A 70,861-nucleotide genomic window follows, 5' to 3' on the forward strand; every position below is an offset into this window, starting at 1 on the left:
TATAAACCTTATAAACACATGAGAATTAATGACCATAATAGATAAACATGAATAAATAAATATCAGGTCAGTCATCTTCGAGAGACTGATCTCCCTGAGTATAAATGTATTTCTCATATACATGTTTAACTTTATTAAAATATTTCCTAAATTCAACTAACTCAAATAGGACCAAATTATAAATAGGAATAACTTAAAATAACAAAAGTCCACTCCCTCAAAGAGACACTGTGCTGCTAATGTTGTTCTTATTTATATTGGTTAGAGGCAGAGCAGATGGCGGTCCTTTTTTCATCCCAGCTTGATGCCTGGCTTGGTGGTCAAAGTTGTCTTATGCCTAGGACACATAAATATCAAATCAAATCGTACCATATCCAGACATCTCAGCACTAGAGGAGAAAGAAAGACAGAGACCTGCAGACTACCATGCCTTTCATGGACCTACCCTTCAGTGCACCACACAGGTGGGCCATAGACACCTACTTGCTAATGAGCCATGCAGCACGGATGAAGGATGTCACACAGGGGCCTACCAGCCAAGTGACCAGCCTGCAGCTGGAACCACCACACTGTGCAAGTGTATGGTGGTCAGATGGATGAGAAAGAGAAGTGGAGCAGCTTGAGCATCATGAAGAAGATGGAAGTGGAAACTCAAGCGTGAAGAGGTGCAGTGAGGGGGGCAGGGCTAGCTCTGTGTGGGCAGAGCTGTGAGTGGGCAGCCCTGCCACCTAGGGCCATGCTGAGATCCCAGCTCGAGTTGTGGCTCAAGGCCACGTCTGAGTTCCTGGCTTTGTAGTAACAGGGGTCAGTGTTAATGTCCATGGTATATATTACCACTAAAGAATATGGGGATGTTGCTGGTCAGGGCAGTCCCTGGGGACCACCTGGATGTGTATAACTGGCCCTATTCCTCACTGAATACAGTGCTCCAGAGAGCTGGTCCCATCTCTCACCACTGCCAACATCCAGGAGAGAAGACCTTGTGCCTTACCCAGGCAGTACAGTGGAGCTAGCCTTGATGGCAGCAGAGTGGGTGAACCAGCCCTTGGGATGTGAGTATGGGAAAGCTGACCCCACCACTTCTGCCATTGGGGGGGGGGCATGGGCACAGAGGTGATGCCCTTCATCCTGTGGCAATAGGGAAAGCTGACCCTGGGGTTGTGAGAGCAGGTGAGCTGGCCCCGTCCCTTGCTGGCCACAGCATTCAGGAGAATAGACACTACACCTGTACTGGGCAACACAGTAAAGCTGGCCCTAGAGGAGGGGGTACAGGTAAGCAAGCCCCAAGAGCAAGAGCATGGGACAGCTAGCCCTACCATTTGTCTGCCATGAGGTGGTATGGGTGTGGGGGTGATGCACTCCCCTCCTCCCTGCTTGCCATCTGTGGTAGTCAGGAGAGCTGGTGCAGAGGGCATGAGAGCAGGAGAGCTATCCCTGCCCCCTCACTGCACCTTGCCTGGGCAATTCAGTGGAGCTGGTATTGATGGCAAAGTCAGAGGTGAGCCAGCTCTGGGGGATGTGAGAGTGGGAGAGCTGGCCCAGCCCCTCACAGGCTACAGCACTTGGAAGAGTGGGCCCCATGCCTTGCCTGGGCAACATATTGGAGCTGGCTCTGGAAGCATGGGTGCAGAGAGCTGTCTCCAGGGCAGAGAGCAGGCAAGCTGACCCTGCCTCCTGCAGATGGCAGTGTTGGGTGGCCTAGCCAGAGCAGTGCTGGAGAGCTCACCCTGGTGGTGCTGATAAGTGAGAGCCAGTGGACTGACCATCTCTGTTACCAGCCAGGCTCAAATTCAGGGCTCTGAGTTGGCTACCACAAAATCTATATCATCTATGATTAGTTTGGGATACTTAAAAGGCCCAGTCCTAAACTGCAAGGTCTCCATGACACAGAGCTACAAGATAATTGGAAGAAGTCCCAATAAGGATCAATATTGATGGTGTCACAGAAGCCAGAGACCTTGAACCAGATCAATGACGTATAGAGATGAACATCTGCAAGTGAAGATGTGTGGACAGAAGAATCTCCCGTGGGACACACTGATGTACTACAGCTTCCAGGATAAGATGTTGTCTGTGCTTTGTTCTGTTGCGTGTGTGTTTTTATGGGGGAGGGCATGTTGTAAGGGCTAAAGGTGGATATGAGGGGATGGGGAGATGAGTAGGACTGGGTTCCTGATGTGAAACTCACAGAAAAGGCTCTGGGGTTCCACACTGACAATCTCCCAGGCACAGTCGCTGTATTTCTTCTCCTTCAGGCAGAGATGGATTCCCCTGAAGCATCTCCTCAAGGGCATTTGTAGGGCAGACCACACACACCCCCATCACCTCCACCAAGCAGGCTGCAGGTCCCTCCAGTTGCTGAAAGAGTTCAGCATGGAGTTTGCCAAGAGGGCTGCATTCCAGACATCAGAGGAGCTGTGTGTGTGAGGAAGGGTTGGGAGGTGGGATCTGCTGGAGCCTCAGTTGGAGGAAAGACATGACCTGGGCCCTCTGGAACAGGATGCCGTCCACCATCTTCCTCAGGATTTGCAAGTCCCTCTGTCACTCCTGCCAGAGGAAGAGGAGACTCTTCTGATTTGGCCCAGGAGCACAAATAGCTCCCTGCTAAGTATGGGAGAGCTCTAAGTCAGCTGACACACAGCCCAGAGATCCAACAAGGCATCGCTGCACATCACCAGGGCAGCCAGTAGAGGGAGCAGGAGGGCCATGGGGAAATGAGGATGCTGCTGGCCTGGCTGAGCTGGTGCTGGGTGTCTTGGACTCTAGGTTCTGTGAAGTTGGCCTGTGCATGCCTGGCTCCTATGCAGCAAATACAATTGTCATTTCTGAAAACTTCCCTACACTTAATTCTGTGTTTTAATTTCCGTGTTCTTCATGAGATCTGAGAGCTCAAGCCTAAAATAATCATTTTGCCAAGAAGGTGATAATTCCCAGTAAACCAGATAGTCCACTCCAAATGGAAATTAAGATAATTTGGTATGGACTGAGAAGTGTGTATATGTATGTAATCACTGACTTTTACACACATCCACAACTATAGACGTTTTGCATGTGTAAACATTGGTCTGGTGTAGGCACATTGTTTAGCCACTGTGTGCACCTCCTCTTTCCATCCTCCCTTACATGCAGAGCAGTGCCCGGGCAGCTCTGTGGGTTTCTGCAGCTATCTAGTGACTTGCTGAACCACTATGGCAGAGAAGCTTTGAGCACCATTTTACTGTGAAAGTGGCTCATCACTTCTGAAAGAGCTACTCTGTAGTTTCTCTCCTCCAGCAAGACATTCTTGGAGGCCATTGTGTGTCACTGGTCTCTCAAGGTCACTGCTAATGCCCTCTCTGCCTGTGTTCTTCACACTGAGGTCTAATGTGTTCCCTGCTGTAACCACCCTGAGTGCAGGTTCTTTCCAGTGGTGTCTGAGTGTGACCATTCTAATCCTAAGGTAACGCTGCTCCCCTCGCCAGGTGACTCACACAGACTCTGTCATCTACTAACATCACTAAGAGGGACTGGACTTCTCAGCATCCTTCCTCCCGCCCCTCACCCAGAGAGCACAAACACTACCCCATGACTTAAAAACTCTAGTTCTAGACGTGCTGTTGCCTTGATTTTCTGGTATGTTAAATCCTCACATTTGTCTCCGTGTGAAAAGCCTGTCTTCAAAAATGACTCGTGTCCCTGGACACTGAAGTGTCAGAAATCCTCAGAAGCTAAAATCAAAAATGTTTTTGCCTTTGCTGTATTGGTGAATAAAATGTTAATTTGTCATAAATCTATTTTTATTAATTTTCTAAATGCTATATTTATCATCAATCTTCTTAACTACTGACTACTTACTGTATTTGACCATATGACAATGATAGATTGATCTGTTACCCTCACTGGAAGCTGATTATTTAGGAACTAGTGTTGTTTTAATTGTAAGTCACAGGTTGTTCTATTTTACCAATAAAGACTCAGGAACCAGATGCTATGGTGAAAAACAACAACAACAACAACAAAAACCTGCTATCTCAGAGAGGCAGAGAAAAAACCCAGCTGACCTTCCTACTCAGCTCATGTCTAGATGGAAAAGACCCACAGGCTCACTAGCTCAGGGAGAAAAGGGCAAAAAAACCAAGGCCAAGGGCTTGCTAGCTCAAAGCCCAAAAAGCCAAAGGCGAAGAAGTTGAGGAGCCCAAGAGCTAAAGAGGTAAAACCCAAAGAGCTAAAAGCTGAAGAGCTAAAGAGCCCGTCCACTTCTACAGGCTGTCTTAAATACCCCTCAACTCAAAGTCCCTCCTACTCTCTACTCCCTGTCAGCTGGTTTCTTCCTCCACCCCTTGGCCTAGGGTTAACTTTATTAAATCCTGTGTACAGATAGCTCTTGGATTAAAGATGTGTGTCAGAGTTCAACCATGCCAACAAACACAGGTTTTTACAGTTCACAATCTCAGGGATCACAATGGGATCAAATGCAGGTTTTTACGGTTCAGGATCACGGGGATAACACTGGGATAAAATATCCTGCAACAAACCAGTGTCATACATGTGTTTATGCAGATAGTCTGATATACTACCCACATCACACACACACACACACACACACACACACACACACACACACACACAACCCACCATTGCCATGACTGTCTCCTATTCTATTAGTGTGTGGCCCAAACATCCTAGCCAGTCTGTCAGGGAGACAACAGTTTCTGTACCTTAGCTGGGAAAGCTGTGCGCTCTTACTTTTTTAATGTTTTCAAATATGATGGTGGCTTAACGGCTGACATTTGCTTACTTATCCTTTCATCACATTCTATTTTGTGGTGAGGTAACGAAAATACAGAGAGCCAAAAGGAAAACTGAACAGTTGGCATCATTTTTCTCTATGGCGCTCCTTTGCTTTTTATTTATTATTTCCACTTTACCAAACAGTGAAACTCCGTAGTGGATTTGTAGCCTGAAGGAACACGTGGAAACTTCCGTTGTCATAAAGCTAAAGGAAGTGCCCTTCGCTTATGAAAAGGGGAAGTATAAATTGGGAAAGCTCGGTGGAGCAAAGCGGGGCAACTCAGGACAACAGCAGGGTGAGAGTCGGAAGCTCATGGTGAAGTCCACTGAGACATGTAAGGGGGTGATGCTTCTGGCAGAGATTAAAAGGAGAGCCATCCCCTTGGCAATCAGCTGACTTACCTCTACAGGACACACATACATGCGTTTTCTCTCACTTAGTGGAGATATGAGAGTTTTGAGGTGAGAAAGAAGGAATTGGACCAACTAACTCACAGAAGACTGGCAACCAGACACAACTCACCACAACACTAATCTGCCTGGCAGGATTGCATGCTAATAATCCTTTAGAGCAGTGAAAATGCTATGTCCAGAAATCTAGAAGATAAAAGAAAGGGAATTAGACGATGTTTCAATTTTTTGTCACTAATTTAGTTAACAATTACAATGGCACTGATATTTAAGTAATGCTAGTAACCGGGGTTTTATTGCTGTGAGGTCTTTGAGGATGTTCACTCATATACTTACCTAGCAGGGGGGAAATACCATGATATGAATATACACCAGTCCTCTCTGTAAACCTGTTTGAGTGATATTAATTTATGGAGGATTTTGAGGACAAATTTAATATTCAAAATTAGAAAAAAAAAAAGATCTAAGGTCACATTGAGATAGTTTGTCCGCAATGGTTCTTAAAAGAAATGAAGAACAGAGACACGCTTGAGAATTCAGAGCCCAGGAAAACCCACAGCAGGCAACCGGTAGAGCAGGGAAGGAGGTTGGGGAACAGCAGATTGAGAGGGTTCACTCTCTGTTTGCTAAGACATAAAACAAAACAAAATTTAGGCTTATTTTATTTGTATGAGTGTGTGTCCGTGTGTAGATGCCAAAGGTGGTTACGTTTATTTATCTTTGTTTACAACCGGTATCAAAATAGATGTTTCCCCACACACTTCAGTCTCTATCATGAGTTTCTCTAGCTTTATAAGCCATCCTCCTGGTTCTTTAACAAATCTGTCTGAAGTGCTGTTCTCTGTGACAAATACAGATGGCGCACATAGACTGCGTCACATGGAGCATCTTTTGTGTCCCCAGATGAACTGATCAAAGCTCACCTGTAGCAAGGGCCATCCTGCCTGGGCCACACAGTGCTGTCACTGGGACTTGATATATGCCTACAAGCTGGGATGATGCCCCGGCAGGAGATATCAGCGACGAGGCTGTTTGCTTCACAGGAAATCACAGTGAGTGGAGCCCATGATGGCTCTTCAGGCATTTCCTTCCTCTAAGAGAGAAGACAGGCTGGTGCTGCAGCCTGTGATCAGCAACCCACAAGGCGGGGCAGGAAGATTGCAAGATTGCCTGCTTGGGCAACTTTGCAAGACCCTGCCCTGACACATGAAAGAATGGCAAATGAGATGGGGATGTAGCTCCAAAGCAGAGCATCTGGCTGACAGTGTGAAGTCCTCCTCTGAGTCCCTAGTACTGGAAAGAAAGACTGAGAGAAAGAAGAGCAGTGGTTTGGACTGGGAGGTGTGGTTCAGTGGAAGAGCGATGCCCTACTCTGCGTGAGGTGTCCTGGGCTCCATCCTCAGCATTAGTGTGGGGGGGAGGGGGAATAAAGATGGCTAGTGTATGGCATACTTAGGAGTGGGTTCAGTCACCCACACCATGTCAACACCATCCCATGAGAGTTTTCCTGGGATTTTTGGGCCCCATGAATAAGTCTCTCTACACTGTGATGACATGTTTGCTGTGTTTGGGGGGAGATCCCACAAGTTTGTAAAGGGCACTGGAATAACCCATGTAACTCCTTTCAAATAGACCACAGACTCCTGTGGTCTGAGTCACCCCTGCAGGGGACACTGGCTGTTGGTGTCTTCTCCCTGGAACAGCACGGTGCCCTCAGAAGCCTCTTCAGTCCTCTCCCTTTTTAAAACTGAAGGTTTTAAGTAGTTGACTCCACATAGCCCAATGGCATTGCTCCATCCTTTAGAATGTTCCAGAAATGTTTTAAGCAGCTCTATTTTCCTTCCGTGTTCTCTAGTGGGACACATTAGTTTCAGCAAATGGGCTTCCTGTGCCCTCTCTGTCTTCTGAAGGAGTCAGGATGCAGAGGCACCAGAATAGGAAAAGGCAGGCTCTTCCATCCTTAACAGGTTTGATGAGAGTTGACCTGCATGGTTAAGGTTCCTTATTTAAATGTGCCCTGTATATTATTGGGCATTAGTGGGTCTTCACCACAGCAATCAGGAATCTGAAGGAATCAGGAAGCTGCAAAATTCAAGTCAGGGCCACAGTCATACTCCTGGTTCTGAGGCCCTAAACAGTGGCTAATTCTATCTGACCCTGCACATTGATCTTTCCCCCAAGGGCTCTGTGTTCCTTGAGTCATTGCACCCCACCATCCTGAGCCACTTGTTATGTAGACTAGAAACTCCATAGCAGAACTACAGGGAAAGGATTAAAGTCTGGCTCTCCTGAAGGATGTTGGTGACCTGAGAGGTCAATGCTCTTCCAACTCATCCCACCCAACTCCGTCTCACCTTCTCAGTCCTATAACTTTGGGAATACATAGCAAGGCAGTTATATAGCAATGTGGCGGTATGGAGAAAAAGATAAAACTTTGTGTCATTACTTATATTGAAACAAGTAAGTTGATACAAGCAACAACAAAAATAGAAGTGGTAAAAGCAGAAAGATGTTGTGCAATCACAAAGTCAGCCAAGCTCACACCACCACCAACTCCCCACTCCCACCCCCCTACACCCCAAAAATACATGGTTAGCAAAGTTTACGGGAGTTTAGAATTAGGAGACTAGTGGGGAGAGTTCTAGTTTCACAGGAAGGAGACGATCATGTGTGTTGCTGCATGTTGTTTATGAAGAGATAGCCATGATGCTATGGGCAATTTTAAAACTTCACATCATATGTACATGCATAAATCATCACACAGTACTACATGAAAATGGACAGTTTTCATAGTTTAATGTATCAACTAAAATGAAATTCAGTTAAAAACAGATCTATGTCACTCTGAGCCCTGATTAGTCCATTTACAAGTAATGGAAGAGAGAAGGCCAGAGACAAAAGTCCTTCCCTGTGTAAACCATAGCAGGGGTGGAGCAATGCACGAGTTGTTCCCTGACCACAGGCAGAGACCAGGCTGGTCCCAGAGGATGTGAAAGCCACCATCCTCCTCAGCAGTCACACTAACTCCTTAGTTACAACGTGCTGCAGATCCCCTTGGTGCCTGTGGGTTCCACACAATCCACAGATGTCAGGAGGCTTTCCCAATAGTCTCTGATGCTGCTTTAGCCGCATCTTCCTCTAAGGACCCAGTGAGATAGGTATTGGTGCAAGCTCAATCCTTCTTCAAAGTGGTGGGATGCTCCCTGGACTGTAAAGCCAAGAGAAGGGAACTTCTAGAAAGAAGGAACTTAGGAAACAAACAACCTCTACCTAGTGCCTTGTAAGGCGCATCAGACAGGAGGTGATGCCACATCCAGATGCCACATCCAGGCCTCCCCTCCTGAGACCTGCAGAGCCCAGAGGGATTAATATGTCAAGAGCTGTTGTCCTGTAAATGTACTGGTGGCAAAGGACACATTCTGAATGTTTTATTCCCACAATATTATCCATTGCCCAAAAAGAACATGCTTTCCTGAATCGGAGAGTGCTTCTACAAGATACAAAAGCCAAGCCAATTGGTTCATTTTGCTGTGGCAATAAACCAGTCACAGGAAAAGACTGTTCATTAGCTCTGAGACAAGTGGATTTCTGCTGAGAACAGAAAGCAAGCAGGTCTCCAGACTTGACTGGCTTCTTTCTCAGGTTCTGCTAGAGAGATGGTTCAGAAGTTACAAGCACTGACTGATCTTCCAGAGGACCAAGGCTTGATTCCCAACACCACTTAGAGGTGCACAGTCATCTGTAACCTCAGCCCCAGGGGATCGGATGCCATCTTTTGGAATCCTCAGGCAGGCAGGTGATGCACAGACATACATTCCTGCAAAACACCCACACACAGAAAATACAAACAGATCTTTTTAAAATTATTCACCCAAATAAAAAGGAAAAAAATTCCTCCTTTAGGAATTTCTACAAAATGAGAGCTTTCATCATTTGCTTTCAATTTGTGGTTTTGTCTCTTTTTCAGAAACTAAGGGCAGACACTCAAAGGTAAGAGAAAAAAATTATTGCACTAAGTTCGAGTAAGAGTGAACAGAGCAATCAGGCACTTCCAGGGGGTGAGAAATATGCTTAGTGTAACTTCTTAATGAAAGGTTTAAAAAAGTGGTATGTGCGCTGGGTGTCTGAATCAGCAAGTGAACACTGCACATTTCACTTTGGTACAGGACACCAACTGTCTCCCAGAGTTCCTACTGGCAGTCATGCCCTAGGTGAACATCATTAGACTATTCTCATGTGAAGAGTGATTGCTCTTCAGTCTTCTTCAGAACTCTTATTCGTGGATGGCTTTTTAAATTATTTTTATTACATTTCTTTTTAACATATACATTTATATTATTACACATCAGTAATTTAAAAAAAAAGACTGTTTTGAAGATGGCTGCTAAAATAGAAGATTTCCTTTTGGTATATGCATACATACGTACAGTCTTTTTAAGACAGAATATGTAACTGTTAGGATTACCAGAAAGTGGTCTCAGCAACATGAGAAAATCCCCGTTCAGTGGTGAGACTTCAGCATGCTCAGAATCTGTCCCCCAGCCTGGGTGACTGCCCTTGTTCACTTACTCTCCAGGCACAGCGCTTCCCTTAACCCGGAAGCACTACATCCCGCATGCTTCCTTTGGGCGTGGTCTGAATTATATGGAACAGCTGTTAGGAAGGCTCTCTAGCCGACTCGTCACAACACACAGACATTTTCATCAAGTTCTGCTTTCTCTTTGTGGCTTCTGCTCTTTAGGGAAACCATTGAGCTGAGCCCAGACGGAAGAGAAAGCAGCTCTGCGTGAACAAGCAGAAAGGTGAAGGGAGGGGTGGCAAAGGTCACTTGGCAAGGGTGACGGCTGTCCAATCACCAACTGAGCATCACAGGTCTTCTGCTCTTTCCTCTAGAGGCTTCCCCTAAGGAGCCTTCATCTCTTAATGAAACCTAAAAAAGGAGACTTCCTTAAAACGAAGAGCTCTCCTACGCTATGGGGCTCCTCTGCCTCTCCAGGCTTCATAACCCAATATTGTCTTTTTGAGCTGCCCCCTTTGCTGTCAGCTACTGGGTGATGAATGGACACAGAGCCTGTGGATTTTAGAGAAAGAAATAGTATTTTCACACACAGAAAAGATATACTGGAAGAACCCAGCAGGCAGTTCTTTCACTAAAGAATCACTAAAGAAGGGATAGGGTCTTGAGAGAGCACGGACAGATCCGAAGGTAAAGAAGATAGAAAACAGAGAAGACAAGAGGTTCGGGTTGGGAGGTCTTTCACTAGCTATATATTATGCCAAGCAAGCATATTAAAAAGGATAGCGCCTTATATTCTACCTCCAGGAGAGAAAAGATGCAGAGTCAGCAGAAACCACCACACAGTGGGACTAAGTCAGCAGGAGGCTAAGAAACCAACACGGCACAAGGAGAGCACAGGGTATCTCAAGAGTGTTATAGACCACGCACAGCAGCCTTGGGGCTGACAGTAGGAAGAATTGGGATCTCAGGATCCTAAACCACAGCTCTCCCAAGGCCCTGGTCCCAGTACATTACTGGCTCAGGCAAGTTATGGTCCTTCTCCGTAAGTCAGGGCCTCAGGGAAAGCCTCAGTTGACCAATCTGCCTCTTAACAGATACCTACCATATTTAAAATACTGTAGTGGAAGATAGTATCTAAGTCTTTTACAGTGTGTGTTTTTGCGTCTGTTCAGAACTATGTGAACAATTTTGACTTCGTTTTAATCCAGAGGAAACTGAGGCTTGGAGAGATTGAAATGGCTCAATATCTCACACCCATGTGAGCACATGCACACGCACACGCGCGCGCGCGCGCACACACACACACCACCCACCCACCCCCCCCCACACACACACAATTTCAGCACAGTTATTTTCTTCTCTGTACAGCTGTGTTGCCGGTTTTATATTCTCAGTTCCTTTTCTAATATCCAGGCCCTTTTGCTTTAGAGTGACATACATTTCTCTTCTTCTCTGGACCTCATGGTTCATTTTACACTTTCAGCTAGTTGAGAACTCTTTTCTATGTGTAAGAACTCCTTTTTCTATGCAGAAGAGTCACTGATTCTGTGAATTTGTTTAGGAACAACAGTCCCGAAATACTCTTAAAGGCGGTTAAAATAAAGAGGTGAGAAATAAAGAACTCCTTATCATGTGTGCCTATTCCTGGAAATGGACACCCTGAAGCCGAGGTAGGAAACACATGTGAATGGTGCCTGCTAGCCTATTGTGCAAACAGCAGACAAACACCTCACACCCTCACACAAGTCTGTTTCACACAGACTTGGGATCAAAGCAAAAACATGTTTACATCCATTACACATTAGAATTCACATTCCTCAAGAGTTTTCAGTAATCAATCACTAGTTAATTCTTTATAAATAATAGAAAAGTGATGTTAACGCTAAGTGCCAGCACTGGAATGCAGACATGAGATAAGTAGCTGCACAGTAGCTCTATGCAGCATGTAGGTGGCAGAATTTCTTCTTTCTCATTCCCCCTTTTATAGAAAGCTAAACACTTTTGCACCCCAAGGATTGAGGACAAAAAGAAAACAAAGGTCTGTCTAGCTATAATGAAAAAGGAGCCAAGAGAGGTGATATCCTACTGGTAAATAGTGAAAAGAAAATGTAGCTACTAGCTACCCAATCTCGAGCAAGATGGAGAGTATGGATAATAAGGTATAAAAGCAGAAACAAGATGGTTGAATCATAAAGCTCAAGGTAGCAAGCACAAAAGGCCTCAAAACAAACACTCCCTAGCTCCTTTCTTAACTAATTAGCTAGTTAATTCACTTTACACCCTGATCGTAGTCTCCTCCCTCCTCTCCTCTTGGTCCCACCCTCCTTCCCTCTTCCCCCCTCACCTATTTCTTAGAAAGGGGGAGCCCCTGCCCTGTGGCCTGGCAAGGCAGTCCCGCCACAGGGAAGTGATCAAAAGGCAGGCAGCACAATTCTCGTCAGAGACAGCTGCTACTCCCCATACTAAGGGACTCGTGTGAAATGCCTGAGCTGCCTGCCCATCAGCTGCATATGTGTAGGGGGCTTAAGTCCAGTCTATGCATGATCCTTGGTGCTTCTGTCTCCACAAACCCCTCTGGGCCCTAATTAGTTGGCTCTGTTGGTATTCTTGTGGAGTTCCTATTGCTTCCAGGTCCTTCTATCCTTCCTCCCACTTTTCCACAAGACTCCCTATGCTTTGCCAATGTTTGGCTATGAGTTTCAGCATCTGTTTTGATCTGCTGCTGGGTGGAGCCTCTCAGAGGACAGCTATGCTAGACTCCTGTCCATGAGCATAGCAGAAAATTGTTAATAATGTCAAGGGTTGGGTCTCAAGTTGTGCCAGGCATTGGCTGGACACTCCTTCAATCTCTGCTCTGTCTTTATCCCTGCACATCCAGGCTTCACGGAGATTCAAGGAAGTCATGCTGCCTAACACCAAAAGACTGTGTACAGAGGAAAACCAAATGCACTCACTGCTGACAAGTCTTAATTGCATCAAGTTCTCCCCTAATAAATTGATAAATTGGAAATTCATATTATTGTTGTCTTGTCTGACAGGAAACAAGTTCAAAGAATATCTCTCCAACAGAATAGTTTCAGATAATACTAGGAAATATAAATAGGAAAGCTAATACTAATAGAGAAATGGCACTGCTGTATTGTATAACATGTTAATAATCTAACGGACATAATTCTCAGCACTTAAAAAAAAACAATCCTTGAATCTAGAGAGATGGATAAGAGTATCACTGGCTATTCTTCCAGAGGACCTGTGTTCAATTCCCAGCACCCACATCAAGGCTCACCATCATCTGTAACTCCAATTCCATGGGATCTGATGTCCTCTGCTGGCGTCCATGGGCAGTGGGACACACATGCTGCACATACATACATACATACATACATACATACATACATACATACATACGCACACATGCATTCAGGCAAAATATCTGTACACATAAAATATAATTTTAAAATTTCTAATTAACCTTTATTTTACTTTTTAACAAATACCCCCATTTTCCCTTTCTTTCAGCCCTTACCATATCCCAGCCTAATGAAGTCACTGGAGATAGATAGGGGGGTGTAAAGCAGTGTGAGATTCTGCTTTAATACCATTTAGAAAAGAAACCATGAACAGTACTTTGGGCCCTCAGCCCTTCCCTCCTTTCTGGAGATGCTTCCTGCCATAAAAACTAAGCTGATTCTAAGCTGATTCACGGACTCCAGCAGTACCCTTCCTACATTTGGCAGAGACTCCCTTCAACTCCCTTTCCTCTTCCTTACAGGAAAGCCCCACTGCTTAGAGAATATATTGCTAAATTGTCTGCATGTTATACTCTCAGTTTTTGTTTTGTCTTCAATTTTCATAAGCTTGGATGTTTGTAAAATACTTGTGTATTCTGGGTGCATATTAGAAATAACTCTTTAGAGCCTGCATACTCCTGTTGATGTATTCCAAAGGTGTTCAATTCCCATTTACAAGGCAAAGACGTTGGGTCATGATCACACTAGAGACAAGCATTGGATCAGAACTAAATCAGTGAGCTAGGGCTGGGAGCTCACACCTGAAGGGGTGCCTGAAACGATGCCTGGTAAGAGAAGACAGAAGACAGGAGGAGAAATCCCAGCACAGCAGAGCAGGAGGAGGAAGATGACAAGAGACTGCATCATCCAACTTGCCAACTGCTGGATGCTTGATGTCTCTGCTCAGTAGCCTGGTCCAATTTGATACTTGCTAGTTCTACTAACCCACTTAGGTAAACTGGGCCCGACTAACGGCTGATGACAGGACATATTAAAGGAGAAAGCCTGGTGGCGGGGCAGAGGGAATGCATGTGCAGGGCTGGGGAGTAAGAAGCATGGAAATGGAGGAAGGTACTCCTTCACCTTTTCATTTTCCCAACAGATCATGACTCGTGTAAAAATTGTCTTGGTTTCACTCCAGAAATACACAGATGGTTCAGCATATGCCAACCAGTAAGTGTATCCTATAATAGGGTGGAAAATAAAAATCATGAGCACCACAAAAGAGTCAGAAAAAAATTGGTAAAATGCATGATAAAAGCTCTGACCAAGGGCTATAGATTTGGCTCAGTATGTCAAGTGCTTGCTGCACAGGCATAAGGAGCTGAGTCAGGGCCTCCAGCACCCATGTAAGGAGCAGGCACTGTGGGACATATTTGTTTGTCCTATAGACACAAGACAGCAACAGGAAGATCCTGGTGGCTTACTGGCCAGTCTGCTTGCTTAGCTGAGAGAGGTCAACATTCAGTGATCACTCTGTCTTTAAAAATTAAGTGTCAAGAATAGCAGAAGATAGATGATGGCAACCTTTAGTCCACTCAACAACACACAAACACACCTTCATACACACACACTTAAAATAAACTCATATATATGTGTGTATATGGCATGCCTTTAATCCCAACACTGGGGAGGCAGAGGCAAGTGAATCTCTGAATTTGAGGCTAGTCTGACCTAATAAATGTGTGCTGGGATGGTTAGGGCTACACAGAAAAACTCTGTCAACAAAGTATTCATATAACATGTACAAAGCCAACACCAGGCTCAAAAGGGAAAGAGAATCAGGCAGCTGACAATGGTGACAACGGCGAGGCTCACAGCTCTTACTCAATATAGTACATCAGCAATTTTAGTCAAAGCAATGTGCCAAAAGAAAGTAACAAAGGGCATTCCAAGAGGGATGAGGTGGTCAGATTAAGCCTGTGGGCAACAAAATAGTTTTATATATAGACAATCCACTTCTGCTCTTTATTAACAGTAAGCACCAAACTATACTGAGTAGCTAGTGTTTAATTAGCCATAGTCATGTCCTCCTTGCTCCCTGAGGGCAATCACCATCCAGGTGTCTCTCTTACTCATGAGTGCTCCTTGCCAAATATGCTGTCTGTCATTTAAATACAGTCAATGCCTTCTTAGATAGTGAAGGCAACTTTATGATTTATCATGTTTCGTGCTGATGGCACTATTTTCTGTAGATTACATCAGAAACCATGAACAATGTCTTTTGTTCAAAAGAGTAGTTAAGTCAAATCTAAAGTAGTAACTCTAAAGAAAAATGTAAAGTAAGGCACATGTACTTGTACACGATTTTAGAAGTATAAAAATGGTATCTAGGATAAAACATCTAAGTAGCTGTGCTGAGCACTCAGATGGGCTTTTATTTCAACAGTGAGCCTTAGATGAACACATCCTGTGGGAATTGGATATCTGCCATTTTCTGTGATAATTCTCATTTTTCACTCCAGTAAGAGAAATGCTGAGGTCATGATCCGAGTTCCATAAGTGACAAGTGGAACCAGAACTGGGTTCCATAAAAAACCTGAAAGACTTGGACATCTTGCATGAGAATCCCACAGACATCCCAGCTGCATCGTCCTGGCCAATGGAGCCACCCATGTCCTGAAGGTGAAGCTTCCAGTTCTTTCTAGGCTCTTAGTTGTGGCCTGGCTCCAAGTCACAGCTGACAAGGAGATGATCCGCATAACTGCATGCCAAATCAGGAGTCTGACCTTATTTTCTGTTTCAAAGACAAGATTATATTTGTAAGTTCCCTCAAGACAAGTAGACAGTGACAAATCCCCAAAGCCTTAGGCCACCTATGTTCTCCTGACACAATTGTTTTAAGACCAGATGAGTAGCTGGGATTTCTGGTTATCTGTTTAGTACAGGAAATGAAAGAGGCGTTAAGACCCAATTTTGATAAGTTGAGTCTCAACCCAAGGACATGTTTCTGCTTGTTATAAAGGAAACTTTAAAAAGTAGAAACTATACTTTTGTAGAGAAATTGAATTTTATATGTAATAATGCAAGCCTCTCTTTTCAGTCAACTTATGCTGTCAGTCGTTATTCTTTACAAATATGATCAGCTTTCAGTCTCTATTGCTTGGTAAAGATGGAGGAAGTTAAACATAATTAGAGAGACAAAGAACCCTTAAGCCTTTAATCTGTTCTCAAATCAAAAAGGAATGTTAATCCCATTTAGGCATAAAATATTTTAAGTATCTTTGCTACCAGCAACTTTCTTATCCTTGTGAGTGTGTAAATTAAATGAAGATTTTGCTTTCTCTGATTGAGTACTCTGTCAGGAGAAACAAATCTAGTGGAAAAGTAAATGGACAGAAAGCTCTCCAAGGCTCTGAAGGAGGCGAACGTAACATCAGTTGAAGAAGCCCATTTTACTACTCCCTTCTTAGAGAAACCATGTGTGACGGTTGCTGACTTGGTTTCAGCAATTGCATGAATTGGAAATTAACATATAAAATCATCAACCTTGAAACTTCAACAGGTTTTGAGTGTACACACCATCTATTTCCATTTCCTTATGGAGTGTCTACCAGCTTCTGAGCTGGCAGTCTTGTGGGGGTATGGGCGAGCAAGCATTCACTTACAAGCAGTAACAAGGGCTGTGACAGGAAAGTGCAGGATCATGGAGCACATGGGGATTTGTAAGGGTCAGAGGGAGCTTCACCAGGCAACAAGGATCAGGGATGTGATGGTGTGATGGCCAGTGAAACAGAGGAACAAAGTAAAAGTTAAGTTTACAGTACACAGACATGGAAGGACAGAGAGGAATAGAAGTTAGAGTGTGAAGTAGAAATTATATTATTGAAGGCTTTGTAAGAAATTAGGGTGCTGGGAGTCCACAAACATGTTATAGAAACTACAGAAATGTTTCAAACACCACACTGCTGTAACAAGTAAAATTAGATTTTTCTTGTTTATCATTAAAACATGCCTTCAAGTTAGGTTCTACATATTGTATAGAAAGAAGGGTGGAATCCATTAGAAAATGTAGTTACTGTATCATGGGAGATAACTGATCCATTTATAAATTATCTGTGGGGTTGGAAATTGCTAAGGGTACAATTAAATGTTAAGACTGAGAGCTAAACAGAGGTATTAAAAAGATAGTGCTTGTTAAATCGGGCATGATGGTACACACCTTTAATCCCAACTCTGGTGGTGGATAAATAAGAGTTCAAGGCCAGCCAAAGGTATATAGTAAGATGCTGTCTCAAAAAACAACAGATAATGTTTATTGAATTGTGAGATGCCTTAGAACCAAGCTCTAGACAAAATCTTCAGAAAAAAGGAGGAAGAGGAGGAAGACAAGGAGGAAAGAAAGAAAGAAAGAAAGAAAGAAAGAAAGAAAGAAAGAAAGCAGAGAACACTACTTCTGATGATCCTGCTCCAGTATGAACCATGAAATGCCATACTCTGATGCCCTGGAAACTTGAGCTTCTTCTGAGAATGTGCTCCTTTCCTAGACGTGTAATGGAAGGTATTAGCTATAGCCCAAGGGGAACAGAGTTCCCAATGAGTTTAACTTCTAGTCAAACCAAGTCAGATTTCACCATCATTCAGTCATTTAAATACAACAATGAGATAGTCAAGGACACAGATACTAAGTATCAAAATCAGTGTGAGAAGAACTCCACAACCTCCACTTAAAAAATATGGCAGGTTTTATGCGATGATACTAAAAAATAATGAACAGTGTTTATCTTAGTGAAGTGACCATTTAGGAGTTTAATCTCTCATTTGTTAAAGAAATTCATTTATTTATAAAGTATAAAACCTGGAAGGTCATTTTGCTATCCTATCAAACAGCTTTCTATTATGTTTATACCAATTATTAATATATTCAGCAAATCAGAGTGCTTATTGACCAACAGTTGAGATTTTAAAAATTCTTCAGTATCTGGCATCTGAAAAATCAGAAAGACATTTTAATATTTGAGAAGTATGTTAGTCGGATTTCCATCAGTGATAAAACAGGTACAGGGAACAACTTAAAGTGGGGGGGGGGGATTCTTTTCATTCCTGGTTTCTGTCCATCCAAAGTCACTTGGCTACACTGCACTACAGGAGGCCATCACATTTTGGCAGCCTGATCTACATAGTGATTTCCAGGCCTGCCAAGGGCTAGTGCGACTCTGCCGTGTGCAAAACAAACAAACAAAAGCACCCACCACCAACAAAGAAAACATACAGGAACTAATACATGAAATATGAAACGTTTCTCCAATAAATAGTAGTTAAGGTGTTACAGTTAATGTAGCCCCAGTGAGTCAACCACAACCGCAAAGATTTCCTTTGAACATTCACTGCGCTGACCTTTTTTCAACTTGACAGAAGCTGGAGTCATCTGGGAAGAGGGAATCTTATTGAGAAAACACTCTGACCAATTGGACTGTGGGACATTTTCTTGATTGATGACAGATGTGGGAAGGCCCAGTCCTCTGTGGGTTGTGCCACTCCCGGATTGGTCAAATCCAGGGTGTTGTATGAAGGCAAGGCTAAGCAAGCCTTCAAGAAGTTAGTAAACAGCACTCCTCCACTGCTTAAGCTTCTGTCTCCAGGCGCTTCCTTCAGTTGATGGACTGTGATGCCGAACTATGAGACCACTCTACCATGGCACATCCTCCATCAAGGCCACACCTCCTAATGCTACCATAACAGCTCTACCAACTGGGGACAAAGCATTCAAATATATGAGCCTGTATTGGCCATTCTCACTCATAACACTATGATTACTTTGGCTACTTAATCTCTCCATTGTTAATATGTGTACTGGCTGGGTTTATTTGTCAACTTGACAAGGCTTAGAATCATCTGACTGAGATTTAGCTGAGGAACTGTGTCAGACTGGCCTGTAGGCATATCTGCAAAGGACTGTTTTATTAGTTGATATAGAAGTTGCAACCCATTATTGGCAGTTTCAGCTGTAGGCTCGGTGGTCCTGGGTTGGAGAAGAAGCTAGCTAAGCATGAGGCATCAGAGGGGAAAGCAGAAAGTGGCATTCCCTTACAGTTCCTGCCTCCAGGTTTTTGCACTGAGTTCCTGCCCTGATTTCCTCAAGGATAGATTGTGATCTGCAAGTATAAGCCAAATAACCCCAAGTTGCTTTTTGCTAGTGTTTTAATCATAGTAATAGAGATGAAGCAAGTGGGTATATTATTGAAGTTTGTGTTGTGTACATGTGCTGGGGTGGTGGGCACAATAGTTTGAAAGAGACTAGTCCCCCCCCCCCCACCCCTGCCATAGCTCATAGAGTGGCACTATTAGGAGGTATGGCCTTGCTGAAGGAAGTGTGTCCCTGGAAGTGACACCTGCCTTACACACCAAGCTGCTTTTGGTCACTGTTTATCACAGAAACCCCAAGACACTCACTGAGCACTAGAAATGCAGTTGATACTCTTGCAAATACTTTTCAGGAACCTAGAAAAATTTACACTGTTCAGATTTACTTTGAAAGTGTCACCTGGTAATACTTGGGGTTTTATGTATAATAATTAAAACAAATTGAGTTTACTGACTGGTGAAACTTGGAGGGGGCTAAGTTGTGAAATATCAACACAGAGAAGTATAAAAAGTATGGCACTTGCATGAAGTTAAATATCATATGGATACATTTTCAAACCTGCTTGAATTATTGACTAAACAAAATTAAGAATCTAAATTGCTGGGGCTGGAGAGGTGGCTCAGGCAGTAAGCTGCTCTCCACACAAGCACAACAACTCGTTTGGGTTCCAGTACCTATGTAAAAATCAAGCGTTGTAATTCCAGTGCTGTAGAGACGGAGACAGGAGCATGCTCAGTGCTTCTGGCCAGTGTAGCTAAACTGATGAGCTGAAGATTCAGAGAGACCCTGTCTCAAAATAAAGGTGGACAAACAACTGTGGAAGACACCCTGCTTCAGCTTCTAGCCTCCACAATGTATACACACATATGAAACCACATCCACACATGCACAGACACATGAACTTGATCCATGTGTACACATATACATGAACCTGCATGCATTTACACACAAATGTCACTGTCATAACCACTGCCTACTTAATGAATACTTTCATGTAAACAATTTAAAAACATTTCATTACAACTCTAACACAATGTTTTTATGTTGGGGATGGGCTACATGGCCAATGTTCAGCCATCTTGTCAGAACCTAGGTTCCTATTTCTCCAGAAGCCTGCCATTCACCAGAAACTATCTGACCTTGTCATAGGTCAGCAGTTAGACACCTGTTGTGGTTTATTGTGGGGGCTGGTCATTCCAGACCCCTGAGCTACTCCTTTTCCCGTGGGACTACTGATAAGATCAGATTAAAGGCCAGCTGCCTGCGAGCAGCAGTTCCGGGAGCTTTTTCCTGACTAACCAGATCCTTCACGACTTTCCTGGAATTTCTCTCCTGAAATTAGCAGCTATAAAGGTAGATACCTACCTGCTGGAGCATTCCAGAGTTAGGTATCCATAGCAACTTTTGCTTACACAAATACCCATGCCTCTGTGCCTATATAAACTCTGTAAAAATTCTCAATAAACGGGGTTTGATCAGAATGCAGACTTGCCCCCTTCTTCCTGTCTAGTGTGCTGTCTCTACTCAGGAAAATTCTCCTCCCGAGCATCAGTCGAACCCCGGCAGGCCGGGGCATTTTTAGATGTATGAGTGTTTTGCCTGTATGTATGTGTGTGCAACATGTGTAGGCCTGGTGCCCACGGAAGTCAGAACACTTACTTATGAATGGTCAGAAACCACCATGTGGGTGCTGGGAATTGAACCCCATTCCTTTGTAAGAGTACTCAAGGATCTTAAGTACTGAGCTATATCTAAGGCCTTAAGGCGTAAACTTGACAAGGTCCACAGGTAAGAGCAAACAGGAAGCTTCTAGATGTAAACTTACCTCCAATGTCTGTCTGTGAACTTTAGTTGAGCTAAGGATACTTTGTGATATGTAGACATGTTCTTCATAAGAACAAATTATATTATAAGCCAGATTTCAATCATAAACCAGAAAACTTTTAATATGACCAATGTACAAACTACATTAGAAAGGAACAGTCAAGCCTGGTTTCTCTGCATGAAAATGCAATTTACCTTTTTGTTTGCTAACAGGGTCTGACTATACAGCCTGGCCTTAAATGCATAATCCCCCCCCCCACCCCCCTTCTTTGCCAAGTCTGGGATTACAAACATGTCTCACCACTTCCAACAGAATCTGCTTTTTATAATGAGATGCATTTGATAATTAAGAGATAAACTCCATGCACATTTTTCAAATTCTACACAGGAAAAACTAGGCAAGTTATACTAATAGCAGTTTGTCTTTGAAACTTGAATTGGCAGCTTTGAAAACTACTTGTCAATGTTTTTATGTATTTGTATGATGAACCCAATATTCACAGGGACTATGGCTGACACATAAAAGCAGGGATAATTTTTACTTTATGCTTTATTTTCCTGTTCATTTTGTAAGACAACCCTTATGTTGATACTAGAAGAGCTTGTAAATATTGCTGAAACCTTACTGGGAAGAACTGAATGTTAAAAATATTTTGTAATGATACATGCTTGCCATTTTGGTCACTTAAAACTGCTTTCTTAACAGGAGTTCTGGTTTTAATTAGTCATAGTAACATAGTATGAGGCAGCTACTTGTGTGATTACCAAGAAAGTCATCAACTAACACTGAGAAGTAAAAGGCAAGATGTATGTGTAAAGCTGTGGGGTGGGGCACATGGAGCAGCCTGCTTACCTGGATGAAGAATACTTGTTAATTACACAAGAATGATAAATGTAATGAGTAGATGGCAGAAATGCTTTTTTTAAGCAAAATAAGGAAAAACATGTATAGAAAAGAAGCTGTGCAATATCACCTCAGCATGTCAGAATCAGCAAGAAAAATCTATCAATTCTGTGTTAAAAATAAACCATAGGAAGGCTGTCCAAAGGTCAAAATATAAATGGGAGAAATTTCGTTTCAAGAATTAACTGATAAGTCTCCAATTTTAAAACTAAGAGTTTAAGGGGGTAAAGAACGGCAATACCAGAAAATATCAGTTAAACAATTTTATTATATAAAGAGATTGTGTATGTTAATATGAAAAACAAAGCAATTCCAAAAGGCATCACAAGGAAAAGAACAAACATTTGACCAAAGAGAAAATGTAGCTATTCAAAGTACACAAGTATTCAACCTTGCTATTAAAAAAAAAAAGAAAAGAAAAAGAAATAAAAAAAAATTGGGATGCCATTTCTTGTTTATTCAAGATACAAAGTTAGTAGCAATTTTTACCTTAACTTCTCAAAGTACTCAAATACGTTTGAAGTAATAAAAATGAAGTCATTTAAAAAAAACACAAAGTATGAAAGTTTCTGTCAATCATAAAGACCATTAAAACGAATCAACACTTGTATGGACAGTAAGTAAAGTTCAGATGCCAGAGCCCAATCCTTTCCCTTGGTCAACGGCATTGCTCCTGATTTACACACTCTGGCACTCTCCCAGGACTAGACATATACACATATATGTATGCACTTACTTTTCTCCCTTCAGTTGAACATCTTCCCCAGGAGAGTACATACTCACTTAACACTCATTACCAAGGAGACCACCATAATTCCATCTGTCTGAAGGTCCCTTTAAGATCTTCCCACTTAATTCTCAGCCAGAAAGTACTCCCATAGTATCCAAGACTGAAGGTCTACTTTAGCATTGCCACAAAGAAACCAGCTGGCAGCCGGGTGTGGTGGCGCACGCCTGTCATCTCAGCACTCCGGAGGCAGAGGCAGGCGGATTACTCTGAGTTAAGGCCAACCTGGTCTGCAAAGCAAGTCCAGGACAGCCAAAGCTACACAGAGAAACCTTGTCTTGAAACCCCCCCCCCAAAAAACAAACAAACAAAAAAACCAGTTGGCTTGTTAGGGGACCTGAAGTTGGTCCTGTCCTTGAGTCAAAGCTGAAAAGGCCTATTTCTGATTTGCTGCAGAGCAAGATCTATTTGCTCAGATCACACAGCCCTGAGGCAGCTCACACATCACAGGGTGCTTACCAGCTACCGCAGCACACCAGAAACCACTCAAAATCCACCAAAACATGTCAGAGTGACCAGGCAGGAGAATGAAGGTAAAATCCTAAAGCTTTGCTCAGAATGTTTCTTTGCCTTTACTGACTCCTCTGAATTTCACAAAAAAAGGTAGTTAATGAAAAAAAAAAAAATCTTTGAAACCCAACTTGCTAAATAATCTATAAGCATGTAACTACAGAATATACAGAAAAACTAATTAACTTTCACTTAAAGAAACAATTCCATAGCCGGGCGGCAGTGGTGCATGCCTTTAATCCCAGCACTCAGGAGGCAGAGTCAGGAGGATCACTGTGAGTTCAATCAAGGCCAGCCAGCCTGGTCTACAAAGTGAGTCCAGGACAGTCAAAGCTACACAGAGAAACCCTGTCTCAAAAAAAGAAAGAAAGAAAGAAAGAAACAATTCCATTAAATTAAATTACAAATTTGGCTGCCAATTTAATTTGTCGTAGCCCTTAGCTATCTAAATTCTGCTTAAGACTTTAGACACTAACTCTCTGGTATTGAATATTCATTGAAATACAATTAGCTGCTTTTTGGAAGATAAAAAATTAAGTCATTTCACTACCACTGAACTTTCTATCAATTCTAAAAGTTTATACGCATGTACACACAAATTTTTGTATGAACATGTCTAACTGACTAGTGTACATACCTTTTAAAGTTTTTTTCTCTCTAGTGAGATAACAAATTCTGACCTGTTTCTTTTAGTTAGTATTTTTACTATTTCTCTCTACCTAAGCAACTTCATATGTTCTAAGAGTAATCACACAGCCTAGTTACCAGATTGTCAAAAACTATTCGGAGGGAGGTAGCTGTACCTTGGCAATCTTTTATTATTTTAGGTTAGAACAGGGGCCTCCATTTGATGTTTCAGTCAAATCAAAACTTTTTAATTTCATAGTATAATAGACATAATTACACATCCACTATGATCTACAATTTAAAGTACGTAACACCACAAAAGACATCTAATTTTCTATGTTATGTTTTTCACTTGTTAAAACAGGTGCATATTTAATACATTTTTCTAAATGCGCTCATTAGTCACTTAAAAACTTATTAAGCCAAACCAAAAATTAAAAAATAAACAAAAAACAAAACAAAAACAAAAGCCTAAGTTACCTTTTCGTCTATTAACTGTAGTGGTAAGAGACAGCTGACGAAGTCTAAGACCACCCGACACACTCAAGAGGTGCCACACCTCAGACCTAAGAATGATCTGAAGGCGCGGACAGTGGAGATTCTCTAGACGGTGACCCAGGGTTTTCTTCAGGTGGAAAAACGGTGAGAGTACAAGCCCGAATGCCACCAAGTGACTCTGGAAGATCAAAAACTTTATGCCACTCATCTTTTTCTGGGTCGTATTTCTGGACAATTTCTACCATGCAACGGTTATTCCACGAATATCCACCAACAACATAGATTTTGTTTTCAAAGACAGCAACTCCAACATCACTCTGACCTCTTAGCATTGCAGCAATTGGTGTCCACTGGTCAAGGGTTGGTGAATAGTATTCACAGCTTAGAACATCATCATAGTCACTTGTTCCTCTGAAGTGGTTCCCACCAATGACATACAGCTTGTCTCCAACTGTACACATGCAGTGCAGGCCTCGGACTGTAGTCATAGGAGCCTTCTGCGTCCATTTGTCTGTATCTGGGTCAAAACACATGAGCTCATTTTGGAAGGTATCATGGGTAATTCCTCCTGAAATATACATTAAGCCCCCATATACTGTCCCAGCGTGGCCATAGTGGGGTTCGCTCATCTTTGCCACATAGCTCCATTCGTTCATTCTTGGGTTGTAGCATTCTACTGTGGCCAGCTCACCAGCCGCACTGCGCCCACCAACCGCATACAAATGTCCTTTGAGGGCACTGAGATGAAAGAATGTGCGCTTTTCATTTAATGATGCCACCTGCATCCATTTATTATACCGAGGGTCAAATCGGAAAACTGTATCAACAGCTGTTTTTCCTTTCGTGTCATAGTTGCTCTGACCACCAACCACGTAGAGGAAATTTCCAATAACAGCAATGCCATGCTGGTACCGAGGAGCGTCCATGGGGGCTAAGGATTTCCACTCCTGGGCCCTTTCGTCGTACATCCGTAATTCTTTACTGACAACAAGCTGTTGCCTCAAAACTCCTCCTAACGTAACCAAATGAGTAGAATCAGACCGGATGGCAGTTCTGTCCGACTGCATCACTGGCTGCATGTACGGCATCATTTGGTAATTGCTTGCTTCCAGAAGTAAATTCACGCAGGTGTTGTCTGTTCTCATGAAATCTACGGTCTGCACATAGTTGATGAGGTCCTGTGGCGTCATCAGTGGAAACCGAATGTTCTTCATTAGTTTTGCAGCATAGTCCATCCGAACGTCTTCGAGCCTCAACCAGCGGCAGGCTGCCCTGAAGAGTTCAAGCTCGGAACAGTGCTTGAGACTGTTGCTGGACAGTACAAAGGCGAGCCGTTCGAAGGGGAGTTTTAGAAACTCCCCAGTACTCAGCAAGGCAGGGAAGTTCTTCAGGATGAAATTATTCACGTATTTATCCACTTCTATAAGGTTGTAGGTGTTGGCAATCCGTCCAACCTCGACACAGTTATCTAAAGAAACGCCTGATATAAGAAATACTTTACAAAAATCCAAAACCGGCAGGATTTGTAGAAAGCTGGCAGCTTCCAGAGTGTCCTGAAGATTGTCCATATTGAGAGAGAGTTTTGCGGTATAAATAAAGTCAATGATTTTCTTCAGCCCAACCTTGTTCACCCCATGAAGCTTAATGCACATTAAATCTTGTTCTTTCATTCCGCCTGTGAACATGGCTTTGAAATAATCACTAGCAGACGCCATCATGGCTCTATGAACGGGGAAGATCTCATCTCCATCACCAGGTACCAGAGTCACGTCACAAAGCAGCCCCTCTATTCTGAGCTGATCGAAGCCTTGCAGCACAACAGAACTGTGCGTGTTGCTGGTAAAAAACCGAGTAGTTCCTGCCTTGCAAGGCTGCAGGTGGGCAGAGACGCCCATCTCGCCGTTACCGAGAGACACTTTCATGGGGAAGCCCGGCGCAGGCAGGCGAGCTGCAGGCCGCAGACGCTGCTACAAAGAGATCGCTCTGTGGAAACGCGGGGCCACCGAACGCAGGGCAGGCGGTGGCCACAGCACCCCTCCGGGCACCCCGACGCCGGCGCAGCAGCAGGACCGACGAGCTCGGCGGACCTCAAACCAGACTGCAGTGCTGGTGAGTCATCACCCGAGGCAGTTAGTTAGGCGACCGCTTCACCCCGTCCGGCCAGCGCCGTCGTCCTCCGCGGCTGCACACAGGGCGGGGCGGGGTGGGGGATGGGCGCCCAGGGCGGGGGATGGGCGGCCTACGCGGACTGCGCACCGCGGCTGCCGCCCGCCAGCTTCCTCACCACCTCAGCAGGCAGCTGCAGCGCTCTCTGCGGTCCCCGACGCGTCGCCGCGGCCACCGGGTTGGCTTGGAGCAGGGCCTGGAACTCCGGCTTGGGCCGAGAACGGAGGGCTTTGCCCCGACACCGAGCCCGTCCTTCCGGAAAGGCCGAATCCCAGGATCCCCCGGGCTAGGAGCGGCTGCACAGCTACTGCGCCTGCGCGGCTGGCCCGGCCAGGGGGCGGGCGGGCGGGCGGGCGGGTGGGGGAAGGGCAAGGGCGCGGGAGGGGCTGGGGGCGGGGAGGTGGGGTCCCGCGCAGCCCCGGGGGCCTGGAGGAGTCACACGTAAGCTTGCAGGAATTCACGTCCATGTGAGGTTTTCTTAGCTAGTTTTAAAGGGCGCGTTCCTTTTAAGATTTACGGTTAACGTCTTGTGCCCAGAACAGCAACGGAACGCCACCTTTGTTCAAACTAAGAAGGAACTTGGCAGAAGAAATCATTGTATCGTTTTAATATATTTTTTTCAAGAACAGTTTTACAGTTTGCGTCACACTGAGTAAGCACCTCAGTTAAAATGTTGGCTATAAAACTTTAAGCATTTAAAACACATGACATTAAACTTGTTACTAAATCTTGGTTCTAATGATACATTTTTAATATTTGGTGAGAGAGATAATGCCCTCATAAGTACTTTTTTCACGGTTTTTACAAGCACTATTTTTAAGTGGTTACACAATCTCCCCCACATTAAACATGTTATCGTTTATTTTACCCACTGTTCTCTCCTGAGTGTACAAACCCTGTCCTCCATTGTCCTATGGCCTCTGTCATAAGCTTGGAGGTTTTGGACACAAAACTTTATCCTGTTTTGGATAATGACAAAATTTGGTAGAATATTCAAGTCAGTCTTTCCAAAGTGGTGTTATGAGCAATGGTTGGGCTTGCCTTTCCTCTCTGAGGAATAGCCCTTTTATGGGCATTTTTATTAGCATGTAGTTTGACCTTGAGTTTAAGTATATAATTCGCCATAATTCTCTATTCTCTAAAGCTTGAACTTAATACTGTCTTTCAAAACCTTCTAGGATTTACTTGTATGCAAATTAAGAACTTACATTCTTCTCTTCCACTAACCTGGTTCTTTTCTAAATGGCACATATCCTGCTAGATCCTTTGGCAGTTTAAGATTTTCTAAAATTGGAATATAGAGAGCTTACTTACAACATGTGTTGACCACTGAATGTATGCACCAGAAATTACTTAACTATGAGTGAGTAATCTTCCTTCCTTCCTTCCTTCCTTCCTTCCTTTCTTCCTTCCTTCCTTCTTTTCCCAGATGTTTCCGGTGAATTGCAGGAATCCAGGGAGACTGGTAGAACAACATTGTTTTCTCGTGCGCTGTTCTAGCAGATCTCCATCCTGTTTGATAACAGGGCTTTGTTGAAATGAACGGGTCTTGAGAAATTCTTACCAGCAAAGGGACTTTCCTGGAGGCTACTTGGTACCGGAGTTGGAGTGAGCATTCCCTGGTGGGCTGTGAGGTGTGGGCTGTGTGTGAGGAGACGCTTCCAAGGGATTGCTTTCTACCTGGAAAAGAAAGAACAAGCTCACTGCCTGGGAAGATAGCAGGACAAAAATCATGACACCAGTCCTTTACTATTAAGCTCTCAAGGTTAATTGATGAAAGCCCAGACATGAGCATTAATAATTATTAGGGAAAGATGCTCCTCATATTCCAAGGTTTAATTATTTCTGTATATTCACTGGTGTTTTCTCTGCATGTGTATCTATGTGAAGATGTCAGAAACCCTGGAACTCGAGTTACAGGCAGGTGAGAGTTGGGAATTGAACCCTGGATCCTCTGTCAGAGCAGCCGGTGCTCTTAACCCCTGAGCCATCTCTCTAGCTGCCAGCATTTAATTATTTTTAAAGATCATTTTTCTGCTTTCTTCATGAAATAAATTCATTTCGTGTCAACATTTGGTGGTCATGTTAAACAGCTGTGTGTGAAAAGCACCTTCTTCAGGGCACCAGCATTTACTGGTGTGCCTTATTATATCAATTCCAATATATTTATTATAGTTTTCATTTATTATATCTTAGTATTTAGCACATGTGAGATCATGTTCATCTTCACATTTCACTAGCAATGAAAAATATTAACTTTTATATTTTAATTAAAAATTTTATTAATGTTTTTACTTTTAAACATTTCACATTTACTCTTAAGTCGATGTCAAGACTGGTTCTGTAATCTCAAATGAAGAATGAAGGTTCCGTTTAGTCAAGTTACAAGGAATACCTGAGGTGTGGCTCACACCTTTAACCATAGCCCTCAGGAGGCAGAGGTGTAGGATCTCTGTGAGTTGGGGGCCAGCCTCATCTCCGGAGTGAGTTCCAGGACAGCCAGAGTGACACAGTGAAAAACCCTGTCTTGAAAAAAAAAAAAAAAAAAACCAAAAAAAAAAAAAAAACCAAACAAACAAAAAAACAAAACAAAACAAAACAAAAACAAGTAACACCTGATCACAATAGCTTTCAGAATAAAATAGATCACAGTTTAAAAAGTTGGGACTTTGTTTTTCGCGTGGAAAGTTTCCTATCTTAGTAGGAAACATAAAATTATTAATAGTTTTGAAGCAGAGTCTCACTGTGTGGTGCAGGCTAGGCTCCTTAGTTCTGGTGGTTACAGATGATCATTTTAATTACATTATATGCTCACATTACTGGCAAAGGGAAAGTGTCTACGTTACTAGAAACTGGCAGGTTCAGAGGTTTGATCTTGGTACCTGCCCATATCGTTCTGGGATTTACAGAGAGCTGGGATTAGAGGTTTTTAATTGGGAACTAGACTCTAAGACTGGTCAGCAAAAAGCCAAAGGATGAATGAGGTCTCAGAGTAATTGAGTGGATATGAAAATGCCCAAAGTTAAATCATGGGAACTTCGCATTGCAGTGTGAGGAAGCACAGTGAGGGACGCGGAGGGCGCTGGGACAACATGGCGGCGCCATAGGAAGCACAGTGAGGGACGTGGAGGGCGCTGGGACAACATGGCGGCGCCATAGGAAGTACAGTGAGGGCTGGGACAACATGGCGGCGCCATAGGAAGCACAGTGAGGGACGTGGAGGGCGCTGGGACAACATGGCGGCGCCATAGGAAGCACAGTGAGGGACGCGGAGGGCGCTGGGACAACATGGCGGCGCCATAGGAAGCACAGTGAGGGACGCGGAGGGCGCTGGGACAACATGGCGGCGCCATAGGAAGCACAGTGAGGGGACGTGGAGGGCGCTGGGACAACATGGCGGCGCCATAGGAAGTACAGTGAGGGCTGGGACAACATGGCGGCGCCATAGGAAGCACAGTGAGGGGACGTGGAGGGCGCTGGGACAACATGGTGGCGCCATAGGAAGACATCCACAGAACGCAGTGGCTGGTGCATTAGAGAAGAAACACATTTAAATGACGTTGCTCAGGCCCAGTGAGATGGTCCAATGTAATGTAAATAGGGTGGAGGAGATGCCCGACTCCCACACGCTGTCCTGTGATCTCCATGTAATAAGTAATAAAGAGCTGAAATGCTTACACTTATTTTTAACTTTTTTTTTTTTTTTTAAGAGAGTGTCTTACATTCTGGGAAAGTAGAGACTGTTTTTTCAGAATTAATTCTACCAGATTCAGAATGGAAGATGTTCATTCATGGAGATGTGCATTCAGGGTAAAGGAAAGGAAAAAGTTATGGTCATTGAGGGTAGGTAAGAGGCAATACACTGAGGGCAAACAGACCAGAAAGCTCCTTGGGGGTTATTACAGCATATGTAACTTTTAGGATTTTTTGGTGGTTTTTGTTTTTGTTTTTGTGTTGTTTTGTTTTTTGAGTCAAGGTTTTACTATATAGCCCTGGAAAATTTTCTGCGGATTAGGCTGGCCTCAAGATTCCCTCACATCTGTTTCCTGAGTGATGGGTGACCACACGCAATAATTTCTAACCCTTTCATAACAGTATTTTAGAATTGATTGCAAGGAATGGCTCTAGGTATACAAACCATGGAAAATCAATATTTTATTTATTTTATATAATAGGCTAAAGCATCTAAATATTTTTAAATGTCAAACATTGTTTAATAATTCTTAAAATACTAGTGGATGAAATGTTTTATTGTTGCATTGTTCAGTACTTTTAATTTTGTTTATTTGGTTTTCATTCTACAACATTAACTAGAGTTTTTGTATGTTTGTTTACAAATTATGCTTTTTTAGCTCTTAGTTCTTTAAAGTGTATATAAGCCATTTATGCAGGTGGTAGCTATTCCTGTGAAGTCCTCTTTGCTAATTTTATACTTACAAATCTCTGTTCACTTTTCAAATGTTCCCCTAGTGCCAGAATATTGGGCAGGTAGAAACAGCCTCCCAGCTCATATCTGATGACTTTAAGAATTATCATGTCTTTCTCACTTAAAAAAAAAAAAATTCCCTTCCTTAGTTTCTATACATGTGTAGTGTAGTGGGTGAGTGTAGTGGTTTGAATGAAAATAGCCCTCCATGAGCTCATAGAGAGTGGTACTATTAAGAGGTGTGGCCTTGCAAAAGAGTCGGGGGGGGGGGGGCACACTTTGAGATTTCAAAGGCTCAAGCCAGGCCAGCTGTGACTCTCTCTTCATGCTGTCTGAGGACCTAGATGTAGAACCTTTGGCTACTGCTGCAGCACCATGTCTGCCTGTGGATCTCCATGCTTCCCACCATGTTGATAATGGACTGGACCTCTGAACCTATTAAATGCTGTGCTTTATAAGAGTTGCAAGGCCATGGTGTCTCTTCCCAGCAATAGGAGCCGTAACTAAGACAGCGAGTGCATGTGTCCTTGGAAGCCCAAAGTCAGTGTCAAATGTCTTTTTCAGTTGTTCTTGACGTATTTTGTGAGATGGTCTCTGGGTGAACACAGAGCTCACTGATTAAATGGAATGGCTGGCCAGTACACCCAGGGATCCTCCTGTCCCTGCCTCCCTTGTGCAAAGGCTACACCCATTTTTGTTTTGTTTTATATGCGTGTCAGGATCTGAACTCAGGTCCTCCTCCTTATAAGCTAAGCATTTTACTGAATGAGCCATCTCTTCAGCCCCCTAATGCTATTTTATATAGTACTATTCATTTTCTTATAGAGATATATAGTCCAAGAATATTTCTTCTTTTATTCCTGATATACTTTGACCATTCTTGATTTAGTTTGAATTGCTTTTACTTCGAACACTGGTCAGTGTTGTTTTTATAAAAGGTGTTAAAAGTTGTGGTTTCTACACGAACCATATTGCAGTGAAGATGATACTGAGCTACTTCCCTTATCTAGCAAGGAAATAGAGCTGAACCTCAACATCTGTCTTCCATAAAGTCAAGGTAAGAACACAAATTAGATTAAAGCCATCAGCTGGTACAGATGTGGCTGTGAAACACACACACACACACACACACACACACACACACACACACACACAGAGAGAGAGAGAGAGAGAGAGAGAGAGAGAGAGAGAGAGAGAGAGAGAGAGTTCTTCAAATAAGAAAACAGACGAGAAACAGTAACAGAAACCCAGCACGGTTTTTTAAAGACTCACCTGTAACTCAGCATATGTGAGTCAATCACAAGCTCCTGCTTCAAGGCAATTGAACTTCTTTTTTCGTCAGTTTTCTCACATGGAAACTGGGGAAAGTGTTGTAGAGCTGATAGCTACCCACTGGAAAGCCCTTGTGGGAGCTCCTCAGGTCAACATGTAACAAATGGCAGTTACCTTAGTTTTCTCAAGGTAGAGCTGTATGAACATGCTCTCTCTAGTTTTTCCCCTCTTCCTTCAGTGGCCTTAGCTGCTCACCACTGTCCACACAGTGGTGTCTTCTGTGGCTTCTGGTTTACAGGTGTCACAGAGAGACAAAGGCAGAAAGTAGAAATTGGGTGAGATATTTTGAGGTTTTTCAGAAGCATATATAAGCCTTCCCCTTTTATGGTGAATATTTTTGGCATATGAGGGCAACCCACATGGATCAAAGAAAACAGCAGAATCCAACTATGAGTTAATGAAGCCTGTTGTCTTTAAAAAACAAAACACCAAACATTTGCTTTTACCAATAAATACATAGCCATATGCTGGGGTGGATTCTCAGCATCCAAAATTCTTTTGTAATAGAGTCCATGTCAGAGACAGACACCCTCCTCCGTTGCTAGAGGACCTACATGAAGCCTGAGCTGCTCATTGGCTACATCTTTGTAGGGGGCCTAGGTCCAGCCCATGCACGGTCTTTGGTTGATGCTTCAGTCTCACCACGCCCCTCTGGGCCCAGGTTTGTTGGCTCTGTTTCACTTCTTGTGGAGCTCCTGTCATCTCCAGGTCGTTTTTTCCCCCTCACCCCATACTTTTTCACAAGGCTCGCTATGCATTACCCAATGTTTGGCTGCGAGTCTCAGCATCTGTTTCGGAGAACTGCTGGACATGGACTCTGTTGCCTGCTTTTTGATCACTTCCCCCCAGTGGGACTGCCGTGCCAGGCCTCAGGGGTAGAAGACGTGCTCACTCATGAGCTAAGGTAGATTGGAAATGGGGCTCCCCTTCTCTCAGGGATAGGGGAGATGGTTAGGGGAGACGAAGGGAGGGTGGGAGGTGAGGAGGCTATGATGAGGATGTAAAGAGAAGAAATAAATTAATTAATGAGAATAACAAAAGAATTCATTTGTATAAGCAATCTCTTGACATTATAACTAGAAAACTATTTCCATCATATCTTTGGGTTAGGAACCAGTAAAAGAGAAGTTTTACTCAATATATGTCTAGACTCTAGAAGTTTCCTAATCATTCTTTGTGGAAACCACGATAATTATTGCATTTTTCATGAGCACTAATTGCTTGGCAGAGTCCTTAGCTCACGGTGCCGAATACCTGAAGCCTTACAACACAGATTGCCCAGTGCTGGAATTAGTGGCATATGCTGTCCATCCTGTCCCTAGAAGATGGAGGTCCCTTGAAAGAGAGGCACTAGCGAATGGGATGAGCTGTTACCTGATTAAAACACACCACAGACCTTGTACCACATGGCTATTCTTACATCAGGCCACTCTTTTTATAAAGTTCCACAAAGGAAAAACGTTAGTTTGAACAAGTAAATTACTGAGTAAATTGCAGACTCTCCTAATTAGGAGATGAATGTCTGCAACCCCCGTGTATTCGTGGCTGAAGAATATGCTAAAGACAACAAGACCTGCTTTAGGCAGAGCATGCCAAAATGTACAGAAAGGGGGTCTCATTTTCTGCAGCTGGGAAGTTGAGTTGTCTTTGCTAATGTGGTCTTTAGTGCTGTTCATTTTGATCTCTGTGAGCTGCAGAAACCAGTTCCATAGGCTCCATTAAATCTCTGTCCATTTTCATGGGTGATACCCAAACTGAATAGTAATGCTGTGTGCTTGCTGCAAAAGCAACATACACAGAGTTGTGTTGGCCAAAGTGTACCCCAGGAAAATAGCCCATGATGTTTCCTGAAGTTTGAAAACCCAATATAATTCTCAGAAGAGGCTCACATTGGAATATCAGCTTTGCTTCGCATTTAACTCTAAGTCTAGAATTTCACGTATCTCAAATATTTACTTTTGTAGGGATGTAAAAGCCCCAAGTGGTCACCTGCAGAAATGGTTGTTTATTTGTTATCGAAAGCTAGCCTTGTGCTGAATGCTGTGCTGTGCTCCTGTAATGCTGCCGCACTTATAGACTTCCCAAAGGTGAGCACAGGAGACTCCAGGGACAGCTAAAACTCCAGGGAGAATGTGTTATATGGATTGTCAGTCTTAAGGCACCCAAATCTCCTTATTGTCCTTATTATCTTCCCCAAAAGATGCTTCTGGATCATCTCGTCATCATTTGGTTTGAAACCCAGTCTTGGTTTCCTGGTATTCATAGCATTGTTTTCTCATCAGCTGATGTTATGTTGGCAGCTTTGATTTTCACCATCCACATGACATGAGCATCATAAACATTTCAGGGAGAAGTTTGTTTGGGTCCTTAATTCAGAGCTGGTCCCATGGAGACAGAGGGCACTTGGGGTTTTATAAGCCTTTAAATAGTCTCTCTGTTTGTAGTATAATAATAAAGTGCTAAACTTTATTATTATTAAAGCTATTATTAAAGCTTCAAAGTGTACTCTTTATTTAACAGCACAGATTGAAAAAAGCAAACATCCTTTACACCATTATTAAATTCTACTCCTGTAGGTGTAATAAAATTCCCTGACATAAGAAACTTAAAGAAAGCTGGGCATGGTGGCACACGCCTTTGATGCCAGCACTCAGGGAGGCAGAAGCAGGTGGATCAATGTGAGTTTGAGGCCAGTCTGGTCTACAGAGTGAGTGAGTCCAGGACAGCCAAGGCTACACACAGAGAAACCCTGTCTTGAAAAACTAAAAAAAAAAAAAAAAAAAAAAAAAAAAAAAAAAAAAAAAAGAAAGAAAGAAAGAAAGAAACTTAAATAAGAAAGTACATAGTTTAAAGGTACAAGTCCATCAAGACAGAGAACTTAGAGTAGCCGGAGCTGGAAGTGTTCAGTCACATTGCATCCACACTCAAGAAGAAGAGAATATGCTCACTTAGGATGCAAGGCCAGGTCCTCCCGCAGTGAGCAGATAGCCCACTACAGGCATGCCCAGAGGGCTGTCTCATCAAATTGGAGTGATTAATATCACATCACCGATTAAGGGTGCTTACTGCATCTTTCAGAAATCAAAGGGACCTATGAGATTAGGAACCTCAGGAAGATTGTCACCTTCATTAAGCCCCACCAGTTCTGTGAGTTGTGTGCAAAGAACCGTTTCAGAATGTGTTAGTAATGCTGGGTGTACAGCCTTTTAATAAATGTATTGAATCAGAAAAAACAATGTGCATGAGAAATATAGTCCACGTCTAACTAGCTCAGTGGTTCTGGTACATTCTTGAGGTTAAGATACCCTGGGGGTAACTAGGGACTTCATTTATCATAGGCGATAAGCATTCCAGAACACAAATACTCCAGTGAACCATGAATTATTTTAAAATTTCAAAAAAAATTTCCCATGTACTAATGCTAGATTTACAAGAAAATACATTTTCCATCTATCTGTAATTTATACAAAGAATATTTAACCTAAAATTTGAATTAAAAAATACCTTGAAAGAAAATTGAAATACTTTCTCGTCATTACTCATTTCGAAACATTAATGCTGATATTTACTTTAATAACACTTAAGTGTGTGCTTTTCTATTTATTCATTTTTATATGTATGACTGTTTTGTCTCCATGCATGTCTGTGCACCCCATGGGTGCAGTGCCTACAGAGATCAGAAGAGGGTGGCAGGTCCCCTGGAGTTAACAGATAGTTTTGGTCAGCCATGTGGATTCTGCGAGTCAAACTCGGTCCTCTCAAAAAGCAGCCAGTGCTTTTAACTGCTGAGTTATCTCTCCAACCCAGCATCACTATATTTTTATTGACAAAATTATTACTATAATTACAATATGTTTTAGAACAGATTTACTTATTTATTTAGAAGGTTCTAATGCAGCTATTTCTAGCATCATATTTTAAGTGCTGTACATATCTGTGCTACAAATAAAAAGCAAGCAAAAGATTTATGCTGAACACTTTTTTTCCCCCTGGGAAAAGCCTAAGATGATGGTTGTGAAGCTGTTTGGTGGGTACCTGGATCTTCACAATCTAGAGTGTTCTGATTTCTAGGTATGGGGTTATTCTCTGGGACTTATATGTATGGTTGGGCCATTTTGTTTTGGCCAACAAGAATAGCATGGTATTTACATACAGACAAGCACTTTTTACATGTTAGGTAAACCCAGAATAGCCATGTGTCTGAATGTGTGATGACAGCACTGAGTGGCTGTCACAATTTCCTTCAAGGGTCATGCTTGATCTTCACTGTCAACTTGAATGGATTTAGAGTCACATGGAAATCGATGAGACACACCTCTGGGTGTGTCTGTAATGCTTTTCAAGGAAGAATAAACGGAAATGGCAAGACTCACCTAAATGTGGGTAGCCCCAGCCACGTAGGCTCGAAGCTGAGATAGGATTAAGGGTTAGAGAAAAGCCCTGAGTACCAGAATTCCCCTTTTATCTTCTTGTACACCATGAAGCAAAATAGTCCTGCACCACAGATTTTGGCCACATGTTCTGCCCAAGCTCATGGGGCCAAGCAACCAGAGACTGAGTCCTCTGAAGCCATGATCCTAAATCAATCTGGCTCTGTAAGTTGTTTGCATCAGGTATTTGGTCACAGTGATGCACACGGACCCAGTACATGAAGCATTCACAAGTTTCCATGCTAGAGTCTGGATTTACAGGAAACCTCTGTGCTAACTCCAAGCCTCACACCTCACCATCTCCTCTCATCTTCTCCCAGCTGCCTTGGTCATTACTAAATGGGTTACCACCACCACCACTGTGCAATCAGATCCTGTGACTCCTCAAGGAGTTGGAAGGTAGCATCTAAATATATTGTGCGGAGAGAGACAAGGCCCTAAGATACTGAAAGTTAGCATCTACCACTAGAATCAGCCTGTGGGTGGTGACTCCTTTGGGGGTTGCATATCGGCTATCCTGCACATCAGATAGTTACATTATGATTCTTTTTTTAAAAGATTTATTTATTTATTATTACATATACAGTGCTCTGCCTGCATGTATACCTGCAGGCATACGAGCAGGCTAGAAAAGGGCATCAGATCACATTATAGATGGTTGTGAGCTACCATGTGGTTGCTGGGAACTGAACTCAGGACCTCTGGATGAACAGTCAATGCTCTTAACCTCTGAGCCATCTCTCCAGCCCTACATCCTGATTTCTAACAGTAGCAAAATTGCAGTTATGAAGCAGCAACAAAATAGTTTTATGGAGCCAGGTGTGGTGGCACAGGCTTTTAATCCCAGCACCCAGAGGCGGAGGGATCTCTGTGAGTTCAAAGCCAGCCTTGTCTACAAAGTGAGTCTAAGACAGCCAAGGCTACACAGAGAAACCCTGTCTCAAAAAACCCAAAAGAAAAAAAAATTGTTTCATGGTCGGGGTCGCTACAACATGAGCAACTGTATTAAATGGTCACAGCATTAGGAAGGTTGAAAACTGCTGCTTGGGAGCGGAGGGTCCATGATCCAACAGACCCAACTGGACTCAGCATTTGATGTCAGTAATTGATCTCCTGAACTTATAAGATGGAAAAAATAAGGATCCTTAATCTGTTTTGTTCCTAAATCTCTTTCTAGTTCCCTACCCCCACTGTGGCCCTGGCAAGTCCCTTTACTTTTTTCAGACTTCTCCTTTCCTGCAGGTGACTATAAAGATGTGAAAATTTTTTTTACAAAATGCCGTATGGTTATCAGCCATTATTTTCATCACCTCTGATGTCACTGAGCTGCGTCTTACCGTTCCCCAAGGTGTCTATATCCCCTTCTAGTCCCCACCTGGTGGCCGTGGGTAGCAGGCCCATCAGGCTGAGTTGTTGGAGGTGATCATTTCATTGATCCGGGAGGTCCTCTTCAATAACTTCCTACTGAAAACAGTCACAGTCACGTTTTTACCACAGTTAGAAACAATGATTCATTCTCAATATTCCATCCTCGAGAATGAACTCTAATTGTCATAACAATGTCATTTGCTATCCCTTAATGTATATATTTATATTTTCTAAGGGAGTGTGGTACTTTGTCTGTCATCTGCAGGGAAAGATAAAGTGTCCTATGAGTTTTAATTATGGGACTGGTGTCACTTAGCTCCTTGAGAAGTGGATTTAGCTTACAGAGTGAGCTGCAGCTAGGAGAGCAGTAGGGAGGTGATGGTGACATTCCTGACACCCACCACCCTACTTTTCATGGCACATATTTGGGGAGATACCACACATCACATGCATTAATTTTCACAACGCTGTCTCCAGGGTACAGGTCAGTTTCTATTAGGCAAACATTTGGTGCCTTTAGAAAGAGAGCTCCTAGCCAGGACCTCAGTCTGGTCTCTGGGCCATTCCGTGTTTGCTTCTGCCCTTTAATCACTCTGAGCATTATTTAGCCCTGGCATGGGATAGGCAAGGTTATATGGGAGCCACAGAGCCAAAGCTTCCTCACTGACAAGCTGGGAGAGTGAAAGAAAGTAAACCACACATCCCTAAAATGGACCTCAAAGGGCCTGACTCTAACGGTTAGAGGACTAAGGCGCTGCATTCAGAGGGTGAGGAATAGTCTGGTCCTGCATCCCTAGTCAAGCACAGCTTCCACCTGCACCAGGAGTCCTTTTATCCATGGCAAAATCTGGGAAGGTGGGAGCTGCTATTCAGTTCTCAGCTTCAGTGAACACACACACACACACACACACACACACACACACACACACACACACACACACGTGTCTAAAACTGAAACTGATCACTGCATCTTCTGTCCTCTTCATGTGGCTTCAGGCCATGAGGGACTTAGAACCCCTGGCCACAGAACTCCAGCTTTTGTCAGTGGTGGGATAAGGCATCATTTGCCTCCCCACTGCCTGGAAGAAGGTTTGCCTAAGGTCTGCCTACTCACCTCTCCTATCCCATCTAAGAGAGTGTGAAGAAAGCTGGGTGGCACCACGCAACGGTGTGTGTGGAACTTCCGCCTTTTAACTGTTGAAAACAGTTGGACAAGAGATGTGGTGAGTTGGTAAAATAAGGTGACGTCTCTGTTTTCCCTCCTCCCATAAAGAAGGAAGAACGATGTGAATGAGCTTTTAAAGCGAGAGGGGGAGTGGAGGGGATAGGAGAGTGTATAATTTATAGATGAGAGAAGAAAATCAAGTATCTCCAAGTAACACCCAGGCTAGCCACAGGGAAAGATTTGGATTTAAAGATAACGACACGGGGATCAATCTGAGTCACATGGCCCCATCTTCTGTGTAAGGAACCTCGAAGTCAGCCTAAGAAGATTTATTTGCCCTGAGGGACAGAGGCCAGGGATACGGGACAAAGACAGGAGGTAGAGGAAGAGGGGGAAGGGGAAAAGAACAGAGGGGGAAGAAAAAGACAAGGGGAGGAGTGAGGTTTGTCTGTCCTGGCGGGGCACAAAGGATGCCCCTGGACAGAGACAGATGTAGCAACAGGAAAGTGGCAGTTTATAAGGGTAAACGTAGAAACCCTTATTAGGACGAGGTGTTTAATTTTAATTGGGCAGGTTAGTTAGTTGAGCCGAAAGTGGCTTTTGAGTGCTGGACTTTAACACTTTGGTAGCTGGACCTTGGTAGTCAACCCCAGAAGGAAGAATTGGCTAAATAAAAGAATAAGCCTGGTAGCTGGCTTTAGGAATGTAATTTAATGTTTTTTGTTTTTATTTTTAGCAAGGCAGAGGGAATGGGGGAGAAGAGCAAAGCTTGCCAGAGCCACATGCTTGAGTGGGCTAGTGTCCCCTCACTCTGCCACTCAAGGAGCCCATCTCTGAAGAAGTTCTGAGACAGAACATTTTTCCTTTTACATACTTTTTCACATGTAATAAAATTAGCCATTAAACAATGGACATGGGGCTGTGTGATAGACTTTTCTGGCCCAAATGTCAAGATGACTATGCCACCAAGGTCAACTTGAAGATCTGCTGCATTTGTACTTTGAAAATGAAAAACTATAAAATGGTGGTTTGCATAGAAACCTAGAGGACACATTAACCTTCTGTATTGGCTTTCCATCACTACAACAAAATATATGACACTGACTACTTAAATAAAAATAAGTTTATTTGAACCCTTGGTTCAAGCCCAAGGTTTGCTGAATTAGTTTGGGCAGTACATGCCGACAGGATCATGGGTCATTCCTGGAGCTCATAACTCCCATCAAGGAACAGTGAGAGAGGAAGGGCAGGAATGAAAGTGAGGGGAGAAAGGGGTAGAAGATGGGATGTAAGAAGGAGAGGAGGAGGAGGACGAGAGGACAGAGAGAAAGCGAGAGGGGAGTATGAAACATCATCCCACAGTCCTTATGGAATGAAGAACGTGATCGCCACACATACTCCATGACTAAGTTCTACTGTCTGAAGGGCCACAACACTACACAATGCCACCACCAAGAGGCCAGGTCCTGTGGGGGACATTTTGGATGTAATCCATAGCATCCACTGAACTGAAGCTGGTTCTGACACTTCCTTGGGTACCACTCATCACATTAGCCACCTCTACCCTGTGCAGAAATCTCTAGGGGTTCTCTCCTCACCCTGTCCACATTAATCTGCCCTACTCATTTGAGCAGCTGCTTCCTTTCTCATATTGGATTCTGGCTATTATTTTCCCCTTAAGTGTACACAACCAACCAATGAAAACAAAAGTTGAAAGTTGGGGGGTTTGCTTTGTTTTGCTTTTGAAATTTTCCATATAGAAGACTACCCACACCCAACAGCACTACCCAACTAAAAGCACACCCAACAGCAGTAAACTGCACCCCTTACTCTGTGCTCCATTTCCAGCCCCACAACTCTCCCTGCTTTTATGAGGCTTGCCAGACCCAGGGACACCAGGGAAGCCACCCGCTCCCCAAGCTCCTGCCCAGAAACTTGCCTGAAAACACCACCAACAGCAGTAAGGTTCACCCCACACCCTGTGCTCCATTTCCTGCCTTATAACAATGCCTGCTTTCCAGGAGGTCCGCTGGCACCAGAGACATCAGGTAAACCTCTCCCCACTCCTACACTCCACCCACCAACTCCCGAGAAGGTATCGCCAACAGCAGTAAATGGCACCACAAACCCTGTGCTCCATTTTCCTTTCCACAACTCCGCCTGCAGTTCTGGAGGCTTGCAGTTACCAGGGACAACCAGGTAAGTCCCTGCCCCAAGTCCTTGCCCAACATATTTTCCAAAAACACACCCATCAGCTAATGGATTGGACCTCCCACATAGTAACGAAAAGGCTAAATGTACAGAACAAGGAGAAAAAGTCAAGTAACATATAAAAGCAGACCTAGAAGAATCACACCTGACTTCTCAACAGAGACTCTAAAAGCCAGAAGAGCCTGGACAGATGTCTTGCAGATCCTAGGTGTTAGGATTCTGCTTCAGTCTGCCTACCTGTGATGTCATTGCCTGCCTGCCATGGGGGCGTGGCCCTGTCCAGTATATAAAAGGACAGACCTACCTCCTCCCCTCCCTCTCTTATCCCCTTACTCCCTTTCCCTCTCTTACTCCCTCTCTGTCTCTCTGTCTCTCTCTCTCTGGGGTACCCTTCCTGCCTTTCCTTCTTTGCCCATGCTCACTTAATAAACCTCATATAATCTAATATCTGCTGCCTGGTATCTTATTATCTTATATCTTATTATCTTACATCTTATTATTAATCATAAAACTAGGAGACCACAGATGCTAGACCAGATTACTATACCCAGCAACTCTCAACCACCATAAATGGAGAAAGCAAGATATTCCATGGCAAAGCTAAATTAAACATCTATGGACAAATCCAGCCCTATAGAAAATATTAAAAGGAAAACGCTAACACAAGGAGGTTAACTACACCCAAGAAAACACAGAAAATAATTCTATACCAACAAATCTAGAACAGGGGACGCACACGCGCGCGCGCACACACACACACACACACACACACACACACACACACACACACACCCCACTACCACCACCACCATCAAAATAAAAGGAATTAACAGTCATTTCTCATTAATATCTCTCAACATCAATGGTCTTAATTCCTCTTTAAAAAGATACAGGCTAACAAAATGAATGTGAAAACAGAATAAATCATTCTGTTGCATACAAGAAACATACTTCAGCAGCAAAGATAGACTTTGCCTTAGAGTAAAGAAATGGAAAAAAGTTTTCCAAGCCAATGAACTCAAGAAGCAAGCTGGAGTAGCAATTCTAATATCTAATAAAATAGACTTTTAGTCATTTTATAGTCAAAAGAGATGGGGACAGACACTTCATAATCATCAAGGGAAAAATCTACCAAGATGACATCTTACTTCGGAGTATCTATGTACCAAATGCAAAGGTGCCCACATTCATAAAAGAAACATTACTAAACATCACTAAAGCTTACACCACACATTGGACCTCACATGTTAATACAGGAAGACTTCAACATGCCACTCTCACCACTGGACAGGTCATCCAGACAGAAACCAAACGGAGAAATAGTGAAACTAACATCTTATGAATCAAACGGATCTACCAAATATGGACAGAACATACCACCCAAAGACGAAAGAATATACCTTCTTCTCAGTACCTCGTGGAGCCTTCTCCAAAACTGACCGTATACTTGGACACAAAGGAAGTCTCAGCAGATACAAGAGAATCAAAATAACTCCTAGGATTTTATCAGACCATCAAGGGTTAAAGCTGGTCTGGAACAACAACAGAAAGCCTACTTCACCCACATCTGCCCCCCCCCCCTCGCAACCTAGTTAGAGAGGCTGGATCAAGGAAAAAGTAAAGAAACCGAAGTCTTTCTTGAATTCAATGAAAATGAAGGCACAAATTATGGGGCACAATGGAGGCAGCGCTAAGAACCTTCACAAGGAATTTAGATTTCATACTAAAGACTTAGTGGCACACCTGCAAGCTCTAGGAGGAAAAAAACCAAACACCCAAGAGGAGGAGGTGGCAAGAAATAGACAAACTTGGGACTGAAATTAATAAATTTAAAACAAAGGTAACAATACAAATAATCAACAGATCTAAGAGTTGGTTCTTTGAGAAAATCAACAAGATAGACAAACTCTAAACCAAACTAACTTAAAGGCAGAGAGACAGTATGCAAATTAACAAAATCAGAAATGAAAAGGGGGACGTAACAACAGACATTGAGGAAACCCAAAGAATCATTAGGGCTTACTTCCAAAACCTGTATGCCACAAAATTTGGACATCTAAACAAAATGGGCAATTTTCTTAATAGATTCCACTTACCAAAGTAAAATAAAGATCAGCTAAGAAGTGGGAGAGAGAGATAGACAGAGAGAGAGAGAGAGAGAGAGAGAGAGAGAGAGAGAGAGAGAGAGAGAGACAGATAGACAGAGACAGAGACAGGGAGATGGAATCCTTGCAGTAACTGGGGCAGAGAGGATCCAGGTTCTCTAGTAGGGTGGGGGTGCTGAGGCTTGGGGGATGCAGAGGTAGCCAAAGCAGAGCCAAAAAGAGGCAGTCAGAAAACAAAGACTTGGGGGCTGGAGAGATGGCTCAGTGGTTAAGAGCACCGCCTGCTCTTCCAGAGGTCCTGAGTTCAATTCCCAGCAACCACATGGTAGCTCACAACCATCTATAATGTAATCTGATGCCCTCTTCTGCAGATAGAGCACTCATATGCAATAAATAAAATAAATAAATCTTAAAAAAAAAGAAAAGAAAGACTTAAGCTTTAATGTGCATCCTAAATTCCATATATTCGGTGTAGAAGAGAGAGTCAGAGCTAAACCAAAGATTAAAGGGACCAAGAGGGCAGGAGGAGAAAGGAAAAAGAATAAGGGGAGAGGCCAGGCCAAGATGACAAAAGAAAGAGACAAAAAGAGTCTCCTCACTCAGGGACCCCCCCAGGTTTTAAGGCCTGGGTTGTAAAAAGGGAAGGGCAGTTCCAGGGTATACCTTCTATTTACAGTATGTATCCAAAGAGCCTGTCTCTGGAGCAGCAACATCCTTGTTCATTCAGAGGTGGCTTTGAAGTGTCTTATCACAGCAGAACGAAGTTAGTGACACCTTTTACCGGATGGGCTTAAGTTTTAAAAAGACTACCTCCTGCCCTGCCTCCTGGTCAACATTTTTGGTAACAAGGTTATGCAGTGACACACAGTCACCAAGGCAAAAAGAAAGTGAAACTCTGTCACTTCACACTATGGTCTATTAAAATTCTTAAAAGTTGTAGTCTGCAGAATTCTGTCTCCTGGCAGAATTTTTTTCTCCAGTTAAATGAACTCTTCCTTGAAAACAACAAAAACAAAAACAAAACCTGATCCTATTATTAGAGGGAGCCTGCATCTTTAGCTTTCCCATCTCAGAGAAAGAACCCCTGGACTTTACACAGAGCACACTTTCCATGATGGAGTCTTGTGAAGAGAGTGGCAGCCTGGCTCCTGGGTTCCAGACTGCTCTGCCCAACTGCATACGCATTGAACGTACACTAGGATCAAGCAGCCTAAACATGGACATGCAGTGGGGAGCTTAGGATATACAATTGATGGCACATTCGTCTTTAAGAGTCAGTTTTAAAAATTAACTGCCACTGACTTCCTAATCCAGAGAAAATTCTACTATTCACCTTGAATAGTGCTGTATCCTTTCCACTTCTTTTTTCGTCTATAGGACAAAATACAAACAGACAGAAGGAATTTCAGAGAAGGTGATGATTGCTAACTGACACATGCGGTGTTCAAACAGAGGAGAGGAATAAAGGAAATGGCTGCAGCGTTCTAGTTGAAGAATTAGCCAAGAAGTTGACTTCTGTGAGGCTAGTTTGGGTAAGGAGTGGCTTTGGCAGAGGAGTCATCACTCAGATCTGCCTGGGTTACCAACGACCCTCTCAGGATCGCATCTCTCCACATGCAGGAGTTCGGAAACTCGTGTTTGCCTTAGATGGGTTTTTGCCATTTCACTTTCTTCCATCCTGGGGACCAGTTAAAAAAAAAAAGGGAAACAAGCATCTTGTCTCTCAACTGCTTCCCTCTGTAATAACCTCCCACCCCCAAAAAAACCCAACAACAACAACAACAAACTAAATATGCAGCGAAACATTTAAATGAGGCTTTACTAGGGTTGGGGAAAGGGTGCCACTCCACAGAAAGAAGGCCTCCCTACTGCTCCCAAGAGAGCAATAAGTACTGCCTAAATAGCCAGCCAGTCATGCGCAGGCGCCAGCTAATGGGAGGTGTGCTCTTACCTGAATGGAGACTGCTGTGAAGAGGCCCGGATACCTGGAGTCGCTGTAGGAAGAGTAATCTGGGGGCTTTGTGAAGAGGAATGGCTAACGGGAGGTTTCTAGGAGCAATGTCTTGATTGGGGCAACAGCCTTGACAGGTGTGTGTGTGTGTGTGTGTGTGTGTGTGTGTGTGTGTGTGTGTGTGTGTGTGTGTGTGTGTGTGATCTTTTCTGGCAACTGTAGCTAAGCATTCTCCAAACTGGGTCAGAATCCCCCCTGAGTTTTAACATTGTAATTGTCTTGAGGACAACTGGAGGAAGTGCTGAAGAAGCAGTTGCTTGACTGACATTGTCCCCGGAGAATGGCAGGCAAGGCTGAGGCTGTGCTTGGACCAACCAGACGGGGAGCTTCAGGAGTGACAGCGACATCTGTTATATCCCTGGTGGACTCAGAACTGTGGAGGCAATAACCAGGGCCCTCACCGCTATTCCCAGATTTGTGCCTGCTGACGACACTAGGGGGCTCATTCAGTCCTGCTGCCTGACATCTGCCCCTAGAGTGGGTGTGGGGGGGGGCGGGGGGGGGGGGAAGGGTTTGACTACTGACAGTCAAGTAGCCAAGGGATGACTGACAGCGTCAGTCCACTTAACAGGAAAGAACATTAAGGATCACTTGCAGCAAACATCTAATGTAGAATTAACATTATTTTTGCCAGTGAACTTTCCGGCAACACTTAGTGTAGGAGGAGGGTCTTGTGCACTGTTTTCAGATGCTGATTTCAGTGCCCTGAGATCTGGTTACTGCCCTACCATGGGCATTGTTATGAATGTTGAACTATCTTCTGTACCCATGAAATAGAGCATCCCCGATTGGCTAATAAAGATGCTGAAGCCTATGACTGGGGAGAAGAGTGGTAGGCGGAGTTTAGGTTCCCGAGATTGGAGTCCAGAGACGGGAAGGGAGGAAGAGGTGAAGAGGAAGGCGGGGAGAAAGGAGCCGTCATGGGGCAGGGCAGATGATGAACACAGCATGCGACCATGAGGACAGACTCGTGGAGCAGAAGCCGCCCAGGAGCCATCAGGTTGGCAAGCGATTGGCTTTTACATGGATTTTAAGGGTAGTGGTATTAGAAAAGCTCAGAATCTGCCCAGCATACTACCTACAGCTTAATCATAAATCATAACCTCTCTGTGTCTATTATTTTGGAAGCCAGTGGGGTTAAAGAAAACTGTTGTTTTGTTAATTAGTATTCTACAACTTAAACCCAAAGGAAAATATACCCCACTAAGGAAAGTTGGGTCCTCCTGATTTGATTCACAAGGAAATTGGTGGGACCCCACAATTACAGTAAAGATGTGGCCTGATTTGAAAGCAAAACAAGATGAGAAAAAGACTCAAACAGAAGGGGCCCAGGAGAGTGTCTTAAAATGATTACCCCGGACTGGTTTGATGTCTCACACTGGCACTCGATTCTTTGAATATTCCACCAGTCTTTTCTTTCCCCATTTTCTCTTTTCATTTTTGTCTCTCCCTGACACTGTCTGTTGTCACAGGGAATTATACAGCCCGGGTTCTTCTGGAAGGTGCTGGAGAGCCACGCGGCCCTTCAGCTCCCCGTTTCTTGCCTCTTTCTCCCAAGAGCATGGACTGGTGCTGGTCCCTCTATGCTTAGCTTATGTTTTAAAAAAAGATTTTACTGCAGTTTTTAGTAACAATTTTTAAAATTAATTCAGGTGCTATTTCACCAGTTTGATTAAACAAGATATAACAAATATTTGATTCTAAGTAATCAGACCTTAATTCACAACAGTCTTGATGTTATTGATGCTAATATATGATCTATTTATTCATTTTCTTGCCATGTTTATACTATTTCCATATTTATTGCAACATATAGTCATTTTATTTTGTATGAAAAATTCACCAAATGCGTTCACCTTTTTTGTCTATTAGACTTTTTCCTAAAAACAAAAATCAAATCCATACCCAGGTTTTCTACAGCAAACTGAGGAGATAATGGTTGTATTTTTTTCCTTCATTCATTTTTCCCCCATCTTAATTAATGTTCTATTGTTATTTGGAGACACCATGGCTAAGGCAACTCTTATAAAAGTAAGTGTTTAATTTGATGCTCATTATTCCAGAAGATAGTAAAGTCTATGAGCATCGTGTCAGGAAACAGACAGGCACAGCACAAGAGCAGTGTCTGTAAGTTTTACATCTTGATCTACAGACAACAGTAAGACACAAAGAGTCTGGGCCTGTCTGGGCATTTGAAACTTTAAAGCCCACCCCCAGTGACACATCTCCTCGAACAAGGCCACACCTCCTAACTCTTCCAAACAGTTCTACTAACTGAGGACCAAACATTCAAACATATAAGCCTATGGGGACAATTCTCATGCAAACAACCACAATGCACATCATATGAATAAAGTGAGTATTGAAGTGACAGAGTATATAATTGTCAAGAAATATGAAGGAATAAGGCTGGCGTACTTCACATTATATTGAATAGTTCAGGTTGACAGGGAAAATGCACAAAGCTTTATTATTTATGTAATTCTATTTTTACCACATTTTACAAAAATGGGTATTATGTTCTAAGGCATAAAAGATATAGAAGAAGAAAAATTACTGAATATCAATAGGTTTTATTGAATCATGAAATTAAAGAGTGATGACTGGCAATAGAGTGTACAGTTCTAGAATTAATGACAAATGCTAAGGCTAAAGACATAAGTTCAAATATTTTATTACAGACATGGTAATAAGGGCAGGAAGTAGAATCAATCATTTTCTGGTATTATCTGTAGGATGACAATTTAGTTTATGCCTGAGTAGAAAAGGTCACTGATGTAGAAGTAATATTTACACATAACAGCTTTGGAAAGTCCTGAGATAATAGACAGAAAGCTGGGAGATAATTTGAGGAATCCTTGCTACCACTCAATAAAGGTTTCTTTTACAGATACAAGTAACCCACAACCTAGACTTCAGAGAAAGACAGCATGGTATAGGACACGCGGTTGTGTACTAAGCCAGCTCAGGTAACATCAGAACACAGTATCAGGGGAGGTGTAAGAATTCATTGTGCAGTGGAAGGCAAATATATTGAGAATACAATTAAAAAGAAAAGATTCCCCGCATCGGCAGCAACTCTTAAAAAGTAGAGATTCTACTAAAGATTAGAAATAAGTAGAAAATTCATTCTTCGAAACCAGTAAGAAACAGCACAGAGAATAAAAATTCTGTTAAATTGTAAATAGTAATTCAAGGAGAAAAGCTTTCAGAACGATAAATGAGCACCACTGTAGTGAAAATATTAATCAAAGAAAATATTAGAGAAACTGAGACCCAAGATTACCATGCTTTTACAATATATGTTGAAGAATTAGATATTTTTAATATGCACTTTATTTCATATGTAAAATAAACAGTTCAAAATAAATCCTGACAGTATATATAAAAAGACCACTCAAGAAAACCAGATTTAACTAATAAGGAAATTAATGAAAGACACTTGAAATAAGAGGGAACCACGATCAAGACAGTACAGTTGAAAATAGGTGTTTTTGGACTGCATCACTGCAAATGTCTATGAGCCAGCAGGAAACACCTACTGAAAATGAACAAAGAACAACGGAGTTTAACAGGAACAGAAAGAGCCAACCCTAACATTGTTAGACCACGGAACAAAAGGCAATGGATACCAAGGTGAACTTGAAAAACAAAACACAACAACAGCAAAACAAAAACCAAATTAAAAACACATACAGCTAGGAAAAAATTGAACTTAAAATTAAAAACTCACGAAAACCATATTAAGCTAGCAAAAGAATTACAGCAAACCTTCATCTCTTCTCAAAGGACAGTGCCTTGTAGAGCCTGGCACATGGCAGTCCCATGTCCTTGGGATTAAAGGGTTGGAGGAGGGAATAAAGACCTCCAGGGACAGCCACTGCTTGCAGGGAAAAGCAGGGAAACCGAGGCACAGGAACTTCTATCTGGCGGCCTGGTGGGGAAAATCAAGCTTCCTGGATGTTTGTCAGTCTTTCTGTCTGACAGTGTCTGTCTGACTGTCAGGCTGGACTGCTACATTGCAAGCATCCATCAGAGTACTCAGGCCACACCATTTGAAAGAGCAGAGAAGATCCTGGAGCTTACCCAGAACAAACAGGGCTGATGTGAGGCAGGGATACGGTGGGGGAGAGGGTGGGGTGGGCCAGGCTTTCAGGGGTGGGCTGGGCCAGGGCAAGGGGAGTTGGAGATTGAAGCTAAAGGTCCTCCTCATCAGGCCAGTGTTTCCAAAAGGGAGAGACACTGAGTCACATAATACAAGGGGGGAAAAACCTAAACACAAAAAACCCACGAAAACAATGTATACCTAGGGAAAAAATTACTCCACGAAAGTACAGGAAAAGAAGTCAAGACACTAACTCAGGGAGGGAGGGAACCTTGTGTTTACTTGCAGAGAGAAGGAGGGGGAGGGGGAGGGGGAGAAGTCATGATGTCACAGGCATCAGAGGGACAGGCACACCTCCCTGAAGCTCTGGGAGGCTGAAGAAGACAGAGGACATCTGCCTGGAAATGGCATCTGGGGGAGGTGAAGGTGGGGTTTAAGCCAAGCAAGACAGGGACCTACCTAGCCACCAGGAAGGAGCTTGCTGGTTGGTCAGCACAGTGTCCGCCAGGACCAAGACCCCACGTGTCCCCTCCCTGGCAAATTCTTCCTCACCGGGCCCAGAACTTGGTCTTTCCCACCCACACTTGCTGATTTCCTGCTCAGGGGCCCCAGAGCTGGAAGGCTAAGGGGCCCCAAACACAGCGCGATTCCAACTAAACCCAATCAAACCAAAGCGCTGCTCTCTGGAATTCGGAGCCTTCCCGCTCTCCCCGAAATGTGTCCTCTGGCCACCAAATTCCGTCTGGACCAAGGTTCCAGGCCGCGATGGGTCGAATGGACACAGCCCAGGGCCGAGCAGGCTCGCAACCGGTCTTGTGTTCCTGCGCGGACTGGGCGCCTGCTCTGCTCCTGTGGCCCGCGCTCTGCGCTGGGGCTAAAGGACTGGCTCAGAGCCTTCACCCAGAGCGCCACCGGCAGCCCAGAGCCCAAGAGCGGCAACAGCCCCAGATGAACTATTAAAGTAACCCTGACTCCAGCGGCAATGCCAGAGCGGCCCTGCTGGACTCGCGCGACCCCTGCAGGCGAGCTCCGGAATCGTTGCGTTTCCCCATGCTGCCTGTTCTTCTGCTCCTGGTGGGAGGGGTGATGCTGGGCTGCCACCCGGCCTGCTCACAGGATTGGGGAGCAGCCCGGAGGCTGAGCCTGCAAGTCAGGGAGAGCGCGCGCTTATTGAGGGAGCTGAAAAACGTGTCGGCTCACCAGTGCCTGCAGGACAGAACCGACTTCCGATGTCCCTGGAAGAAAGGAGGCATCATCCAGGGGAAGCAGAAGGAAGCCACCTGCTGCTCCCCTGAGATGCTCAGGCAGCTCCTCCAACTCTTTACCACTGAGGCCAGCCTAGCTGCCTGGCCAGAGAGGGCGCTGGGGCAACTACTCACTAGTCTGATGAGTGCCCTGGACACACTGCAGGAGGCAGGGGAGCAGGGCCTGTCCTGTCCACCACCTTGGGTCAATGCCATCCACTCCTACTTCCTAAGATGCTCCCGCTATCTGGAGGACAAGGGATACAGCCCTTGCTCCTGGGAGATTGTCAGGACAGAGATGAGTATGGCCCTCTCTGCCATCCCACTGCCTCAACAAGGAAGCCCCAAGAAGAGAAGAGGCTCCTCGCAGGATGCTCAGCTGACATGACCACAAGGGCCCTGCCTCAACCCACAGCAGACACTCACGTGGTAGACAGCACCAGTGGAAAGGGGTCTGTCGGAATTGAAAAGAGCATGCGACTCCACGTGCATTTCTATTAAAAACAAAAAACTTCACTTCTTGACCATTCTGTGAAGTGTCTTTAAATTATCTCCTAAGACATTGTCACCTAGGAATGTTTGTTGATGCAAAGTGTGTGTGTGTGTGTGTGTGTGTGTGTGTGTGTGTGTGTGTGTGTGTCTGTGTTTGAGTACACGGTTCAGGTTGGTTTCCAAGTCAGTGGAGGATGCAAAAATTTCCCGATGGGTTTCAATTCCTGATGGCCGTTGAGCATTTTCCACAGGGGTTGTAGCATTGGCTTTCTGTGGGAATGATCTTTCGGGGTGGGGTGTGGTAAAGCCTTTCTTCCTCAGGCTCTAGAGGGTTGTAGCTTCCTTCTGTAAGCTAGGAGCTCCAGGCTACCAGTCTGAAGCAGAGGGCTTATGGAGAGGGCCTGGGAAGGAAGGGGTGCTGAGCACCTGGAGGAAGGCGGCATTGGCTCTCCTGTAGGTCCTGAAGCAAGGCCCGCTTCTTCTGGGTCTCTGTGCCTTCTTTGCACACAGGGCAGCAACTGTGTCCCTGCTCGTGGCAAAATATGTGTCCGTCTCTGGCAGAGCAGGAAGTGTCCAGTGACTCACCTGGGGTGGTGCACTGTGACATGTCTGTGCTAAGAACACTAGAGAAGCCCAAAGTGGATCTCCCTCTGTCTGTCTGTCTGTCTGTCTGTTTCTCTCTCTCTGTCTCTCTGTCTCTGTCTCTGTCTCTCTCTCTCTCTGTCTCTCCTCTCTCTCTCCCTCTCTCTCTCTCTCTCTCTCCCTCTCTCTCTCTCTGTCCAGCCAGCTTTCATCAGTTGTCACAGGACAGGGCCTTGGACTTGTCCCACAGCAGTCCAATTGGGTGACTTGAGACAGGATGAGTCATCCAATTCCACCAAAAGACTGTAGTTTTTCTCTCGGTGGCTCTGCTACACTCCTGAATCAGTCCATTGGGGGACAGCAGGCAGGAGGAGTCATCTGTTTCAACCAAAAGACTCTCTCTGGTCCTTCTGTTGGTGGCTCTGCTGCGCTCCAGGGTGACAAGCCAATGGCTTTGCCCTTTCCCCATTTTGAGGGCTGTGTGGCAACACAGGTGGTATGAGAAAACTCAATCTGAGCCATGTTTGAAAATGGCCACACACAAAAGTCCTACCTGACTCAACTTCAGTGCTCTGGTGTTGAGGGAGAAAGGGAGGGAGGGAGAGCGGGAGGGAGGGAGGGAGGGAGGGAGGGACAGAGAGAGAAAGAGAGAGAGAGAGAGAGAGAGAGAGAGAGAGAGAGAGAGAGAGAGACAGGGAGAGGGAGAGGGAGAGGGAGAAAGAAAGAGAGAGAGGGTATAGGCTGGCCTTTATGACCAGCCTGGGATGGAAACCTGCTGAACATGGAGGCCCTGGGGTTACTGTGAGAAATGGGAAACCCTCCTCTGGCTGGTGCCTGAAAGACCAGAATGACTCTGGGTGGCCCCAGGAGGAGTCCAATGCCATGCAGGTAGAGAGTGCTTGGGCCCCCTCCGTCCTCTGAGAGGGGACCCATTGGCTCTCCAGCCTGGACCTTCTCAGTGTCTCCTCCTTGGCTCAGGAGGAAGCAACCCAGCAACCCACCTGTTCTGCCCTGGCTTCATCTCTAGTTCTGTGCCCTCGGTGGGTCCCATGTCTTTTGGATTCAAGAGTTGGTGGAGGGACTGAAGACCTTAGGGGACAGGCAGTGGTTGCAGGGGGAAAGGAGAGGGTGGGGTGGGGGTTGGGGGAGGAACCGAGGCCCAGGAGAAGCCAAAGGAGGGCAGTTGGAGACCACTCAGCTAAAGGTCCTCCTCATCTGGCCACTGATTCCAAAAGAGAGAGACACTGAGTCACATATGAGTAGCGGAAAAACCCTAAAGACAAAACCCCGCCAAAACAATATATACCTAGGGAAAGAATTACTCCAAGAAAGTCCAGGAAAAGAAGTCAAGATACTAACTCAGGGAGGGAGGGAACCTTGTGTTTACTTGCAGAGAGAAGGAGGGGGAGGGGGAGGGGGGAGAAGTCATGATGTCACAGGCATCAGAGGGACAGGCACACCTCCCTGAAGCTCTGGGAGGCTGAAGAAGACAGAGGACATCTGCCTGGAAATGGCATCTGGGGGAGGTGAAGGTGGGGTTTAAGCCAAGCAAGACAGGGACCTACCTAGCCACCAGGAAGGAGCTTCCTGGTTGGTCAGCACAGTGTCCGCCAGGACCAAGACCCCACGTGTCCCCTCCCTGGTAAACTCTTCCTCTCTGGGCCCAGAACTTGGTCTTTCCCACCCACACTTGCTGATTTCCTGCTCAGGGGCCCCAGAGCTGGAAGGCTAAGGGGCCCCAAACACAGCGCGATTCCAACGAAACCCAATCAAACCAAAGCGCTGCTCTCTGGAATTCGGAGCCTTCCCGCTCTCCCCGAAATGTGTCCTCTGGCCACCAAATTCCGTCTGGACCAAGGTTCCAGGCCGCGATGGGTCGAATGGACACAGCCCAGGGCCGAGCAGGCTCGCAACCGGTCTTGTGTTCCTGCGCGGACTGGGCGCCTGCTCTGCTCCTGTGGCCCGCGCTCAGCGCTGGGGCTAAAGGACTGGCTCAGAGCCTTCACCCAGAGCGCCACCGGCCGCCCAGAGCCCAAGAGCCACAACAGCCCCAGATGAACTATTAAAGTAACCCTGACTCCAGCGGCAATGCCAGAGCGGCCCTGCTGGACTCGCGCGACCCCTGCAGGCGAGCTCCGGAATCGTTGCGTTTCCCCATGCTGCCTGTTCTTCTGCTCCTGGTGGGAGGGGTGATGCTGGGCTGCCACCCTGCCTGCTCACAGGATTGGGGAGCAGCCTGGAGGCTGAGCCTGCAAGTCAGGGAGAGCGCGCGCTTATTGAGGGAGCTGAAAAACGTGTCGGCTCACCAGTGCCTGCAGGACAGAACCGACTTCCGATGTCCCTGGAAGAAAGGAGGCATCATCCAGGGGAAGCAGAAGGAAGCCACCTGCTGCTCCCCTGAGATGCTCAGGCAGCTCCTCCAACTCTTTACCACTGAGGCCAGCCTAGCTGCCTGGCCAGAGGGGGCGCTGGGGCAACTACTCACTAGTCTGATGAGTGCCCTGGACACACTGCAGGAGGCAGGGGAGCAGGGCCTGTCCTGTCCACCACCTTGGGTCAATGCCATCCGCTCCTACTTCCTAAGATGCTCCCGCTATCTGGAGGACAAGGGATACAGCCCTTGCTCCTGGGAGATTGTCAGGACAGAGATGAGTATGGCCCTCTCTACCATCCCACTGCCTCAACAAGGAAGCCCCAAGAAGAGAAGAGGCTCCTCGCAGGATGCTCAGCTGACATGACCACAAGGGCCCTGCCTCAACCCACAGCAGACACTCACGTGGTAGACAGCACCAGTGGAAAGGGGTCTGTCGGAATTGAAAAGAGCATGCGACTCCACGTGCATTTCTATTAAAAACAAAAAACTTCACTTCTTGACCATTCTGTGAAGTGTCTTTAAATTATCTCCTAAGACATTGTCACCTAGGAATGTTTGTTGATGCAAAGTGTGTGTGTGTGTGTGTGTGTGTGTGTGTGTGTGTGTGTCTGTGTTTGAGTACACGGTTCAGGTTGGTTTCCAAGTCAGTGGAGGATGCAAAAATTTCCCGATGGGTTTCAATTCCTGATGGCCGTTGAGCATTTTCCACAGGGGTTGTAGCATTGGCTTTCTGTGGGAATGATCTTTCGGGGTGGGGTGTGGTAAAGCCTTTCTTCCTCAGGCTCTAGAGGGTTGTAGCTTCCTTCTGTAAGCTAGGAGCTCCAGGCTACCAGTCTGAAGCAGAGGGCTTATGGAGAGGGCCTGGGAAGGAAGGGGTGCTGAGCACCTGGAGGAAGGCGGCATTGGCTCTCCTGTAGGTCCTGAAGCAAGGCCCGCTTCTTCTGGGTCTCTGTGCCTTCTTTGCACACAGGGCAGCAACTGTGTCCCTGCTCGTGGCAAAATATGTGTCCGTCTCTGGCAGAGCAGGAAGTGTCCAGTGACTCACCTGGGGTGGTGCACTGTGACATGTCTGTGCTAAGAACACTAGAGAAGCCCAAAGTGGATCTCCCTCTGTCTGTCTGTCTGTCTGTCTGTTTCTCTCTCTCTGTCTCTCTGTCTCTGTCTCTGTCTCTCTCTCTCTCTGTCTCTCCTCTCTCTCTCCCTCTCTCTCTCTCTCTCTCTCCCTCTCTCTCTCTCTGTCCAGCCAGCTTTCATCAGTTGTCACAGGACAGGGCCTTGGACTTGTCCCACAGCAGTCCAATTGGGTGACTTGAGACAGGATGAGTCATCCAATTCCACCAAAAGACTGTAGTTTTTCTCTCGGTGGCTCTGCTACACTCCTGAATCAGTCCATTGGGGGACAGCAGGCAGGAGGAGTCATCTGTTTCAACCAAAAGACTCTCTCTGGTCCTTCTGTTGGTGGCTCTGCTGCGCTCCAGGGTGACAAGCCAATGGCTTTGCCCTTTCCCCATTTTGAGGGCTGTGTGGCAACACAGGTGGTATGAGAAAACTCAATCTGAGCCATGTTTGAAAATGGCCACACACAAAAGTCCTACCTGACTCAACTTCAGTGCTCTGGTGTTGAGGGAGAAAGGGAGGGAGGGAGAGCGGGAGGGAGGGAGGGAGGGAGGGAGGGACAGAGAGAGAAAGAGAGAGAGAGAGAGAGAGAGAGAGAGAGAGAGAGAGAGAGAGAGAGACAGGGAGAGGGAGAGGGAGAGGGAGAAAGAAAGAGAGAGAGGGTATAGGCTGGCCTTTATGACCAGCCTGGGATGGAAACCTGCTGAACATGGAGGCCCTGGGGTTACTGTGAGAAATGGGAAACCCTCCTCTGGCTGGTGCCTGAAAGACCAGAATGACTCTGGGTGGCCCCAGGAGGAGTCCAATGCCATGCAGGTAGAGAGTGCTTGGGCCCCCTCCGTCCTCTGAGAGGGGACCCATTGGCTCTCCAGCCTGGACCTTCTCAGTGTCTCCTCCTTGGCTCAGGAGGAAGCAACCCAGCAACCCACCTGTTCTGCCCTGGCTTCATCTCTAGTTCTGTGCCCTCGGTGGGTCCCATGTCTTTTGGATTCAAGAGTTGGTGGAGGGACTGAAGACCTTAGGGGACAGGCAGTGGTTGCAGGGGGAAAGGAGAGGGTGGGGTGGGGGTTGGGGGAGGAACCGAGGCCCAGGAGAAGCCAAAGGAGGGCAGTTGGAGACCACTCAGCTAAAGGTCCTCCTCATCTGGCCACTGATTCCAAAAGAGAGAGACACTGAGTCACATATGAGTAGCGGAAAAACCCTAAAGACAAAACCCCGCCAAAACAATATATACCTAGGGAAAGAATTACTCCAAGAAAGTCCAGGAAAAGAAGTCAAGATACTAACTCAGGGAGGGAGGGAACCTTGTGTTTACTTGCAGAGAGAAGGAGGGGGAGGGGGAGGGGGGAGAAGTCATGATGTCACAGGCATCAGAGGGACAGGCACACCTCCCTGAAGCTCTGGGAGGCTGAAGAAGACAGAGGACATCTGCCTGGAAATGGCATCTGGGGGAGGTGAAGGTGGGGTTTAAGCCAAGCAAGACAGGGACCTACCTAGCCACCAGGAAGGAGCTTCCTGGTTGGTCAGCACAGTGTCCGCCAGGACCAAGACCCCACGTGTCCCCTCCCTGGTAAACTCTTCCTCTCTGGGCCCAGAACTTGGTCTTTCCCACCCACACTTGCTGATTTCCTGCTCAGGGGCCCCAGAGCTGGAAGGCTAAGGGGCCCCAAACACAGCGCGATTCCAACGAAACCCAATCAAACCAAAGCGCTGCTCTCTGGAATTCGGAGCCTTCCCGCTCTCCCCGAAATGTGTCCTCTGGCCACCAAATTCCGTCTGGACCAAGGTTCCAGGCCGCGATGGGTCGAATGGACACAGCCCAGGGCCGAGCAGGCTCGCAACCGGTCTTGTGTTCCTGCGCGGACTGGGCGCCTGCTCTGCTCCTGTGGCCCGCGCTCAGCGCTGGGGCTAAAGGACTGGCTCAGAGCCTTCACCCAGAGCGCCACCGGCCGCCCAGAGCCCAAGAGCCACAACAGCCCCAGATGAACTATTAAAGTAACCCTGACTCCAGCGGCAATGCCAGAGCGGCCCTGCTGGACTCGCGCGACCCCTGCAGGCGAGCTCCGGAATCGTTGCGTTTCCCCATGCTGCCTGTTCTTCTGCTCCTGGTGGGAGGGGTGATGCTGGGCTGCCACCCTGCCTGCTCACAGGATTGGGGAGCAGCCTGGAGGCTGAGCCTGCAAGTCAGGGAGAGCGCGCGCTTATTGAGGGAGCTGAAAAACGTGTCGGCTCACCAGTGCCTGCAGGACAGAACCGACTTCCGATGTCCCTGGAAGAAAGGAGGCATCATCCAGGGGAAGCAGAAGGAAGCCACCTGCTGCTCCCCTGAGATGCTCAGGCAGCTCCTCCAACTCTTTACCACTGAGGCCAGCCTAGCTGCCTGGCCAGAGAGGGCGCTGGGGCAACTACTCACTAGTCTGATGAGTGCCCTGGACACACTGCAGGAGGCAGGGGAGCAGGGCCTGTCCTGTCCACCACCTTGGGTCAATGCCATCCGCTCCTACTTCCTAAGATGCTCCCGCTATCTGGAGGACAAGGGATACAGCCCTTGCTCCTGGGAGATTGTCAGGACAGAGATGAGTATGGCCCTCTCTACCATCCCACTGCCTCAACAAGGAAGCCCCAAGAAGAGAAGAGGCTCCTCGCAGGATGCTCAGCTGACATGACCACAAGGGCCCTGCCTCAACCCACAGCAGACACTCACGTGGTAGACAGCACCAGTGGAAAGGGGTCTGTCGGAATTGAAAAGAGCATGCGACTCCACGTGCATTTCTATTAAAAACAAAAAACTTCACTTCTTGACCATTCTGTGAAGTGTCTTTAAATTATCTCCTAAGACATTGTCACCTAGGAATGTTTGTTGATGCAAAGTGTGTGTGTGTGTGTGTGTGTGTGTGTGTGTGTGTGTGTGTGTGTGTTTGAGTACACAGTTCAGGTTGGTTTCCAAGTCAGTGGAGGATGCAAAAATTTCCCGATGGGTTCAATTCCTGATGGCCATTGCGCTTGTTCCACAGGGGTTGTAGCATTGGCTTTCTGTGGGAATGATCTTTCGGGGTGGGGTGTTGTAAAGCCTTTCTTCCTCAGGCCTCTAGAGGGTTGTAGCTTCCTTCTGCAAGCTAGGAGCTCCAGGCTAGCAGTCTGAAGCAGAGGGCTTATGGAGAGGGCCTGGGAAGGAAGGGGTGCTGAGCCCCTGGAGGAAGGCGGCATTGGCTCTCCTGTAGGTCCTGAAGCAAGGCCCGCTTCTTCTGGGTCTCTGTGCCTTCTTTGCACACAGGGCAGCAACTGTGTCCCTGCTCGTGGCAAAATATGTGTCCCTCTCTGGCAGAGCAGGAAGTGTCCAGTGACTCACCTGGGGTGGTGCACTGTGACATGTCTGTGCTAAGAACACTAGAGGAGCCCAAAGTGGATCTCCCTCTCTCTGTCTGTCTTTCTGTCTGTATGTTTCTCTCTCTCTCTGTCTCTCTGTCTCTCTCTCTCTCTCTCTCTCTCTCTCTCTCTCTCTCTCTCTCTCTCTCTCTCTCTCCCTCTCTCTCTCTCTGTCCAGCCAGCTTTCATCAGTTGTCACAGGACAGGGCCTTGGACTTGTCCCACAGCAGTCCAATTGGGTGACTTGAGACAGGATGAGTCATCCAATTCCACCAAAAGACTGTAGTTTTTCTCTCGGTGGCTCTGCTACACTCCTGAATCAGTCCATTGGGTGACAGCAGGCAGGATGAGTCATCTGTTTCAACCAAAAGACTCTCTCTGGTCCTTCTGTTGGTGGTTCTGCTGTGCTCCAGGGTGACAAGCCAATCGCTTTGCCTTTTCCCCATTTTGAGGGCTGTGTGGCAACACAGGTGGTATGAGAAAACTCAATCTGAGCCAAGTTTGAAAATGGCCACTCACAGAAGTCATAGCTGACTCAACTTCAGTGCTCTGGTGCTGAGGGAGGGAGGGAGGGAGGGAGAGAGAGAGAGAGAGAGAGAGAGAGAGAGAGAGAGAGAGAGACAGACAGACAGACAGACAGACACACACACACACACAGAGAGAGACAGAGAGAGAGACAGACAGAGAGAGAGAAGACAGACTGATAGGCAGAGAGACAGAGACACACAGCGAGACTCAGAAACACAGAGATGCAGAGAGAGAGAGAGACAGAGAGAGGTAGAGACAGAGAGAGGGAGAGAGACAGAGACAGAGAGAGAGAGAGAGAGAGAGAGAGAGAGAGAGAGAAGGAGAGTGAAAAAGAGAGAGGGTATAGGCAGGCCTTTATGACCAGACAGGGATGGAAACGTGCTGAACATGGAGGCCCTGGGGTTACTGTGAGAAATGGGGAAGCCCTCCTCTCACTGGTGCCTGAAAGACCAGAATGACTCTGGGTGGCCCCAGGAGGAGTCCAATGCCATGCAGGTAGAGAGTGCTTGGGCCCCCTCCGACCTCTTAGAGGGGACCCATTGGCTCTCCAGCCTGGACCTTCTCAGTGTCTTCTCCTTGGCTCAGGAGGAAGCAACCCAGCAACCCACCTGTTCTGCCCTGGCTTCATCTCTAGTTCTGTGCCCTCGGTGGGTCCCATGTCTTTTGGATTCAAGAGTTGGTGGAGGGACTGAAGACCTTAGGGGACAGGCAGTGGTTGCAGGGGGAAAGGAGAGGGTGGGGTGGGGGTTGGGGGAGGAACCGAGGCCCAGGAGAAGCCAAAGGAGGGCAGTTGGAGACCACTCAGCTAAAGGTCCTCCTCATCTGGCCACTGATTCCAAAAGAGAGAGACACTGAGTCACATATGACTAGCGGGAAAAACCCTAAAGACAAAACCCCGCCAAAACAATATATACCTAGGGAAAGAATTACTCCAAGAAAGTCCAGGAAAAGAAGTCAAGATACTAACTCAGGGAGAGAGGGAACCTTGTGTTTGCTTGCAGAGAGAAGGAGGGGGAGGGGGAGGAGAGAAGTCATGACGTCACAGGCATCAGAGGGACAGGCACACCTCCCTGAAGCTCTGGGAGGCTGAAGAAGACAGAGGACATCTGCCTGGAAATGGCATCTGGGGGAGGTGAAGGTGGGGTTTAAGCCAAGCAAGACAGGGACCTACCTAGCCACCAGGAAGGAGCTTCCTGGTTGGTCAGCACAGTGTCCGCCAGGACCAAGACCCCACGTGTCCCCTCCCTGGCAAGCTCTTCCTCTCCGGGCCCAGATCTTGGTCTTTCCCACCCACACTTGCTGATTTCCTGCTCAGGGGCCCCAGAGCTGGAAGGCTAAGGGGCCCCAAACACAGCGCGATTCCAACTAAACCCAATCAAACCAAAGCGCTGCTCTCTGGAATTCGGAGCCTTCCCGCTCTCCCCGAAATGTGTCCTCTGGCCACCAAATTCCGTCTGGACCAAGGTTCCAGGCCGCGATGGGTCGAATGGACACAGCCCAGGGCCGAGCAGGCTCGCAACCAGTCTTGTGTTCCTGCGCGGACTGGGCGCCTGCTCTGCTCCTGTGGCCCGCGCTCTGCGCTGGGGCTAAAGGACTGGCTCAGAGCCTTCACCCAGAGCGCCACCGGCCGCCCAGAGCCCAAGAGCCACAACAGCCCCAGATGAACTATTAAAGTAACCCTGACTCCAGCGGCAATGCCAGAGCGGCCCTGCTGGACTCGCGCGACCCCTGCAGGCGAGCTCCGGAATCGTTGCGTTTCCCCATGCTGCCTGTTCTTCTGCTCCTGGTGGGAGGGGTGATGCTGGGCTGCCACCCTGCCTGCTCACAGGATTGGGGAGCAGCCTGGAGGCTGAGCCTGCAAGTCAGGGAGAGCGCGCGCTTATTGAGGGAGCTGAAAAACGTGTCGGCTCACCAGTGCCTGCAGGACAGAACCGACTTCCGATGTCCCTGGAAGAAAGGAGGCATCATCCAGGGGAAGCAGAAGGAAGCCACCTGCTGCTCCCCTGAGATGCTCAGGCAGCTCCTCCAACTCTTTACCACTGAGGCCAGCCTAGCTGCCTGGCCAGAGGGGGCGCTGGGGCAACTACTCACTAGTCTGATGAGTGCCCTGGACACACTGCAGGAGGCAGGGGAGCAGGGCCTGTCCTGTCCACCACCTTGGGTCAATGCCATCCGCTCCTACTTCCTAAGATGCTCCCGCTATCTGGAGGACAAGGGATACAGCCCTCGCTCCTGGGAGATTGTCAGGACAGAGATGAGTATGGCCCTCTCTACCATCCCACTGCCTCAACAAGGAAGCCCCAAGAAGAGAAGAGGCTCCTCGCAGGATGCTCAGCTGACATGACCACAAGGGCCCTGCCTCAACCCACAGCAGACACTCACGTGGTAGACAGCACCAGTGGAAAGGGGTCTGTCGGAATTTAAAAGAGCATGCGACTCCACGTGCATTTCTATTAAAAACAAAAAACTTCACTTCTTGACCATTCTGTGAAGTGTCTTTAAATTATCTCCTAAGACATTGTCACCTAGGAATGTTTGTTGATGCAAAGTGTGTGTGTGTGTGTGTGTGTGTGTGTGTGTGTGTGTGTGTGTGTGTGTTTGAGTAAATGGTTCAGGTTGGTTTCCAAGTCAGTGGAGGATGCAAAAATTTCCCGATGGGTTCAATTCCTGATGGCCATTGCGCTTGTTCCACAGGGGTTGTAGCATTGGCTTTCTGTGGGAATGATCTTTCGGGGTGGGGTGTGGTAAAGCCTTTCTTCCTCAGGCTCTAGAGGGTTGTAGCTTCCTTCTGTAAGCTAGGAGCTCCAGGCTAGCAGTCTGAAGCAGAGGGCTTATGGAGAGGGCCTGGGTAGGAAGGGGTGCTGAGCCCCTGGAGGAAGGCGGCATTGGCTCTCCTGTAGGTCCTGAAGCAAGGCCCGCTTCTTCTGGGTCTCTGTGCCTTCTTTGCACACAGGGCAGCAACTGTGTCCCTGCTCGTGGCAAAATATGTGTCCCTCTCTGGCAGAGCAGGAAGTGTCCAGTGACTCACCTGGGGTGGTGCACTGTGACATGTCTGTGCTAAGAACACTAGAGGAGCCCAAAGTGGATCTCCCCCTCTCTGTCTGTCTGTCTGTCTGTTTCTCCTCTCTCTGTCTGTCTGTCTCTGTCTCTCTCTGTCTCTCTCTCTCTCTCTCTCTCTCTCTCTCTCTCTCTCTCTCTCTCTCTCTCTCTCTCTCTCTCTCTCTGTCCAGCCAGCTTTCATCAGTTGTCACAGGACAGGGCCTTGGACTTGTCCCACAGCAGTCCAATTGGGTGACTTGAGACAGGATGAGTCATCCAATTCCACCAAAAGACTGTAGTTTTTCTCTCGGTGGCTCTGCTACACTCCTGAATCAGTCCATTGGGTGACAGCAGGCAGGATGAGTCATCTGTTTCAACCAAAAGACTCTCTCTGGTCCTTCTGTTGGTGGTTCTGCTGTGCTCCAGAGTGACAAGCCAATAGCTTTGCCCTTTCCCCATTTTGGGGGCTGTGTGGCAACACAGGTGGTATGAGAAAACTCAATCTGAGCCATGTTTGAAAATGGCCACACACAGAAGTCCTACCTGACTCAACATCAGTGCTCTGGTGTTGAGGGAGGGAGGAAGGGAGGGATTGAGGGAGGGAGGGAGGGAGGGAGGGAGGGAGAGAGAGAGAGAGAGAGAGAGAGAGAGAGAGAGAGAGGGGGTATAGGCTGGCCTTTATGACCGGCCTGGGATGGAAACCTGCTGAAAATGCAGGCCCTGAGGTTACTGTGAGAAATGGGAAACCCTCCTCTGACTGGTGCCTGAAAGACCAGAATGACTCTGGGTGGCCCCAGGAGGAGTCCAATGCCATGCAGGTAGAGAGTGCTTGGGCCCCCTCCGACCTCTTAGAGGGGACCCATTGGCTCTCCAGCCTGGACCTTCTCAGTGTCTTCTCCTTGGCTCAGGAGGAAGCAACCCAGCAACCCACCTGTTCTGCCCTGGCTTCATCTCTAGTTCTGTGCCCTCGGTGGGTCCCATGTCTTTTGGATTCAAGAGTTGGTGGAGGGACTGAAGACCTTAGGGGACAGGCAGTGGTTGCAGGGGGAAAGGAGAGGGTGGGGTGGGGGTTGGGGGAGGAACCGAGGCCCAGGAGAAGCCAAAGGAGGGCAGTTGGAGACCACTCAGCTAAAGGTCCTCCTCATCTGGCCACTGATTCCAAAAGAGAGAGACACTGAGTCACATATGACTAGCGGGAAAAACCCTAAAGACAAAACCCCGCCAAAACAATATATACCTAGGGAAAGAATTACTCCAAGAAAGTCCAGGAAAAGAAGTCAAGATACTAACTCAGGGAGGGAGGGAACCTTGTGTTTGCTTGCAGAGAGAAGGAGGGGGAGGGGAAGGGGGAGGGGGAGGGGGAGAAGTCTTGACATCAGAGGCATCAGAGGGACAGGCACACCTCCCTGAAGCTCTGGGAGGCTGAAGAAGACAGAGGACATCTGCCTGGAAATGGCATCTGGGGGAGGTGAAGGTGGGGTTTAAGCCAAGCAAGACAGGGACCTACCTAGCCACCAGGAAGGAGCTTGCTGGTTGGTCAGCACAGTGTCCGCCAGGACCAAGACCCCACGTGTCCCCTCCCTGGTAAACTCTTCCTCTCCGGGCCCAGAACTTGGTCTTTCCCACCCACACTTGCTGATTTCCTCCTCAGGGGCCCCAGAGCTGGAAGGCTAAGGGGCCCCAAACACAGCGCGATTCCAACTAAACCCAATCAAACCAAAGCGCTGCTCTCTGGAATTCGGAGCCTTCCCGCTCTCCCCGAAATGTGTCCTCTGGCCACCAAATTCCGTCTGGACCAAGGTTCCAGGCCGCGATGGGTCGAATGGACACAGCCCAGGGCCGAGCAGGCTCGCAACCGGTCTTGTGTTCCTGCGCGGACTGGGCGCCTGCTCTGCTCCTGTGGCCCGCGCTCTGCGCTGGGGCTAAAGGACTGGCTCAGAGCCTTCACCCAGAGCGCCACCGGCCGCCCAGAGCCCAAGAGCGGCAACAGCCCCAGATGAACTATTAAAGTAACCCTGACTCCAGCGGCAATGCCAGAGCGGCCCTGCTGGACTCGCGCGACCCCTGCAGGCGAGCTCCGGAATCGTTGCGTTTCCCCATGCTGCCTGTTCTTCTGCTCCTGGTGGGAGGGGTGATGCTGGGCTGCCACCCTGCCTGCTCACAGGATTGGGGAGCAGCCTGGAGGCTGAGCCTGCAAGTCAGGGAGAGCGCGCGCTTATTGAGGGAGCTGAAAAACGTGTCGGCTCACCAGTGCCTGCAGGACAGAACCGACTTCCGATGTCCCTGGAAGAAAGGAGGCATCATCCAGGGGAAGCAGAAGGAAGCCACCTGCTGCTCCCCTGAGATGCTCAGGCAGCTCCTCCAACTCTTTACCACTGAGGCCAGCCTAGCTGCCTGGCCAGAGGGGGCGCTGGGGCAACTACTCACTAGTCTGATGAGTGCCCTGGACACACTGCAGGAGGCAGGGGAGCAGGGCCTGTCCTGTCCACCACCTTGGGTCAATGCCATCCGCTCCTACTTCCTAAGATGCTCCCGCTATCTGGAGGACAAGGGATACAGCCCTCGCTCCTGGGAGATTGTCAGGACAGAGATGAGTATGGCCCTCTCTACCATCCCACTGCCTCAACAAGGAAGCCCCAAGAAGAGAAGAGGCTCCTCGCAGGATGCTCAGCTGACATGACCACAAGGGCCCTGCCTCAACCCACAGCAGACACTCACGTGGTAGACAGCACCAGTGGAAAGGGGTCTGTCGGAATTTAAAAGAGCACGCGACTCCACGTGCATTTCTATTAAAAACAAAAAACTTCACTTCTTGACCATTCTGTGAAGTGTCTTTAAATTATCTCCTAAGACATTGTCACCTAGGAATGTTTGTTTGATGCAAAGTGTGCGTGTGTGTGTGTTTTTGTTTGTGTGTTTGTGTGTGTGTGTTTGAGTAAATGGTTCAGGTTGGTTTCCAAGTCAATGGAGGATGCAAAAATTTCCCGATGGGGTTCAATTCCTGATGGCCGTTGTGCTTGTTCCACAGGGGTTGTGGCATTGGCTTTTTGTGGGAATGATCTTTAGGGGTGGGGTGTGGTAAAGCCTTTCTTCCTCAGGCTCTAGAGGGTTGTAGCTTCCTTCTGTAAGCTAGGAGCTCCAGGCTAGCAGTCTGAAGCAGAGGGCTTATGGAGAGGGCCTGGGAAGGAAGGGGTGCTGAGCCCCTGGAGGAAGGCGGCCATGTCTCTCCTATAGGTCCTGAAGCAAGGCCCGCTTCTTCTGCTTCTCTGTGCCTTCTTTGCACACAGGGCAGCAACTGTGTCCCTGCTTGTGGCAAAATATGTGTCCCTTTCTTGCAGAGCCGTAAGTGTCCAGTGACTCACCTGGGCTGGTACACTGTGACATGTCTGTGCTAAGAACACTAGAGGAGCCCAAAGTGGATCTCCCTCTCTCTGTCTGTCTGTCTGTCTGTCTGTCTATCTGTGTGTCTGTTTCTCTCTGTCTCTGTCTCTCTGTCTCTCTGTCTCTGTCTCTCTCTCTCTCTCTGTCTCTCCCTCTCTCTCTTTCTCTCTCTCTCTCTCTGTCTCTCTCTCTCTCTCTCTCTCTCTCTCTCTCTCTCTCTCTCTCTCTCTCTGTGTCCAGCCAGCTTTCATCAGTTGTCACAGGACAGGGCCTTGGACTTGTTGTCCCACAGCAGTCCAATTGGGTGACATGAGACAGGAGGAGTCATCCAATTCCACCAAAAGACTGTAGTTTTTCTCTCAGTGGCTCTGCTATAGTCCCGAAGCAGTCCATTGGGTGACAGCAGGCAGGATGAGTCATCTGTTTCAACCAAAAGGCTCTCTCTGGTCCTTCTGTTGGTGGCTCTGCTGTGCTCCAGGGTGACAAGCCAATGGCTTTGCCGTTTTCCCATTTTTATGTCTGTGTGGAGGCAGTTTTATACCTGTCAGCTAAAGATCCTCCACCTCTGGACGACGTCTTGCAGTTAAGTGAAGTGTCTGTGCTGTCGCCCTGCCTCCTGTGACATGTGCATCATTGACTCTTTCTACCACTAATTTCTTGCAGCACATACCTTTATTGCAAAGTCATGTGAAGAATCTTCCCACTAGACATCCCCTTTCACTGAGCTGAGAGGAAATGGAATGCTGTGCCAAAAATGATTTTATGTGGCCAGAACTGCCTCTCAGTCAGCAGAGAGGAAGTCAAGGCTTCCTCTGTTTGTAAAGAATTCGCTTTGTCTCAGATTAAACAAACAACAAACAAGCAAGCAAAAACAAAACAAAAACAAAACAAACAAACAAACAAAAAACCAAACAAACACACCACAACCCTTTCCTGGAAGGAATGTATCCCAGGAGGGAGGCCAGCCTCTTTTCTTGGTCTTTGCATCTCGCAAAGAGAACTTCAAGGTGTCATGTTCCTCTTGGGCAAGAGGCAGCTTTGTGTGGACAAAAGGCTCCGGAGTGTCCTTTGCCTTCAGTCTGCTCAGAGGGCTAGCAGGGAACTTGATATATTCATCCCTCTGGGGTCTGCAGGTCTCAGGAGGGGAGGCCTGGATGTGGCATCTGGATGTGGCATCACCTCCTGTCTGATGCGCCTTACAAGGCACTAGGTCGAGGTTGTTTGTTTCCTAAGTTCCTTCTTTCTAGAAGTTCCCTTCTCTTGGCTTTACAGTCCAGGGAGCATCCCACCACTTTGAAGAAAGATTGAGCTTGCACCAATACCAATCTCACTGGGTCCTTAGAGGAAGATGCGGCTAAAGCAGCATCAGAGACTATTGGGAAAGCCTGCTGACATCTGTGGACTGTGTGGAACCCACAGGCACCAAGGGGATCTGCAGCACGTTGTAACTAAGGAGTTAGTGTGACCACTGAGGAGGATGGCGGCTTTCACATCCTCTGGGACCAGCCTGGTCTCTGCCTGTGGTCAGGGAACAACTCGTGCATTGCTCCACCCCTGCTATGGTTTACACAGGGAAGGACTTTTGTCTCTGGCCTTCTCTCTTTCCAGTACTTGTAAAAGGGATAGTTGGGGTTCAGAGGGACACACATAGGTTTTAAAATGAAATTTATACTTAGCTGCCTCCTTAAACCATGAAAATTATCCATATGTATGGGATACTGTGTTGTGATCTGATACGTTTGCACATGTAGTTTTCAACAGTTTAAAAAAATTATCTTCTCAAATCATATTTCTTTATAGGGAAAACTCTGAAAATTGTTTCTTGGAGTTTTAAAATATGGTAAATCCATGTTGGTTATCTGTAGGCAAATAACATGCAATAGCACACATTGTTGTTGCCGACATGAGGATAAGTCATAGAGGCGTTGCTTGACAAAGTTCCAGAGTCTTCCAACTGTCCAGCATGATCACTCGACATCCAGAGCAGCTGTTGTGGCTTTGTTTGAAAAAGTTCGAAAGGTCTCCAGCTGATCACCACTACTTCTAAACATTATGTATGGTCCAGGTGTAATGTTTAGAAATCTGCTATTTCTCCTTAAACTGTTTTTTTCTCTTTACTCCTCTCACCCCTAAGGGAATTCATACAGGAAAAACTTTTTCCCACAAAGAATGTTGAAAGAGGGCATCTGGCCAAAGGCTTGAGGCTATGATAGAGTTTTTTGCTCTGACGGTGAGTACCTAAGCAGAAACTACATGGAGGAAAGTTAAGACCTGGACATAACAACACCTGGATAGATACTGTTACCTGTAGAAACGTTTCTTTAGAATTTGCTTTGAACATCATGCTTTATAGATATTTTACAATAGAGGACCCTTTGGCAGTTAGCCTAGCCTTGGATAGCACACCTGTTGGTCTGAGACTGGAAGTAGGTCAAGTTTTTTCTTTAGAGCATTTCTAGATCAATCTATGTTGCTAGGACAATCTGTAAACACCTTGGCTTAAGCCCAGGGAAATTTATGATTGTACTTTCCCACGTATTGTTTAAAAAAAAAATGATCAGGTCATGATGACCATTGCTTGAAAATTGATGGATTTTTGTTGTATGTTTTGTTGTAGGTTACAGAACTTTTTGTATTTCCTTGTTACTCTGTTGATTTTTGAATGCCCTAGTGATTGTAAAGATGAAAAAACAATTCATGATGTAATCTATAATGAAAAAAATTGAACTTCATTTCAGTAAAATACTGGGGTTGGCTCAAGGAGAAAGGGCAAATAAGTAAGAGGCATGCGAGTAAACGGGGAACCGCAAGAGAGATAGAAAGATGGGTAACATCAAGCAAGAAGACAGAGTCATAAGTGACCTGTCTAAGTGTTGATGGATACAACTAGAGATAATCAGATTAAATTAAGTCAATCTCAGAAAGATTAATCATATTATCATATAATATCATAAAGATAATCATGTTACCTTCCAATTGTGATGTATACATTTTATATAGAAACATAAAATACTGTATGTATATGTGACATGAAAGTAGAAATAAAAACTGTATGGGGGAAATTCTGAAAAAAAAAAAAGAAGATAGTTAGATAGAAAGACAGCAAACAAGTAAGTGAGCAAAGACCAAGGAATCAGACAGACAGTAAGAGAGACAGAGATGGAGACAGATAGAGAGCGAGAAGAAAAGCTCTCCTGGGCTTTAAGACCTCCAGCCTGTACCGTATATGCCTGAGTCTCTGAATATTTTTTTCTATTCCCTTTAATCAGCCATTCACTGCCTGCTCAGTTCTCCCTGCTGCGGATCCACCTCTCTCTCTCCTCTTCACTGTTCCCGGAGCTGGTCTTGGGGAGCTGTCGCCATCTCTTTCTGACCAACTCTGAGATTCTTTCTCAGCCTCTACCTTTCATCCCCATCACTCCCAAACTCTCAACCTTTGAGAATCAGTTTTTAGTAAACTCAACACTTTTGTGATTATATAACAACTTTTCTTTATGGTCTTTGCTATTTTTGGCTTCTGCCTATATTTTCAACCCTTTCAAGTGTAAATAAACTGCATTTTAAAAGGTCTATGAATCTTCCCACGCTGCCCAATTTCCCTGAGATTCTTTCAATGCTTCATGTTTCATCAGGCAAGGTTACTGACTTGCTATGCATTCGTAACATGATGGAACTGAGAAGCTGTTCAGGCCGTTGTACGTGGCGAGGAGTGATGTTGACCTGACAGTTCAACAACATCCTTCAGCAGGACCAGACTTTATCTTTCACTCCAGCTCTGCTAACAAAGGGCCCCGGCATCACGTGGAGCACAAATCCAGTGAATACGGAGAAAGATCACATACAAAGTCAGATGACGTCAGCCACAATTCTGGGCTTCAGATCCAATGGCGGAGGTTGTGATTTGACACAAAGAGGGATCTCTGCATACACAGGTCAAGCCCCAAAGAACCAGTTAAAGATGGTTTGTCTATCAGGGAGACATAGTCTTTCATACTCCAATCGTATAAACTTTTTTATTTTAAATTTTCAGCCTTTTTTACAAATGTAGCTTAAGGGTGGCAGCCGCCTCTTGTTACATTCTACCTCATGATGTAAAGACTAGAGAATATCAGCATGCTCCTTTCTGATTTTCATTTGTTTTCTATTTCCTTTTTCCACTTCTCTAGAAAGCAAAACTCCATAGTGGTTTTGTGGCATAAATATACGTGTTGAAACTTCACTTGACATAGAGCTAAAAGAAGTGCCCTTTGCTTCCAAAAGAGGAAAGTATAAATGACTAAAATTCAATGGAGCAAATCTGGGTACCGAGGACGACAGTGAGGTGAGAATTGGAGGCCATTGATAAAGTGCACGAAGGCAGGGGAATGAATGTGAAATGATCCATGCTGGAAAATTACAGATTATACGTGATTAATAAGCCATGTTTATAAGGCTAATTAAGAGTGTAATTGTGGACCATGCACTATTGTAAGATCTTTGAATATTTACTCAATCCCTTCAGTCAAACTTTGAATTGAATTATATTTGTTTATATTACTGGCTGGAGAGAAAAAAAAATCACTATGTAGGTTTAGACCAAAGTTCTAAGTTCAAATTCTAGTGTTGACATGTTGCTTGTCTGCAAGAGTCCTTAACACAAACAAAACACAGGATCACATGTGAGAGTTCTGACCCCAGGAAAGCCCATGGCATGAAGTCAGTAGAGCAGGGGAGGAGATCAGGCTAACAGCAGATCCGAGGTATATTTTCAATGCTGGGACATTGCTGTTTGTGATTTTCCAGGGCACCAGGAGATGTGGTGTGAGAGGATTCATCTGGTTTACTTTCTGTTCGTAAGAAATGAGAAAATACTTTTTAAAAAGGTCATTGTGAAAGAGATTTTCATCATATTTGAAAATAATCCTAAAATTCAGTTATAACTCCCCTCGCAAAGTATGTTAAATCAAGTGTCTACACTTCTGACTTCTGGAAGCTGACTTAATTTTGACTCTGGAGTTATCCTGTGAGTTAACCACATCTAATCAACTCCATGAGAAGGGTGCCACAGTCTGGAGCGCTCTGACTACTCCCCACCCCTCCATGGCCTCTGCATCAGCTCTTGCCTCCGGGGTCCTGCCCTGTTTCAGCTCCTGCCCTGGCTTCCTTCAGTGCTGAACAAAAATGCAGAAGTGTAAGATCAATAAATCCTCCCTCCG

General features: G+C 45.8%; 6 protein-coding genes, 1 long non-coding RNA gene and 1 pseudogene across 8 annotated transcripts in view; 5 read left to right on the top strand and 3 right to left on the bottom strand.

Moving 5' to 3' along the window:
* Positions 1-2,126: 2,126 nt before the first annotated feature.
* Positions 2,127-6,120, bottom strand: LOC311607075 (interferon omega-1-like; annotated as a pseudogene). The gene is made up of 4 exons: positions 6,105-6,120; positions 2,546-2,799; positions 2,326-2,392; positions 2,127-2,283 (listed from the first exon to the last, which is right to left on the bottom strand). The product of its transcript is annotated as an interferon omega-1-like (transcript).
* A 15,933-nt stretch (positions 6,121-22,053) lies between these two features.
* KLHL9 (kelch like family member 9) lies at positions 22,054-26,699 on the bottom strand. The gene has a single exon (XM_084799800.1). The coding sequence runs from the start codon at positions 26,145-26,147 to the stop codon at positions 24,294-24,296; it is 1,854 nt and encodes a 617-aa protein (XP_084655926.1). The 5' UTR covers positions 26,148-26,699; the 3' UTR covers positions 22,054-24,293.
* Positions 26,700-50,594: 23,895 nt separating this feature from the next.
* On the top strand, positions 50,595-51,176 carry LOC311607085 (interferon alpha-1-like; the record flags this gene model as incomplete). Its single annotated transcript, XM_084798633.1, has 1 exon — positions 50,595-51,176. The coding sequence occupies one exon, from the start codon at positions 50,595-50,597 to the stop codon at positions 51,174-51,176; it is 582 nt and encodes a 193-aa protein (XP_084654759.1).
* Positions 51,177-54,018: 2,842 nt separating this feature from the next.
* LOC311607096 (interferon alpha-1-like) lies at positions 54,019-54,600 on the top strand (the record flags this gene model as incomplete). Its single annotated transcript, XM_084798638.1, has 1 exon — positions 54,019-54,600. The coding sequence occupies one exon, from the start codon at positions 54,019-54,021 to the stop codon at positions 54,598-54,600; it is 582 nt and encodes a 193-aa protein (XP_084654764.1).
* A 2,836-nt stretch (positions 54,601-57,436) lies between these two features.
* Positions 57,437-58,018, top strand: LOC311607104 (interferon alpha-1-like; the record flags this gene model as incomplete). The annotated part of the gene is made up of 1 exon (XM_084798652.1): positions 57,437-58,018. One exon carries the CDS (start codon positions 57,437-57,439, stop codon positions 58,016-58,018), a length of 582 nt encoding a protein of 193 aa, XP_084654778.1.
* Positions 58,019-61,008: 2,990 nt separating this feature from the next.
* LOC311607109 (interferon alpha-1-like) lies at positions 61,009-61,590 on the top strand (the record flags this gene model as incomplete). Its single annotated transcript, XM_084798666.1, has 1 exon — positions 61,009-61,590. One exon carries the CDS (start codon positions 61,009-61,011, stop codon positions 61,588-61,590), a length of 582 nt encoding a protein of 193 aa, XP_084654792.1.
* Positions 61,591-64,383: 2,793 nt separating this feature from the next.
* LOC311607117 (interferon alpha-1-like) lies at positions 64,384-64,965 on the top strand (the record flags this gene model as incomplete). Its single annotated transcript, XM_084798674.1, has 1 exon — positions 64,384-64,965. One exon carries the CDS (start codon positions 64,384-64,386, stop codon positions 64,963-64,965), a length of 582 nt encoding a protein of 193 aa, XP_084654800.1.
* Positions 64,966-69,719: 4,754 nt separating this feature from the next.
* LOC311601025 overlaps positions 69,720-70,861 on the bottom strand; it is a 7,121-nt gene continuing 5,979 nt past the window's right edge. The window contains exon 3 of the long non-coding RNA XR_014780430.1: positions 69,720-70,492. This is a non-coding gene — a long non-coding RNA (uncharacterized lncRNA). The remainder of the gene's footprint in view (positions 70,493-70,861) is intronic.

Source organism: Acomys minous, assembly GCF_964271855.1.
Source record: "Acomys minous genome assembly, chromosome: 1".
Taxonomy (NCBI): Eukaryota; Metazoa; Chordata; class Mammalia; order Rodentia; family Muridae; genus Acomys; species Acomys minous.

Excerpts from the sequence above, each read along its gene's own strand:
- KLHL9 (XM_084799800.1), bottom strand. The coding sequence starts at position 26,147 with ATGAAAGTGTCTCTCGGTAACGGCGAGATGGGCGTCTCTGCCCACCTG.